Source organism: Apteryx rowi, unplaced genomic scaffold, assembly GCF_003343035.1.
Source record: "Apteryx rowi isolate R43461 unplaced genomic scaffold, aptRow1 scaffold_33, whole genome shotgun sequence".
Lineage (NCBI taxonomy): Eukaryota > Metazoa > Chordata > Aves > Apterygiformes > Apterygidae > Apteryx > Apteryx rowi.
The window spans coordinates 28509-99202 of NW_020449752.1; the positions used below are offsets into that span (position 1 = coordinate 28509).

Genomic DNA, 70694 nt, shown 5'->3' on the forward strand with positions numbered 1-70694 from the left:
ACTGGGAGATCCCTTCCCCATCGCTGCTGGGGCCTCACACATCTGCCAGGGTGCAAGCACCCTGCCCATTTCTTGGCCATCCTGGGAATGCTCCCTGTTTGCTTTACACCAGGGCTAGGCCGGGGAGGGAGCTTCCTGGGAACCCTTCGGAAATAGCATTAAGCCACATGGTTGCTGCTCTTGGCACTGACACACATGGGAGAGGTATTTGTGATTTTATTGTGCTTTCACCGCAGAATAGCCGGGCTCAGTGCTTACTGCCTGGCGGGCGCCTAGCAGGTTCTGCTGTTGGGCTGGGCAAACAGGGTCATATCCCGAGGGCATCGCTTCAGCTTCCTATAGCGGTTATGACTAGCTCAGTGTGCTTCGGCAGGAGCACTTGGGACACTTTCTGCAGCCTTCACTAGTGCCTCTGTTCTGAGGGAGCAGCTTTTACTGGTGCTTACCCCAAACTGCCTTGATTCCCCACAGTATAAGCTAAGGAAAAGGCAAGTTCTCTGGGAACCTCAGATTGAGGGAATGGCCCATCCCTTGGCTCCCAACTCTACTCTGATATTCCCCCTCTGATACTCTTTTCTGTTCTAGAAAAAACTCAAGGAGAGCTCTGTTGGTGGTAGCAGAGAGAAAACAACTCTGCTACCAGATGATTTCAATATTAACAAAATTATCATGGGCCTGGCACTCTCTGAAATGAGTCACCCGTGTTTCATATCAATGATTTCAGGCCCTGGCATCTTTCAGTCCAAGTCACAAGCAGCACTGTGGCAGGCACAGACTGTATTTTAAAATATCATGGCAGGGATGGAAGCAGATGCTTGGGAGCAGAGCAGAAGGTACAGTAATGAAGCTGTAGTGGGAGTGCACGAGGAAAGCAGCGTGCCTTGAATGCAATATCCACCCATCACAGGCACTGCTTCTTGACTCATCCGTGATGCCAGGCTATTGCATAACCCTTGCTGGGGGAGGCAGGGAGCAGGGAAAGGGAAGCATTTGTGCATACTGCAGGTTCGAAGGACAGGAAGAGGAGACTGTTGAGGGGACCTTAGAGGACCTTCGTGCCAGCCCTGTGCTAACRAAGCAGCTGCTTCACTTCTCACTCCTCTTTGCATCAGCACACAGCAATACAGTAACTGTCTTCAGCCCATTTCAGACTCACCTGGCTAACAGGTGCAAAGCATTTAGCCAACTCCTTTTCTGCAAGGTTCCCCTTAGAGTCTTTTCCACCCTGATTTCACCACCTCAAGTAACTGAGCATTTCAGGAGCTCAGGGAGCATAGCCACAGATTCATCCTAGCTCTTATATCTATCTGCACTGTCAGAGGGACCCAGGTCCACAAGCTGAGAGCTGGGGGATCTAATCCCTCCACCCCATCAGGTTTCACCTGCGGCTCCTGCCCTTGAGCAACCGCAGCCCCATGCCACAGCCTTGCCTCACTCATCTCAGATGAAAGCCCTGCTAGATGGGAGCCCACAAAGCACCTGCACAAAGCCTAGAAATGCAGCACCACTAAGCTCATTTCCTCTTGGAGCCAAGATCCAAGCCATAAGCAACACTGAAAGTTTCAGCAGCCATTCAAAGCCCATTTGACTCCATTACACTCCAGCTCATTCTTGTCAAACCATGGTAGTAGCCACTTAATTACTCAGAAAACATCTAGGAAGTGCATTTGTTTTGAAGCATCCCATTTTCAGCTACGTAAAACCAGGACAGGAAAAACAGGAATGGTCCCTAGGAATCTTTTCTTGCACAGCTCAAGTTTTGCAAAGTGTTGAGCTGCAGCCACCCAGGGTTCTCACCCCATCACTTCTTTATTAATAGCAGGCCCCTAGGCCTGTCCTGTGGCCCAAGTCACACAGCTGAAGTGCTAACTCATGACAGAATAAACCCATAGACACACGCAGTTCTCTCCTAAGCCCACTCAGTACCAAGAATAGCCCTAATGGTGTCCTAATACTTGTCATTGCATTTGGGTGTTAGGCATTATTACAAGTCAGCAAGTGTGTAATATTTTTATTTGCAGTTCATCACAGCTGAAGGGTGATATCTGCATGGGGAAATGAAGCTTCCTACACAGAGCAGCTCAGCCGCACTGGTGGCTGAAAGACAGGGATTTATAGCCCTCTGATGATGGAAAGGTCCAAGATATGCCCAACTAGCCCACCCGCAGCCAGCGCCAGTAGCTGAAACGAGGGGTGCACGCTGGAGCCAGTCATCCTCAGGCCAGCCTGCGCGGTTTTGGAAGCCAAGGCTTTAGCTAGCTTTGTGGTTTGTCTCACACGCTGCCAAACCAGAGACTCCAGCCACGGCAGCGCACCGCCCCGGCCGAGGCCGAGCTGGTGAGCAAAAGCCCTGCCTGTAACTTGTCAGCCCCTGGTGCGAGCAGCTAGGAGGTACTTGCCGGGAAGAGGCTCTTGCGCACGGGTTTTGCAAGCGCTCAACTTTGCTCGGCAGCGCAGAGGAACGCCAGAGCACAGCGCATCTCCCCACGCTCCCCGGGAGCTTTGCAGTACGCACTACCCAGCCGTCTCCACGCAGAGCCCTTGCCTCAGCACGCCTCACAAGGCAGCACAGCCGTTTCAGCCCTTGACCTGGCTTCAGGAGTCCTAAAAATATTGTCCTTCCCCCCATCCCCTTCTTAGAAAGGGAGTGCTCAGGCCTTCGCTACACCCCTTGGAAACCCTCCGAGAGCAAGTACCTGCTTTGGAGCGCCCTCCAACGTGACGCTGGTTCCAGTCACTGTCTTCTCATCCCATTCCGGTGGCTGCTCCGTTTAAGGGAAGTCGCTGTTAAGAGAAGGAAAACCTTGAGCCAAGYTAGTAGCATTAACTACATAAACTGCAGATACAAGCAGCCTCCGATATGTTTTGGCTCCAAATCTCCCCTCCTGGACTTCATTTGGCACCTCGCATATTAGGAGGACAAATTAGAATTTCATGCATATTTCATATGCACTTAATCACTTGGCAAAGACCAAAACCATCCCCATTAAGTGGAATTTGCAATAAATACTGCTTTCATTAAGCAACAGCCATTGCCTGCTCATAGGTTAAAGCAGTTTACAGGGAAGGTCTCTGCCATTAAGCAAGGTGCAGCGCTTTGCAACACACACAGCCCTGCTGCACGAGCCTCATCCCTGCAAGCAGAGCAGGGTTACTTGAGTCATGGATAATAACAGCCTTAACTCAAAGCTATCTTTAAAACCTATTTCACAGCAAGTATCCTGGTCAACAGGACATCAGACACTGTTAACCTGGGGCACAAGCCAGCACAGCTACCTGGAGAGCAAAGACAGTGCCTCACTTGGTAGCCCAGAGCCAGCCAGGTCCCTGCAACGTTTTAGGAGGGTCCTAATAAGACCATTAGCTGCAGATAGTGGTCTCCACCTGCAGGGATGCCCTAACACTGGCTAAGAGGAACACATGGGCCTCCTAACCCCAAGACTTACAAAATAAGGCATCCTTCAGGTAACATCTCTTGAATTCCCTAAAAAAAGGCCCAGTTCAGTAATCTGGAGCCATTCCAAAGCTCTCCTGCTAAGCACAACCCCTAAACACTCTGCACCAGCCTTCTCTTTCCCTACAAAGAAACCAAACCTTACCCCAGCCCCATCAGGCCTCTATGTAGAGGCTCAGCCCTAATTGGGCTCCTTCAGGTCACCTGGCTCCTAGGGAGTAACGAAGCCCAGCTGTTCCCCCTGGGCTAATTAGGTTGCCCCCTTCCAGCTGGCTTTTGCACCCAGGTGCGCTTAATTGGCTCTGTTCTCCAAGGGCAGGCCCCTTGCTTTGACTGAATATATCCTTTAGGCCCCGGAAAAAAGCTTTAGAGGCTTGTTGAGTTTAAAACAAGGCAAGAGTAGGAGTCCCTTGGGTTTTACGCCTTTGTTACTGTCCTGGTGTCACATTTCTTGCAGAAAAAAAATGCAAAGGGCTACTGAAAATGCAGTGGAGTTGGTGACAAACTGTTCTTGGCTGGGGGGCCTGAGGCAGACGTGTTCAGAGAACGGCGGGCACATCTAGACTTTGGCTTTCCTTAGGGGAACCGGGAAAATCTTCCTCCTGAAGGCCTTTCCTTAAGAAGAGAAGCTCGGCAGGGTTGCTTGCTTCTGTCTCTTGGACACACAACACCTGCCTCCCCCTCACTATTCCTCTGCCCTCCAAAATAAAACCAAAACTCCTTAGAAATTAATAAAACCTAGCTCTTCGTGTAAAACAAGCAACCTCATCCCCGCAGGGTCAGGAGTCGGAATGAGCCCACTGCACACGGAATAACCCGATGTGCACACCCGAGATTTAGACCCGGTCAGTCTGCTTTTGGCAGAGGGGCCGTGAAGCACAGGGCTGCTTGGGATTTCAAACCGGGGGCCGTGCATGGGCTCGGTGGCTGTGCATCGCCGCCGGCTCCTGCTGCTCAGCCCTTTCTCCCTGCGCCCTCAGACGCTGCTGCTGGCACTCGCGAGGCCGCCGCTCGCTTGCTCTGCAGCCGGTGCTGCCGGCTGACCTAAATCTCTGCAGCGCCGTGTGGCCGGGTGCTGCAGCACGGCCCCGAGCCGGGGGTCGCCCGGCAGGCGGTGGCATGGCTGGGGACACCGGGGACCGTGCCATGCCACCCCGGTGCTGCTTACTGCTGCTGCCGGCTCTGGCTGTTTGTTTTAATTTTCCCCCCCCCCCTTTGCGTGAGCCTATTACATAAGTGGGATTTGAAGACTTCTGTTTTGCTCTCCTCCCCCCCCCACCTTCCCCAGAATAAAGACCTTGTTTTTCCGCACGCTTTATTTGCTGGTTGGTGGGGGAAGCTCCAGCAGGCCCCGGGCAGCGCTGCTTGCTGAGCACGGGGTCGGTGGGGTTTCGGCAGCGACGGTGCCTGGGGTGAGCCAGCTCACCCGGCTGCCCGGCCCGGCTCGCGGTGCCTGCGCGCCGACAGCAGCCGCACGCTGCGTGCCGAGCGGCTCCTGCACCCTCGGCTCCCGCCGCAGCCTCCCCGCGATAGCTTTCCCATAGAAACCAGCCCTGCGCGACCTGCTTTGTTCACGCGCTGCCGGATGCAACGCACGCACGGGGGAATAATGGTATTGCGTGTGATTAAGTATGTTTTGGAAAGCAGAGTGTCGTTCTCGGTACAAAAGAGACAGCTGTAGAAAAGGTGGTTCTCTTTTTCTTTGGCCCTTCTCTTATTCAGGCTGGATTTGAAATCACTTCTTGTTCCTAGGTTTTAGTTTACCTTCTCGCCCGCTCCCAAACCCTATTGCTCCGAGGAGGAACAGGAGGAAAACTCCCCCCTTTAGACACAAGCATTTCCCCAGCACCTTCACGGTAGATGCTCCTTTATGCAGGGCGATGCTCAAGCACTGACCCCCCCCCCCCCCCCCCCACTGCCCTTAACTTCAGCCACTGGGTAGCTTAAGTAAGTGGCTGCAGCCGCGGCGGGGGGGCACCGCTGGCAATCCCAGCCGGTGGCCAGCGGTGAGGTTGGGGTGTGCAACGAGGCACGGGGCGAGCAGGTGAGGGCTGCAGCCTTTTCCTGCTGCTCGCTACCCAGCATGAGGAGGCTGACAGCGGCAGCCGGATTAAAGCCACGGGATTCCTCCAGGCGGAAAACGGGCTCCTTTTTAACACTCTTTTTAATGTGCCCAAGAGCCCATCCTTTAACCTGTCCAGCCCTCCTCTGAGATTTGCAAAGCTTGAACACCAAACGTCCGTGTGCTTTTTTCTCCTTGACTGTTCAACTTCAGTCCTGCTTTCCCAGAGTTTCCCAGAGCTTCCCCCAGCCCCGTTTTCCGGGACGGCTGCTCTCAAGCGGCTTTGGTTCACGGCTCTGTGCCCCTCTCGCCCGTGTCGCAGGTCAGCCTCAATGACTCCCACAACCAGATGGTCGTTCACTGGGCGGGAGAGAAGAGCAACGTGATTGTGGCCTTGGCTAGAGACAGCCTCTCCTTGCTGGGTCCCAAAAACAGTGACGTGAGTATGCGAACTGCCGTTCCCGAGGGGTGTCCGAAAGGCTGCTGTGCTAGCTGAGATGCTGGTGGCTCCTCAGCCCTGTAGAGATGCCCCTTGCCTTTCTGTTGTGTGTTTGACAGGTAAAGGAAAGGCCCGTGGGTTTGAATTCAGAGGTAGAAAACCCCAATTCTCCCAGTTGCCCCAGCGCTGCGAGCCCCGGCGAGGCTGACTCAGCCAGCTCTCTCCGAGGCGGGCAGAGCGAGTGCCAGCGATCGCCGCTCGGTGCTGCCTGTCAGTCTGCTTTATGATGGCCCATTACTCCCTGCGCTAACGCGGCTCGGGAGGGAGCAGGAGGCCCGGCGGGCTGCCGAGGCAGCGGGTGGGATCCCCACCGCCGGAGTCCACCAGGCGCGGGACGGACGGACATCTGTCACCGGTGCCGTAGCTGGAGCTGACCCTGCCTCGGGGCAGGAGGACGGGCTGGATGAGCTGCCGAGGTTTCTGCTGGCGTTGCTCTCGGCTCCGTGCCGCACAAAAGCGGCAGCCAGGAGGCAGGAGCGGGTCCCAAATTTGGGTGTAATAATAGTGGTCTACGCTCATACGCCTCTCTTTCAGATATTCCCCTGCAAATCCAGCTGTAGTGCCTCTTCGCTTGCTTGCTAAAAACAGCTCCCTTGAATAGAAAGAAATGTGATGCTCGTGAGAGGTGGCAGATTGACAGCGCTAGAGACAGTTGCCGTCTTTAGCTGCTGAACGAACGATGCAGTGTGACGGTAACAGCGAAGCCTCACCAGACTGGCCCCTGCCAGTGTGCCCTGACCTGCATCTGGAAAATAAGCTGGCTGCTTGTTCTCCCAGCCCCATAAATCCCRGGCGGTTCGAGGGAGGCTGCCAGGGAGAGCCGGCCGAGAGCGCCCGGTGCTGGRGTTGCTGGCGGGTGGACACCAGCCCAGAAGGAAGCCAGCTGAGGCCCTTTGCAGAGCGTTCACACGGACCGTCGCACAGGGGCAGCACAATGATAACTCCTGCCCTTTCAGGCTGGACTCAATCTGACAGATATCCCTAAAAATAGAAGACGCGGTCTGTGAGGTGCCGCCTGCAGGTGGGAAGTGTCGTACCCCTGCTGGGGATGCTGCCCTGCACACCTGCACAAAAAAACGTGCAAAACCCGCCCCGGGCAGCCAGCAAGCGCCTTGCGGTGCTTCGGCTCCCGGACAAACCTGCAGCCCTGTGCAATCACTAACRCGAACGCTAGTACCGCTGCCGTGGGCCAGACTGCGCCCAAAGCCTCCTGGGGCAAAGCTCGTTGGGTCCCTCCCTGTCGCCCGAGTTACACGACAAATGTTTGCTTATATATGCTGTTTGCATATAGTTCCGTGTTTGCATTGGTTCTGGCTTGGGACAGGAAGAGGATCGCTGGTTTCTTCTTCTTCTGGCTGGCTATAGTCTGTGTAACAGTGACTTATCTCTGCCTTCGTCCAGTATGGCCTCAGGCTTTTATCACTTGCTCTTTTGCTGCRCAGTCTGTGGACTATGTAGGAGCCTCGTGTGTTGTAACATCTCCTGACCTTTTCCCTTTATGGAGTACCTCCCTTTTTTCACCTGCCTCTGGCATCCACTGTTCCTGCTGCCCCTTAGAAAGGAGTGTGGGCTTTGGCCTCCCTTTATCCTGCTACTCTGTGGCCTCTTTCACCTGTTCCCCCCTGCAGTTTCCTGAAATTTTAATAAATAGGAGGAAGAGCCGGAATAGAAACCAGACCTCTGTGCTCCTCATGCTGCAACTACTCCTTTGCAGGTTTACGTGTCCTACGACTACGGGAAGAGTTTTAAAAAGATTTCGGAGAGATTCGGCTTCAGCAGCGGGAACACGAGCGAGGTGGCCATCGCGCAGTTCTACCACAGCCCGGCGGACAACCGGAGGGTGAGAGGAGAAGGGGCCCCAGGAGGCTCGCCCGCAGCGGCCACGCTCCTGCAGCCCTGCTTGTAGAGCAAAGGCGGTTATACCGCGGYGACCAGGCTTGTACTGACAAAGCCGGCCGTTGGTGGGAAAGGAATAAGCGGAAAGGTATCGCAGTGGCATCCGTAGCATGCTTGCRCCGATACAACTATGCGAGGAATGAGCCGCATGCTTCTTCACTAGTGTCGGTACAGCGCTACAGAGAAAAATATTTATTTAAGCTTTAGCTACACAAAGGTCACGTCTCTTCTCCCTGAGCCCTCCCTAAGGTGAGGGGAGATATCCTCTAGCTGAAGCAGTGGAAGCAGTCACTCTCCCCTTCGTGGAAATCCCCCTCCCTAAAGCCAGGCCAAAGCAACAGGGCGGGCGGCAGATTCCTCCCCTCCGGAGTTTTCCCTCCCGAATGCTCCCCGAGGACTCGTGTTTTCCTTAGTCGCCTGCTAGACTGAGTTCTGCTCTGATGCCCTGTCATTCCCTCTCTTCCCAGTATATCTTTGTGGATGCCTTCGTCCCGTACATCTGGATCACCACCGACTTCTGCCACACTGTTCAGGGCTTCTCCGTTCCCTTCAGAGCGGCAGACCTCCTCTTGCACAGCCGGAGCCCGAACCTGGTTCTGGGCTTCGACAGGTCGCATCCCAACAAGCAGGTGAGCACGTCTCGTTAGACGGGAGGGCTGCGCAGGCGGCTGCTGGGGTCGCCTGCCTGAAGCGTGCCGTTCCTGTCCGGAGCCGGTGGGATGATGCTCTTCCCTTTGCCATCCGCACTCTTTCCCTAGGGCAGTGATGGCTGTTGTGTTCAAGTGCTAGCTTTCTCCTGGTGCCCCGTTACCCCTGAAGTGCTACACGCTCCTATACAGGGTGCCAAGGGCCACGCTGCTTGTCCTGGAAAGTCCTGTGGGTTTGTGCTTTGCTAGACCCCTGCCAGGGAGGGTTTCTCTTCTCAGACTACTGCGTGCAGAGCTATCCCAAACTGGCCGGGGCATCTCCCTCACATAGGGCAGTCGATCTACTGACCTCTTGTGCAGCCAGGAATATTATATCTGCAGGATCGCTGCTTTAAAAGTTCCCTCTCCATTTTCCTTCATGTGCGCTGGTCCTTCATGTGCGCTGGTCCTTGGCCCTGTCAGTCTCCCCAGACTATTTCAGTCGTAACTCACAGCAGAGCCCTGCCAGCTACAGCAGCGATGACCTTTGGAGGCTTCATGCCTGGCTGCGTGGTGCCTTCCAGACCGGGACAGAGCGAGCCAGGAGCAGTACCTTTTTTTTAGCCGACTGTTAGATTGGATGTTGCGGCTGGAGTCTCGCCGGCCATATGTGCCTGCCAGCAAAAATGAGCTGCAAAAATGGCAACTCAGATGCCAACACAGTGCTGGGGAAAAATAGGGCAGCTTTCAGGCACACAGGCCCGCTGAAGAAGGGGTCTGGAGAAGGGCTGATGTGCCTGCAGGCTTGTGTGTTTTCCCTGTGACTTTCGTTGGCGCAATAGAAGATATTATCTCTGCTTGTGAACTTTGCCTTACTCATGTTCGCAGCTCTGCCGCAACGCTGTGCCGTTGTGCTTGGCATTGTAACCGGCTCCGAGACGGAGGCAGCTCTGCCCAGATATTTACCTGTGCTCTTGCACTCCAGGAGTACATTAGAAAAAGTTATTTCTATTTCCAAGCTAGTGTAAAACCGAGTGGCTCGACAGGCAGCAGGAAATCCTTGTGGTATTGAGGGGAAGTCATCTCCTGTTCATGTTATTCTCCTGTAGCTGGGAAGCTTGCTGTTGCTCCAGGCAGCTGCCGYGTGAAGAGGCATCGTGGAAGTAGCGCGCGGTTTTGCAGTGTACACGCAGCCAGGCTGCCTCTGCTGCCCGAGGTTTGGTGTCCTAGAGGAGTCCGCCTTTTCGGCCGTGCAAGCTTTGAAAATCACTGAGGCCTGCGTGGCTGCAGGACACAAGTCCCACTGGTATCTCTGATCTTTTTAATTGCAGCTCTGGAAATCAGATGATTTTGGCCGGACGTGGATAATGATTCAGGAGCATGTGAAGTCTTTCTCGTGGTAGGTATTGCACCTCTGTGTTACTGCCAGCCTCCGTCTCCCCTGGGCGTCCCCCCTTGCAGCATTCAGCTCTTCGCTCTTTGCCTCATTTGCTGCCTTGCACGAGGCAAGGAGCGGGGTACCAAACTCTGCTCCAGCGCTGTCCCTCTCCTCTCCTCTCCTTCACCGTGTCCCCAGCAGGGCAGCAGAGACCATTTAGCTTTGGCACAGAGGGAAGGCTGTCGGGCACACACTTGCTTTCTGCTGCGTTGGCCGAAGCCCCTGCATCAGCGCGTACCAGGAGGGCTGAGCGGCGCTGCGACGTTTTGGACGTGGGGCCGGGTTAGGGCTCTCGCGGCAGTGCGGTCAGGGAACCGGGCCTTCCCCCTGTTTGGGTGGTCCCGGGGCTGTGCTGCTCTCCCGGGTAGATGTGGTTTCCTTCTCGCTTTCTGCCTCAAAGCGCCGCGCTGTTCTGACRTGTGCTGATGCCTATCTGCTTTTTATATGCAATATTACAACCGAGATCTGAGAGGCAGGTCTGGAGGGAACGTTTTACGCTTCTTTGCAGGAAACTCTGCATTGCAACTCCCGTTAAGACCAGGGCTTAGACTTCCACAGAGGTGGGATCTGGACTCTAACGTGACCTGCCAAAAGCCCCTTGAGACCACTCATTGCCCATCCATTTCCTGCTCTCAGCTCGCACAGACACTCGCTTGTGGCCCCCTGACTGACTAGGTGATGAGTTTTGGTAGCTTCTTTTGCCTGGTCATGTCAGTTATATTCAAGATTTAAAAACCAGCCTGCACTATTCCGTTCTCTACCATCTCGACTGGCCTTGCTGAAGGAGGTTACATGCCAAAATAGAGGGCAGGGGCTTCTACCTAGCAGATTATTTTCCTTGCGTGTTCAAAGCYGTATCACAGTAGCACTGTGTCACCACCTTGCTAAAGCTGCCTGAGACAGACCGTCACTCGGGGCTGTGTCTAGGTGTCCCTGTGCTTGAGTGGTGGAGTCCTAGGGCTCCCTTGTGTGAGATGTTGCAGGGACTCGTCCCCTGGCCTTCTTGGCAAAACCGCTAGTCCCAGGCTCACCATCTTTCCTGGCCTTCGTGGAAATTGCCTTCTGGCAAGTCAGCTGTCTCTAATATGCAAGGACAGTGCTCAGTTCCCCTTCTGCTCTTTATCTCCACCGTCTCTGTAGTTTAACCACAAGCCTTGCAGCATTCAAACTTGCAGTTTCATCTAGATTTCCAGCTCATCTCTTCAAGGTCACATAAGAAGGGACATAACTAAACAATCAGAGTTTGAAAGAGCTCCAAACCAACCAGTCTTGACTTTAGCTAATGCAAGAAACACAGAGATTCGGATAAAACAGTGAGGTACGCGCACCCCCACACATATATTCCATTGCATTCCATAAATCAGATCCAGTCCCTCTTTCCTAGGGCTTTTCCAAATTTCCGGCAGGCGATGCAGAACCTTCTCCTTCCCCACGGCTTGTTCTGTGACTCAGAGCCAAGCTGTGCTCTGACCTCCTCGCTGGTCCTTGCACRCTGACCCCATCTCTTGTTAGTGCTTTGCTTTTTGCTACCCGCTGCCTTCTGCATTGTTGGGTCCGTGTGCAGATAATAAAACACCTTTCTTTTTTCCCCAGGGGTGTTGAGCCTTTTGATAAGCCAAATACGGTGTACATAGAGCGGCACGAACCTTCTGGGGCTTCGACTGTCATTCGCAGCACTGATTTCTTCCAAACCCGAGAAAATAAAGAGATAATCCTGGAAGAGGTTGAAGACTTCCAGCTCAGGGACAAATATTTGTTTGCCACAAAGTCTGTGGTAAGTATCAACGGAGTAAATCACTGCTGAGGGTGACGACTGATGCTTCAGCAACCTTCTTGAGCTTCTCTCTGTGTCACTGGGATGGCCCTTTTTGATAAACCGTATTTTGTCAGGCTTAGCTAGGAGAAAAGCAAAGGCACTTCCTTTGAGCTCCGGAGGCCAAACAGAAACTCTATCAACCCAGACAGTCATGTGGAAGGAATCTAGCTGCACCGCGCTGAGGGCCTGATGCTCTCCCTCGATTAGCAGATTAAAGGAAGTCAAACAGAGCAGCCTGTTAACACACAACTGTCTTCGCCAGCGCGGGCAGCAGCTCTGCTTTGAACTGGGACCTGTGTCTAAAATACGACAGGAGCCTTTCCCGAGGATGATGCTCCTGCCCATTGTATCTCATGGCCTGCAGACCGCACGTGCGGTTTGTTGGACTGTCTGAAGCTGCCTTCCTCGCTTGGCCCTATGCTGCAGCGGAGAGAGCAACCCCTGCAGATCCCGCTCCCCCAGCAGGGCTTGGAGCAGCAGCGTTTTCATACACTTCRTTTCAGCAAGTTAGGCAGAAGTAGGTCAGGCTGCAAAATGCTGAAACCCCGGAAAAAACAMAAGACGCCTGCAAAGGAAGGCAAGGCGGGGGATCACAGGGGTGCGGGGTGGCAGCGAAAGGACAGGGAGGGGAAGGGCCTTGACAGCGCTTCGCTTAGGAGACTGCTCGTCAAAAGGGATTACAATCAAGAACRGACCAGGTCCAGATAGCCTAGCTTACTGCAGTCTGGTAAGAGAGCTGGCRTTTTAGTTTGCTTTCCTAAGCAAAGAGGATGTAAGTAAGTGAATAAAGGCCATCTTTCTGTCCTGCTGCAATCCAGGCTTTCTGAAGCTGTTGGCCAGTTTCAGACAAATGTGAAAGAAAGATGACATGGAGCACTTTATCTGTGCTTTCACTGAGGGAAAGTCCTCTACAGGTGGTCAGAGAAAGTGCATTGGGGAGGGCCACTGTGTTCATCCTAGAATTTAAGGAACGTTTTTCTTTTTAGAAGATGCATGCATTGCTTTTTCCCCCGGCTGCTGCTGTCAAGTCTTTTTTAACAAGTCCATTGCCATTAAACCATTTAGTGTTTTGTAGGCAGTTAGCTCTGACCACCGGTTGTGCCTGAAGTTAATGGAGGATGTGTTTGAGGAGCACTTTCAGTTTCTCAGAGTTATCTCTTGCAGATAGTCTACAACTTTTAGAGCCTGTCAGCCTGGCATTTTGCCCAATCTGAAGCCCGCTGTGGTCTGGAGAGGATTTTATCTAGGTTTACTGTTGGTGTGAGGTAAAAATGCAGGGGATGGTATCTGTCTCTGCAGAGAAACAACCCCGTGCAAAAGCCAGACTCAGGAGGCAGAGCCCTAGAAGTGTGAAACAGGACCGAAAAATCATCACCTTTTAAAGCATGAACTAGATTTGGGGATTCTTCCAAGCTGCTTCCTCCTTTGGAGAAAGGAAGTTAGCTGGGCTGGATCTCGCATCTGAAAAACCCTGAAGCTGAGGTGGTCAGATATCCCTGTATTGGGGATCGAGTGCCTTGCACGGAGCCTCGGCTCTGGCCGAAGCCGTGCCGGGTGAGAGCTCGGCACAGGAGCCCGTGGCAGGCGTCTCCGCGGCAGAGGCCTCCTGACTTCTGTTCCTTTCTGTGGGAGTCCCGGTTGCTTAGCAATACAGACCCTGGGAAAATGAGGCCACTTATTTTTGGAGCCTAAATCTGGGTTTAGGTTCTTACCATAGGCATCCCATGTGAAAAATGTTGCCCCCACTTTTTTCCCCCGCCTCCTCTTAACACTCGTGCCTTTTAATTGCTGCAAATCATTAAGAATGAGAAGGAAAGTGCAGAACCTGCTATGCAGAAAAAGGAGGAATTAAAACCAGCCTTCTTACCTCCGCCTGACCTGGCAAGAAGGACAGTGGGAGGAAAGCTCCCATTTACCTGATGCTAATCAGCCGGGAGCCAGTCTTTCCAGCTTCCAGGATGCTGATAAGGACAATCAGCTACTTAAAGATACAGAAACCTTGACCCGTGCTGGTGTCTCTGGGAATGGCCAGGATGAGCTGCAAGGGGTTCAAGTTCTCCTGTAGGACTATGTGAAAATGGGGATTTCTAAGGCCTCTCTCCCCTTCCCCGGCTCTGGCCACACTTACAGCAATAGGAGTGAGCAACTGGGCTCCCTCCTAATAGTCACAGAGGTCRCAGGGCTTTTGCACTGTGCCCTCGCCCGGAGAGGAGCTAGATCCCTCTTACATGCTTTTTGGCTGAGCTCTGGGGCGTTGTGCTTTGGTGCTGCGCAGGGGCAGGGGGCAGCACGTGCTTGCTTGCTTCCTGGCTGTATGGCTTGTGGATTTGCCCCAGTCTGCCTTTCGGCTGTTATGGGAGACTAGTGTGATTTGGGGGATGAAGCCTRTTCCTCACGTTTCCCTCTGCTCTTCTGCAGCGTTTATCAGGCAGCTCGCAGCCAGCCTCAGTGCAGCTCTGGGTGTCCTTCAACCGCAAGCCGATGCGAGTGGCCCAGTTCGTAACCAAGCATCCAATTAAGGTAAGTGGGGTTTTCCAAGACGACCTCCTTACCTTGCCCTTTACCAAGGACACCCTCGGATGTGAAGGGCAGGTCTGCATTTTAACCAGACACCACGAGAGTGAGAGCTTGGAAGGACCCTCGTTTTACTCCGCACGCGGTTCAGGGGTTTGGCCCCTTTGCAACAGAGCGAAAGCTAATATGAAAACAATCTCACGGTTTAAGCAAAGGTAACTTTATTCAAGCAAATCATGTATTTGCCACAATGACATGTACTTGAAGGAGCAGAGGGACTCTTCTGGGCTAGTACTGACTCGGGTATGCATCTCTCTGCAAAGAGACAACCTCTGGCTTCTTCCCAAGCTCGTGACGGTGGCTGGGAGCAAAGCCTAGATTTGCAGAGAGGGGTTGATCTCAGTGCTTCATACCTTGGCTCTGCTTTCGGAGAAATGAGAGCCTCCCCGTGGCACGGGGTGCTAGGTCGCTGAACGTACATTGGTTCCACCAGCACAAGCTGGCCCCAAACGTCTGTCTCTTCTGCAGACAGAAGATGCCCAGTGGGACAGCCAAGGTTTATAAAGAGTCTGTGATACTCCTCCAGCAAGGAGGTGTATCCAGACGTGCTGCGGCTTCCCCAGGCAGGCAGGGACGGAGGAAAGTCCTAGTGATGTTCTTGGCACTTGGCAGACAAGTGGGGTGTGTTTCCCACTGCGAGGCACCCTAGGCCTGCTTCGGGTTCAGCCGGAAAGAGATCCGGCACCGATGGGGCTTGGCAAGCTGGGCTGCGTGGGAAGGATGCTGAGGACACTGCAGCGCTGAGCTGCTCTCGGGCGGCTTTGCCAGGGATTTGGGCTTTGAGGAGAGGTGTGGAGGGCAGAAAACAGAGATCTCTGGTAGAGAAATGCAAGGGAGAAAGCAGAGGGAAGATACGTGCTTGCAAGTGGAAAAACCAAAAAAGGGTGGAAGGAGGAATTACTTTTAGCTATCTAAGAGGAAACACTAAATCAACCGATAAACAAACCCTGTTTGTATGCCTACGCATATAAAGCCTGCACATCTGTCATTTACGTCCCAAAGGAGTATTACATTGCCGATGCATCCGAGGACCAGGTGTTCGTGTGTGTCAGCCACGATAACAACCGTACCAACCTCTACATCTCGGAAGCAGAAGGCCTGAAGTTCTCCCTGTCTTTAGAAAACATACTCTACTACAGCCCAGGAGGAGCAGGGAGCGACACCTTAGTCAGGTAACTTCGGATGCATTGACTTGTGATAGGGCCTCAGGGCTGTGTGGCTTGATGGTAGAAGTCATGTTATCATCTCTATTCATCGTACCTGGCRCAACATGTGGGGGGCTTTGAAGTGTATGAAGGCTGGGCGCAGTAAAAGTGGCTGGGGGAAAGAAAAATATTGCCCAAAATCTCCTTTAGGAGCTTTTTGCTGCTTTTATCAAAGTATTCGCTCGATCTGCAGTCTTTTCCCACTCCCGAATCCACCGAGGCCTGGGACTGATGGTACCACACATGCATGTCCTTGCAGGTATTTCGCCAACGAGCCTTTTGCAGACTTCCACCGGGTCGAAGGCGTGCGGGGTGTCTACATCGCCACCCTGATAAACGGCTCGTTCAGCGAGGAGAACATGCGGTCCGTCATCACCTTTGACAAGGGGGGCACCTGGGAGCTGCTGCAGCCGCCGGCGTACACGCGTTACGGCGAGAAGATAAGCTGCGAGGTAACGCTGAGCAGAGCCGGCTCACTGGGCGAAGGGCGGAGGGACTACCAGAGAAAAAGGACCCTGTAAAAGAGATGGAAATGTCAATCACAGCGGGGGAAATGACAGCAGAGATCGGCCTGAAGCCATCTCAGGCGAAGCTTTAGCCCCGCCAAGACAGCGACAAGGTTCCTCTCGACTAAAAGGATTTCGCTCCTTGTCCGTCTTTCAAAACAGATGCTGAAAGTGCCGGACCGGATGGGACAGGGGCACGGGCAAATGCAGGATGAAGGGTTAACATCAATGTGCTTTGCTTTTCCAGGCTTCTCAGGGCTGCTCTCTCCACCTGGCCCAGCGGCTGAGCCAGCTGCTGAACTTCCAGCTGCGTAGGATGCCCATTCTCTCCAAGGAGTCGGCGCCGGGACTCATCATCGCCACCGGTACTGCTCTCCTCCTCGGAGCCACGGACGGGCTGCAGGGCCTGTTGTTCGGAGGACATTAAGACCGTGGCAGCATCTAGTCTGTATAAGTAGTAAAAATAGAGAGTTTATAAAAGTTCAATCAGACTGTGTGTTTTGCCATCTCTTTCTCATCTGCAGTCCTGGTACAGTGATTACGGCATGTACGTTTTACTGCACCATGGTGACATTAGCAACCGTCCCAGTTTCAGTCTGTTCCTCTTTCCTGCCACTATCCAACTGAGGGGTTTCCTACAAGTACAGAAATTAATGTCTGTCTCGTCTTTTTATTGTAGAAAACAATTTATGGAACATTTGCAAAACCGAGGGCAAATTTTGTTTTATCATGTTTATAGCCATATGTTTCTCCCCAGCTGCTTTTAAAACTTGTAATAGTCTTTAAAATAGGCAGGAATTGGTTTATACTGTGAAAAATCAACTCCTCAATCATTGCCATTTTACTCACCGAGAAAAATAGTTTAGAGGTGGCTGGCTTCATTTTAAGCAATTGCTGTGTATACCTCACGGGGAGTGATTTTCTCCTTCTCTTAGGCTCTGTTGGCAAGAACATGGCAAGGAAGACCAACRTGTACGTCTCGAGCAGCGCTGGAGCACGGTGGAGAGAGGTAAGGGCTGCCTAGCCCCAGGCCATTTGCCTGCTTTTCTCTCTGGGATTTCCCTCCTCAAAGGCAGGCACCCCGAACCCTAGACCTTCAGCCTGCAAGAGCGTCTGGAAAGCCTCTGGCTTCTTCCAGAAAAACGAGATGTTGTTCTCAGTTTCTGGGGAGTTGGATGCTGTTTACTAAGTGGGTGTTCTGGGCTGCAGCGGTATTTGTGGCCTGCCTGTACATTTTGATGCGAGTGTAATATGGTATTTTAACATCTGTAAGCTATTTAATCCTGTGAATTCAACGGCCGCCTTTTCCTCCCAGTAAGTGCTGTGCGGTCTGGGTTAACATCTGGGCGACTGGAGCGGCAGTGGGGACATGCCACAGGTCCAGCCGCTGCCAGAGCCCAACAGGGTGCAAAGGCTGCCCGGCGCCGGGAGCGCGGGCGCCTCCGAGCTTCAGCTGGGAGAGCCCGGGGGGACCCGGCGTCTCCCTCTGTGGGGCCATTGCACCAAGATAGAAGCGCGCACAGCCGGGGAAGGATATCCAGAAAGCAGAGATTTTCATGCTAAAACCTCCCCAGGCTCACAGACAGTTTTCTGTAGAAGTGCAATTAAAATACGCTGAGAAAAAGCRATCTTACAGTTAGCAATGCTGAGCTCCTGAGTTACTCAGCCTCTTTGTGTGCTGAGCAGAGGTGCGGAATGACCCAACACTGATTCTTCAGCTGTGAAATAGTAATACGGCTTTTTCCTCGTGGTTTTTGGCAAGMAGCTGCTGAAAGCAGGCTGGAAGGCTTCTTGGCCTCCAGATCACTCGTACGGTCTCAAAACGCAAAAAGAAAGAAACAATATATGCAGTGCCCTTTGCAAGAACGTCCCCAAGCGCATTAGTGTGTACTACTAGCAGCGTCGAGCACGTTCATGGTTTCTGTTTTCATCCTGAGCTGCTCTGAGCCCCCCAGCTAGGAAAGCAAAGGTGATTTTCTGTTGGTGGTCACTAGCTAGAGCAGGAGGTGAGTGTGAAATACAGCAATTTTCTTACTGGGGGTGGATGTGCAAGCTGTCTCCAGGGAGTGTTTTTTGCATGCCATGGCCCCGTTTATCTCTCGGTGTTTAAAAAGCCTCACAGACTGAAAAACAAAACTTATCTGAAGTCTTAGGAARGCAGCAAGTCCCTGATGAGCATTCAGAAAGCTTTGTAGACAAGAATTGCAGGCTTAGAGGGGGAGAGATTGATTCTGGTTTCATGTAACGGCACTTTTTCAATTAGTTCTTACATTAGCATACAACATATGAGGAGGAGAGTCCAAGATACAGTTCTGCTCTTAAACACAGCTATATATTTAGAGAAATTGGGCTGACTGCTCTTGACAACAGATGTTGGCCCATAAACACTTGAATCTCTAGTGCCTCCAGATATTTGGCTCGGCCTGAGCGACCTGAAACGTTAGTACGGGTCAGGAAGCATTTCTGACAGAGCATGCTTTCCAGCAAAGCTTTTTCCTTAATTCAGCATAGCTCTGAGGAGTGTGAGCTAAGCTTTAAGTCGAGGTCCTCCTAGCATGCCTGAGTGAGTCAGGGTCTCTGCAGCTAGGCTTTGAGGTGTGTAATGTTCGGGCACCCCTTATCCTCATGCTCTGGACTTTTTCCCTTTGCCACTGTTTCTCTTCTCAGGCGCTGTCTGGGCCCCATTACTACACGTGGGGTGATCACGGTGGCATCCTGGTGGCAATCGCACAAGGCACCGAGACCGACCAGCTCAAGTAAGTTACCTGGCACGGTGCAGCCCCACAGCGGGGCCCAGGCTTCCTCCGTGGCAGCGTCCGGCCGGTGGCCTCGAGCAAGCCCTTCCCTTGGCTTGTGCCTCAAGTCCCAGGCTTGGTGAGGACTTTCCCTTTGCAGCTGTCCCAATCCTCTTTCTCCAGGTATAGCACAAACGAAGGGGAAACCTGGAAAACATTCACTTTCTCAGAGAAGCCGGTGTTTGTGTACGGCCTTCTTACCGAGCCGGGGGAGAAAAGCACCATATTCACCATCTTTGGCTCGTACAAAGAGAACGGCCACAGCTGGCTGATACTGCAGATCAACACCACTGACGTGCTGGGTAAGGGGACGGGCGCCGGAGCTCTCGGCTGACGCTGGGTTGTGCATGTGTGACAGCTGTCCTGCCTCCACCCCTTGGCTTTACACTTTAAACACGCAAATAGGCATTCACTGAAAAACAGCTCATCCCCACTGCCCCACATACAGCCCCCGAGCATGACTGGATGCAGCTAAGACCTCTACGTATCATCTCCAGAGGTCTTAGAGTGAGGAGGAGTGGGGTGAGGTCTCAGGGAGAGGTTTTCAGAAGCCCAAAGTGACCTAGAGACCCAGGCCATGATCCAAAGCATGTCATCATCTAAGGCTCTTCTAAGACTCCCACCAAAGAGCACAGGAGATTCAATGCCTAAGTAGGAATCGAGAGCTGAAACACCTTTGTAGCTCTTGCCCTCAGCCCCATTCCCTCACGGGACCCAGGAGCCAAGCCTCACGTGCTGCTACCAGCCCGCTGCTCTCCCGAGGACACCTCTGCGGGAGCCGGACCTGCGAGGGGATCTCCTGCTGGGGCTGGGGCTTTCTGCAGCTCTCACATCGGTCCTGCATCCCTCATGGCTCGTGTCCACGTGGAGATGGCTGCTCAAGGCAATCACATTTTCTGTGCTCTTGCCAAAGTCCCCTCCCTCATCACCAAGGGATTTGTTAAAAAGGAAACAGAGCAAAAAAAAAAAAAAAAGCCCTTCTGAAGGCATGTGCCTATGAATGTTTTATAACTGATTTCAGCTTTGATTGCGAGGCAGCGTTTTAATCAAAGAGCAGTTAAACTCAGCAGAGGAATTTACTTCACTAAAATTTTTAACTGACTCCCCTGACGATTTGCTGGAAACGGATCTGTTTGGTAACCAGAATGASTTCATTCAAATGAGGCATTACAAATTCACTGCAGCCGCGCTGGAGCTGCTTGGTGCCGTCCGTCACGGGGAGCCTCGTCTCTTCCCGCTGCTGCGCGCCGCGGCTGCAAGCGCTGGGGCGCTGGCCGGGGCGCCCCGGGTGCCCTCCTCCCGCAGCGCCCCTCGGCTCCCCTGTCGCCTCCTCGCTCCTGGCAGCGCGGGTGGCTTTCCTCCTGGGGTGCAGCCCCGTGTAGGCGGCGACCGTGTGGAGCTGGCGTGCCGCGTGCGCGCACACGAGCTGTCAAGGGCTCCAGCGCGCACCTCTGCATTGATTGCTCGGGGATACTAGGCTGCATGGCTAGGGACTGCCCTTCTCTACCAACAAGCTTTCGAAAAAACAGCTTTTTAGAAAACTGCTGCATGGGTGTAATGCTCGGTCCGCGGCTTTGCACGAGACCTCCTCTGAGAGCACAACTCGCCCCTTCCCTGGAGCCCAGCACGGTGCTGGGCACGGGGCAGGGTACAGCTTCGCACGGCCTCGCTGGGCACACGTCAGCAGCGGGGACAGAGGCAAATCGGAGACTCGCTTGCTTTTAAATCTTCAGTCTTGGTTACCTCAAGGACGGTGCCTTTCATTAACCCAAATTTGCCGCTTGTCTTAGGGGTCCCTTGCACAGAAAACGACTACAAGCTGTGGTCACCCTCCGATGAGCGAGGCAATGAATGTTTACTGGGGCATAAAACTGTTTTCAAAAGGAGGACTCCTCATGCGACATGTTTCAATGGGGAAGATTTTGACAGGCCTGTCATGGTCTCCAACTGCTCTTGTACAAGGGAAGACTTTGAATGGTAAATACCAATTAATTTCTTTTAGTCTGGATTGTAATTCTGAGATAAATATCTGTGACCAATCGCACAAAGTGAACAAACATCCAATTTACTTAGCTCTTTTTATCACTGCTTGATTTTATAGCAAAGAGGAAACTAAATAGACTGAAAACATCCTTTCATTAATAATGGGGCATGAGACTTAATTAATGTCTTTAGAACCATATGGGAGCCTCTGAAAGGTTATAGAAGAGCAAAGTGTTGTTAATCCATCACCTTCTTTCAAATGTTGGAGGACAATTTCCATCACACGTAGAGATCTTCAGCTAAAAAGCTTAGCGACCCTTTAGCCACAGCAATGCAACGCTCCTGCTATATCATTTTGTTATAATTTACACTTTTCTGAAGCTGCACAGCTGTCAGGATTAGGCAGCCTTGCTTTGGCAGTCAAATGCAAAGGTTTGGGGTTACTAAGTGAACTGCTTTTCAGGGACTGGGCTTTCAGTAGAGCTCAGGGCTAGACTGCTTGAGTGCCCAGTACCTGCAATTAAGAACAGAGTTTCAGACCTCCCTGTAGATGCCTAGAAACAGACTGAAGAGGAATCTGGCTTGTCATGGGCAGACCAGGGATTAGGCTGGTGGGAGCTAATTTCTGCCTTAGAGTCAAAGCCCTGGAGTGTCTGTAAAGTCAGATTGACATAACCTTTTCCACAGCATTTTCCAAAGAACAAAAGCATTGTAACACCCATTTTACAGCTGGGAAAAACTGAGGCACACCCAGTGAACTAAGACAGCTAGCAGGAGAATTGGGGCTCGAAGCCAGATCTTCAGGAAGTGCTGGCTCCAGTATGGCTTGCTGCCTCATTTACCCTATTCTGCTTGGTCACTAGGAAGCTTATTTGCAGAGTCTTTTTGAAATGTCCCAATGAAAGAAGCTGCCTGGCTGTAAGATGATACTATTCAGCTGAACGTTGATAATAAATGAATGGCCTTCTGAGATATTTTGCGTTCTTAAAACTTGATTGCAAAAATAGAGGAGAGTAAATAGCCTAGCATGGTGCATTTGTCCCTTCTTTCCCTTCCCTCCTTACATCATTCTTCTCTTGGCAGTGACTTTGGCTTTAAACTGAGCGAGGACTTAGCTTTAGAAGTTTGTGTCCCTGACCCTGAATTTGCTGGAAAGCCGTATGACCCGCCGGTACCTTGCCCTGTTGGCTCAACTTACAAGAAGACTCGAGGGTATGTTGTTATACCTGGGAAGGGAACCTGATCTTCTAAATACTGGGATTTATGCTATTGGTGTTAAAAAGCACACAAGTGGCAGTTAATGGAATGCGTGTGCAGACATACAGAGCAACATTTAATTTGAAATTAAGAATCGGTGGGTTGTTCTAGCTGCTCATGGTGCTATATTAACAGTTTTCTTGGAGTAAACTGCCCGGCTGTATGTGTTGCAGCTACCGAAAGATCTCTGGGGACACTTGTGCAGGGGGAGACATCGAATCGCGGCTGGAAGGGGAGCTGGTGCCCTGCCCGCTAGCTGGTAAGTGCGTGCAGGATTACCTCAGCCCCAAGGCCTTCATTCATAATGTCCTTGGCTCGTGCCTGAGGGACCACGCATAAATTCCCAGAGGCTTCCCGGAGAGAATCCACAGAACAGGAGCTAAAATGCCTCAATCGGTTAAAAAAAAGAATTAAAAAAAATCTCCTGCCCTGTGTAGGGAAACCCATGTGCAGATACTACCCTGAGATGTGCCACCACGTGCGGCTGAATGACAGGCGCTGGGGACCAGACCAGGGCAGGGGCTGGCCGTTCATGCTGGCCCGCGCGTGCCCTGCAAGGCACGGGAGGACGCCAGCAGCTCCTTCCCCTTCCTTCTCCTCTCAAAACGTCCAAGGCACCGAAATGATTTCATGCCCGTGTGCTGCCAATGTTATTTGCATTCTGCTCGTTAAGGCTTTAATTTAATCTGCCGTCATGAGCAGCGTGATTAGCATGCCGCCGCGCGAAAGGGAAGAGGCTGCTGTGAGCCGCGGCTGCCCGGCAGCGCGTCGCTGGCTCGAGCGGCCGGTGGAAATGCAGGCGGCTTCCCCGGGGAGCAGCAAGCCCTGTCAGCCCGAGGCTGCGGTGCGCAGGCCGGGTCTGATACCCGGCAGGGGGCAATAGATAATCCAGGGATGAAACCTGGAGAAACTTCCCCTCTGCTGGGATTCACACCAGCGCGGTGTTTAGTTTTCCGCTGAGGTTAGGAATCGACAACGTTTCTCACCCTCTGAGCCCTCCTGAGCTATCTGGAGAGCCGTGTTCGTCGTGCTGCGAAGCGCTCTGCTGCCTGAAAATGAAACCTGCAGCCCCTACCAGCCTGGGCTTTGAAGTGTTGTGTTCCCAGCACATTYGCTGATGGTACTCAGAAACACCCTGGTCTGCACCGCTTTCATGTACAGTATGTGTTTCGTATCTCCATAGGGATGCATCGTCAGTGTTACTGACATTAGCTTTCCTCATTAATAGCATTACTGGAATTTCCTGGTAGCGTGCTAATGCCTGCCAGTCTTCCTCCTGGATGAGGGTCCCGTTATGCCAGATCCTGTGCAAAAACCACCCTGGAATATTTACTGCAGTAAAGGTGTCCCCTGGGACTCACAAAGCTTACATCACTCGCACCTTTTTTATGAGAATTCTGAGGAACAGGAGATCAGTATTTTGTTTTTAATTGGCAGAATGCAAATGTGAAAAGGAAACAGGCAAAACAGTTTTTGCCATTTTTGCCTCCTCTTTCAACCCTCTGCAATAAACAATAGCAGTAGTGTTTTCCTGTCACATGAGTGAATAAGGGGACCCTATGAGGCTATTAGCATTTTCTAATTACCCTAATCCTGTTGAGACAAAGGGCCTTTGCCTCAGTAACACTGAGGTGCTAAAACATACAGTCGGGGGTAGGAGGAAAATACCTGTTATTTGCTTTTTACCCCTCGAGTAACCTAAAAAGCTAGAGKCTTCTATATAACAAGTCCCCTGTTCTCGCAGAGGAGAATGAGTTCATTCTGTACGCTACCCGCTACTCCATCCACCGGTACGACCTCTCCTCGGGCGTCAGCGAGGAGCTGCCTCTGGCCGGGCTGCGAGGGGCAGTCGCCCTCGACTTCGACTACGACCACAACTGCTTGTACTGGGCCGATGTCACCCTTGACATTATACAGGTGAGCAAGGCACTGCCTGCGCCGGGGAGCTCAGAGGTTTGGGTGGCCTAGGTCCTCCAGCAGAAAGCACAGCTCGAGTTCAGACTGCATCGTATCATACCGTATTATAACATACCATATTATAACATACCATATCATATCTTGACCCATATCGTAAGGGTCATTGTCATATGACTGAGCCTCTTACGCAACCCATCTTRGAAGACCTATCTTGACCAGGTTTGTCCCCAGAACCTTTCCTAACATATGTGTGCCTCAATCCAGTGATTTTCCATTGACTTYCAGTGGTTTATGTGTTTCTAAAATGCTGTAACAAAGTTCCTAAAAGGCAAGAACAAACATCTATTTTCAGCCAGGTGGGAGAGCTCCACGGCTTAAGMTCCCAGCCTGGAATACGCGTGTGCCCGGGGACCGAGAGCATCCCTCCGTGTGAGGCCCGCTCGCCCACTCGGCCTCCTGCAGAAGCAAGGAGTTCCCTTGGCCTCTGTGGTGTTGCGCAGCCAAGACTCAGAAAGGCAGTGCCGAGCACTTTGCGGAGTCTGGCTGTGGATGAACACCGAGAACAGCACCGTGCACAAGATTAGCGTTTCGCCCCGGTGTTGTTAGCCAAAAATTCCTCCTATTCCTGCCGCTGCTCTGGCCGCCTGTCGCCTGTGGTGTTATCGCCTTGCGCTGTGGACACAGGTGCAGGGCAATGGAGCTGTTACATAAGTGCTTTGAAATTCGAGTGCTTATTTTAGGTATTTCTCATTTGTGAGCTCTGTTAAGGCTTGTCTTGCACACTTGACTCTGCTAACCTTGAGGCTGTCAGAGTTTCCTGTTTATTTTATTTTATTTTTTTTAGCGTCTTTGTCTCAATGGCAGCTCTGGGCAAGAAATAATCGTAAGCACTGGGCTGGAAACAGTGGAGGCTTTGGCCTTTGAACCTCTCAGTCAATTGCTTTACTGGGTCAATGCTGGGATCCCAAAAATTGAGGTATGTCTACAACCACCAGTGCTAGAAAGATGCGTTTACATCTGTGTATCCAAGTTGGATGCTGCCCTGAATTCTTATTGCTCGTGTGGCATTACTGACCACCGACCCTCCTCCTGCAGCATGGTATTCCACTTTACTGGGTCTAAATGCAAACAGAGTATGGTACTATTCAKCCCTGCGTAGTTAAACTGATATCAGTTTATGAGGCCAAAATGAGCAGTAGAAATGGGGGAAAAAAACCCAAACAGCTCATTAAGTAATTTACCTGCAATTAATTAAGCTACTTTAGATTGGACCGTGTCCTGCGGTACATGGGGCTAGAATGGGTTGTGGTAGAGAGCTGCTACAGCCAGTTGCTCATTCACTAACATAGAAATAGCAATAAATAAACCAGGCCTATCATCTATTATCACTTGCCTTAAGATAACTGCTTCTTCTGCCTGTATATTTTGGATAGCTGTTTTATTAGGGAGCTGTAATTAAATGCCACAGAAGTTCATGCAACTTTAAACAGCGAAACTGCTCTCTATATTGCCAGCAGTGAATACACCCTGCCTTTTTTGTTATTACTCCAGGTTGCCAATCCGGACGGAGACTTGCGACTTACTGTCCTAAATTCCTCGATACTGGAACGACCCAGAGCCCTCGCTCTGGTTCCCAGAGAAGGGTAAGCAAGAGATCACCGTGAATAGTTGGGAGATAATCCGAGACTGGGAGCCGGTTTCTGTTTTAATCAAACTGCTGTTCTCCGACCTGCACATTTCCACTGGTAATAAGTTTTCCTGCCAGTAAAACTGGTCTGGTCAGTGGAGAAAGCTGTGGTGGTATGTGAGGAATTGCGCTGCGCTCAAATTCGAGAACCGAAGGAGAGTTGCGCCTTTTTTGAATACGTCTTTGCTGCAGCCGCTGCTGTGACAACAGTGACAAACCTGAGCTGCCTTTAGCCCTCTTCGCTTGGCCGGTTTGAGCAGAGCAACCACCTCGGCAGCAGCTTCTGCAGCTCGCGCTGCGCTGCCTGCAGGGCTCYGAGCCCTCAAGCAAAGCGGTTTAAAGCTAGGTAACCTGCAGCTACAGCCACACCACAGAAACTGCCACCTAAATATGCCTCTCTGCTGCTGGTAGACCTCCCGGTCACGCTGATTTGAATAGCAAAGAGTTGCTTTTCCAAAGACATGCCCTGCAAGAGACAGGGAATTTAAAGTATTCAAATCTCTGCTTTATAACCTGTTCCTTTTGATGAGATGTTTTGTTACCATTTCGAGTAACCTCTCTGGCTCTTGTCAGGTTGATGTTCTGGACAGACTGGGGAGACTCCAGGCCCGGCATTTACAGGAGYGACATGGACGGATCATCGGCCGGCTGCATCGTTTCGGAGGGYGTGCGGTGGCCAAACGGCATTTCTGTGGATGACCACTGGATCTACTGGACAGAGGCCTACATGGACAGAATCGAGAGGGTTGACTTCAATGGCCTCCAGAGATCCGTGATCCTGGATAGCCTCCCTCACCCCTACGCCATTGCCGTGTTTAAGGTATTTATGCAGGGCCTCTTTTCAAGTAGATGGAGATCTACACAGCAKGCACGGTCTTAGGCAGGGGGGCTTGGGCTTGAGGAGTGTTTAGCACCCTGGCTCTGGCTCCTGGGAGTGAGAGGGTGATGCTTGCTGTAGTTCTGCTCTGGGCATGTTCAGACAAATCCCAGAAACTAACAGGCAGGTGCAGCCTAATCCAGGACTGAAATCCAACGGGCTCCCAGCTTTTCCAAGCAGCTGCACTGTGATGTCTTCCCCAGATTGTCTGTGACTCAGCAGATGTGCCTTGTGCTCCCATTTGTGCGCACATCCCATTTCGAGTCTTTCTCATCTTCCTGCCCCTGGCTTTGAGGAGCGTTTGGACCCTCGTTGCCCTGCGATTCCAGGGTGTTGCAATGGTCTCAGCCCAAATAACTGATGGCTAGCACTTCTCAGGTGGCTCCACTCGTGTCTCTTTGCACTAAGGAGCAAAGCTTGTGTTTCAGAATGAAATCTACTGGAATGACTGGTCACAGCTCAGCATTTTTAGAGCATCCAAAAACAGCGGCTCAAGAATGGAGATTTTAGTCGGGCGATTAAATGGGATCATGGATATGAAAATATTTTACAGAGGAAAGACGACAGGTAACTCAGTGTGCATGGAGATGATCTTTCCTCAGGATATTGTGACAGGCCGAGTGCTCAGATGGATGGGTCCCATGGCACTGAGTGTGGAAATCCATTTATCCCCCATTTCCACAAGTTCCCAAGCTGCAAGGTCGTCCCATCTCACGTTGCATGAGCCTGAAGGTACTCACCTTCCTGCAGGGCTTTTTAAGTGCTCAGGTGCCCTATTCAGGATCGTGTTGCATTAGCACCGCTTCCTACTTCTGAGCTGCCATGACAGATATTTCCTGTCGGAGAGAAAGAGGACTTACGGCCCTCTCTGTGCTGTGATGGTACCTCCCCGTTTCGGTCACAGACCGTGGCCTTTCCATGCAAAGGAAAAAAAGGCGTCACTCTGGGCTGTGCTTGGGTAGCAGCAGCCCCTGCGTGAGGTATCACTCACTGAAGGGACTGGCATCGCTTTTAGACGGGTTTAAGATCATCAAAGCGCTTTAAAAATCAGCGCCATGCAAGAGACTGGGAAGACCATTAAGGCCCTCAATCTCCATGGGAGCAGAAAGCTCTTTGCATTTCTAAGCCCGGCCTCAAAACTTGGCACTGCTGAGCTGGCTCCTAGCCGGGGGCCTGAACCCAGGCAGTGAAGCGATGGGTAAAATTGGTCTTCTTGCTGCGTCTCGTGGCCCTCTGTCCCGACCGTGTCCCTTCGCCTCCTGCCAGGGGAGAACGCCTGCATTGCCAAGCCCTGCAGCCTGCTCTGCTTGCCCAAGTCAAACAACGGCAAAAGCTGCAAGTGTCCCGAGGGCGTCTCCAGCACCGTGCTGCCTTCAGGGGAAGTCAAGTGTGACTGTCCTCACGGCTATGTCATGAAGAACAGCACTTGTGTGAAGGAAGGTAAATCCGTGCTCAATTCTTGTCGCTGCCTTATCTTGGGAGGTGGTGGCTTCTGCCACTTTGAGAGGTCAGCGTGACCTTCCCCGCTGCCCTTTGGGCTAGGAGAAGTACGGCCTCTGGTCCAAGAGGGCGGCACCATGCCTAACGCCGGCCTGTTTGTGCTTTCCCCTTTGCACCAGAAAACACCTGTCTGCCGAACCAGTACAGATGCTTCAATGGGAACTGCATAAACAGCATTTGGCAGTGTGACAACGATAACGACTGCGGGGACATGAGCGATGAGAAAAACTGCCGTAAGTGTCCTGTGATGGCATTCGCCCATCCCAATTTAGACATCCGCTGTGTCGGTGTTGCACCTGAGCTGCTTGTCTAGACTCCCTTTATAGTCACGGGGAGCACGAGGCATGCGGAGGGCACGATTTGTCTCGTCCGAAGGGACACGTCCAAAACTGGTTGCATGAATTGCTCCCTGCAGGGGCTGGTATTTCATCCTTGCCCAGCTCAGGTGTACAGGTCTCAAGCTCGGTGAGACTGATCCCAGCTTTTGTGTGAGGGTGCACGCTTGTCTTTCGCAGTAATTATCCCCTGAGGCTAAYTGGGGGCACAGCTGATGCTGAGGAAAATAGTGCATGCAGAAAGTGYCTTTCTGTCTTCATCGTGAGGGCTTGGGCCTCTCGCTGAGCTAATAAATCAAGTTCAAATACAGGAAAGACAGAGGTCACCTTCTCAAGTAAAATTAGGGAACCCAAATGCACATAGGAAGCGCAGCTCTCCCAAGCCRTTGCAGAGCCTGAGGGGTTTGGATTAGTCCGTCATGGAAAGAGGGCCAGGTTTGAAGTTTGGAATCAGTGGAGGACCAGACGTTCCTGGAGAGATGCTCTTTATCCCTGTTTYGTACTCATAAAGAGGTCATTTTCCTGCCTACCCTGAGATACCAGCCAGCRGAGTCAAAACACATCCTTTCCCCGCAGTTTGACCTCACTGAAAGCAAATAAGTAGTAGGAGTGTGGTTTCCCCTCCCGGTTCTGGCTTCGCCGCCTGTCTCGGGATGAGATAAAACCTCTGCAGGTGCCCATCCCTTGCGTGGGCTGTGCAGGGGGTCGGGGAGCCCTGGCCCCAGAGAGCGAGGCTCCGGCCGAGCCTTCCCCTCCGTCTGGCTGCTCCGCGCCGGAGGCTGCGCTGCCTTTTCCCTCGGTCCCTGCTCCCCAGGCGAGACCAGGCAGCTCTGCAGCCCAGGGCCTGTTTCCTCCTCTTTGCTTTGCCTTGCCTGGAGGGCATTTTCCCAGCTTGCGAGTGGGTGGGATGAGCATCAGCCCATTAACCTCTTCCTGCTCTGCTGTACGAGGTGCACGTGATAATGATAGCGAAAATAAAACAGTAATGATTCAGAAGGCATGGAGAAAAGCTCTGCAGCCTGCCGTCCCTCCGTCCTGCGCCTCCGTGCGCCGTGTTCGGGTGCGGGTTATSTGACCGCAGCCTTGAACGCCCTCTCTGCCTCTCCTCCCGCCGGCGGCAGCCACAACGGTGTGCGACGCCGAGAGCCAGTTCCGCTGCCAGGGCTCGGGCACCTGCATCCCGCTCTCCTACAAGTGCGACCTGGAGGACGACTGCGGCGATAACAGCGACGAGAGCCGCTGCGGTAAGTGYGGTGCTGCGCTGAGTCGCCCGGTCCTCCCCTCCGAAGCTGTGGGATGATAAGTTGAGGGAAAGCAGAGGCTGGTAAACAGAGCAGGGTGGTGGCTCTTGATCCTTCAAGGCTAGAGGCAATGCGGGAAAAAYGCTTTCAAGGCCGGCTGTGCCGCAGCAGCGGCTGAGCCGCGTGTGCCTTGCTCGCAGAGGCCCACCAGTGCAGAAGCGACGAGTTCAGCTGCAGCTCCGGGATGTGCATTCGCCTTTCCTGGATGTGTGACGGTGACAACGATTGCAGGGACTGGTCAGATGAAGCGAACTGCACTGGTAAGCTCTTCGACGGGATCAGTAAGCTTCGTTTTTGCTAAGGAAAGCGCCGGCTGCGTGTCAGTGAGCGCAGTGATTCCGCTTTGCTTTTTGTTTGCCAGCCTGCGCGGGCAGGCTCGTGTTGTTGGGGCCATCCCCTGGCTGTGCCACCTGCGGCGCTAGCCGTGCCCCTGGAGCGCTGCTGAGCAGGAACCGCTGGGCAGCCCAGCGCGCTTCGCCTCGAAACGGGCTCCCTGGCTACGCGGAGGCAGCGAGCGGGCCGGYGTGCGCTGATTGCATGTCGCTGCCATTAAATACAGGGCAGAAAACAGGCGTTTGCTCTGCAGCTTCTCCACAATGAACTGACCTCAGGGCAAGGCAGATTTAGTTCAGAAAGCGGCTCCTCGCCTAAGCAGCCTTATGTTGCCTCTGTGGTTTTGGAAATCTAAACTGGTGGCGTCCYGGGTTTACACCACTCGTGCAGCAAGTCTTACGTCCCCGAGTCTGCTTTTTCTATTTGCATCTGAAAGCCCCAACACTCAACTGTCCTCCACATCGCGGTGCAAAACTGCTGTCCCTGAGCTGCCTTCTAAGCTCGCGCTCAAACGGGGACCGCTTCTCATTAGAGAAGCCAACAGGAAAAAATGTACGGTCTTTTCCATTAAAATTTTTCTCAAGAATTTGCTTGCTCAGGCTGTAACGCCGGAGCTGTTTGTGCCGGCTGCCGGAGCGGGATGCAGGGCGCCGTGCCAAGGAGCTCCCTTTGGGGCCCCTGCGCTCCTGCGTGCTCAAACCACCGCGGAGCCTCACCTGCCTGGGGCATAGGAGGTTTAAAGCATTTCTCTGGGGATCCTGGTCGTTAGTATTCTGCGAGCGTGGCTGCGTAAGAAGGTTTAATTTATATTGGAATCACTTATCTCTCATATGAGTTTCTCCAGAGAGAATTACTACAGGAAAGGAACCTACTTCAAAAAGCCTATCGGGTTTGTTAAGCCTAAAGTTGAAATTATCTAAGAGGATCACAATTATTTGAGAAACATTTCATCTGACTCCACCAGCTGCATTTATTGCTCTTATCTAAAATAATTACATTTCATACTGAATACTTAATAGAATATTACTGCCACAAGATTGTAGTATTCTGAAATATCTGCAAGCGCATGTCACTAGCTAACCTAAATTAAATTGCATGCTACTGAATTTAAGTTGAACACTGCTTTTCTTCTAGATAATGATGAGTGCTCTCCTGGTTTGAGAGTGGTATTCGTTTTTAAGGGGACACCGTACGTTAGGCTTCAACCAATTTAAACCATAGGCAGGCATTTTCCCAGCAGGAAAGGAGCGGGGGCGCATCCCCGCAGGGCCCGGGCTGAAGCGTGCCGCAGCGAGGCGGCAAGCTCGGCGGGGCGCTGCGCTCAGGCGCCCTTGCCGGTCTGCTTTCAGCAGTGTCCCACACCTGCGAGGCCTCCAGCTTCCAGTGCCAGAACGGCCACTGCATCCCGCAGCGGTGGGCCTGCGACGGCGACGCCGACTGCCAGGACGGCTCCGACGAGGACCCTGCCACCTGCGGTAAGGCGCGCTGCTCGCGGCGCAGGGGAAGGGCCGGCGCGCGAGGGATCGCTACAAAACCAGTGAGATAAAACCRTAGCAAACTCGGGGAGACAACTCCCATCCCTCCGAAAGAGGACAGACACGGCGAGGGGAGGGGATTTGGGTTGCGCTGTGGGTTTTTATCCCTAATTAAGAGCAGCTCTATAAAAAGCCACAACACTCAAATCTGAATTTCAGAAAAGAAGTGCAACGGCTTCCAGTGCCCGAACGGTACTTGCATCCCAACCAGCAAACACTGCGACGGCATCAACGACTGCTCCGACRCCTCCGACGAGCAGCACTGTGGTGAGTCCCAGGGGCCGCGGGGACCTGGCAGGACCCCAAGAGCAAAACCAAAGCATCAGAGGGATGCCAGAGCACAGTATCTGGACTTGCTGCCTTGCCAAAGCCTGTCTCGCCGAGAGGAACAACACCAATGAGCTAATGGGAAAGCCTTAGTTAGCATTCATTAGCCCACTGGGAAATCTGCTCCTCTATGCTTGTTGGTGAAAGGCTAAGTAGGTGGGATAGCRCAGGGGAAGGAGGGTAGACTGGCAGGAGCTATATTCGGGGACGTGCCCAAATCCTGCCTAATGCCTCTGCCAAGCTGCTCGTACCAGGATGCGTTACTGGGCGAGGGCAGTATGCATAGATACGGAGCTCAAACTATTTGTCATGGAAACTTTCTGCGCCTTTATGAAATCCGGCCCCTGCGCTCGACTGTGCAAATCAAAGAGGGTGGTTGTGGTATTGCTTTCCCCCGCAAGGAGCTGCCCTTCCCTCCCTTTCTGCACCCCRATTTCTGCAGAACCCCTGTGCACCCGCTACATGGATTTCGTCTGCAAGAACCGGCAGCAGTGTTTGTTCCACTCCATGGTGTGCGATGGCATCGTCCAGTGTCGGGATGGCTCAGATGAAGATGCCAACTATGCCGGATGCTGTAAGTGTGACGGCGTGCTCTTGCCTTGGGCTTAGAAGGCAATCTCACAGCACTGTGCAAAAGGAGGGGTTGACAGAGAAGGAAACCAATGCACAGAGAGGAGAGTGCCTTCCCCAGGGTACCCAAAAGCCAAGAGGTCTCCTAAGAGGTGGCCCTGGACTACAACAATTTGCTTTTAAGTCCCTGGCTGCCTTTTGGTGTGCTCCTTCCTCTCTCTGGCATGATGAGCTTCCCTCAGGCCCTTAATCCTCATGCTAAACCTCTGCTGAAGAGCAGCTGGCTCCTGGGTGGACAGCTTTCCCCTGTCGCCCTGCAGCCCAGGACCCCGAGTTCCACCGCACCTGCGACCAGTTCAGCTTCCAGTGCCAGAACGGCGTGTGCATCAGCCTGGTCTGGAAGTGCGACGGCATGGACGACTGCGGCGACTACTCAGATGAAGCAAACTGTGGTGAGCGGTACCTCAAGGTCCCCTGTCACCCCAGCTCCAGCTCCCTTTGAATTTGGGGAGCATAAAAAGCACTAGCTTCTTCACGTTTTATATGCACACCCATGCATATATGTATATATGTATACATGGATGTGTATCATGTTCCACTTACGCACTGCACAGTGTTTTACCTAGAGATCAGTATCATTTTCCTCATGTTACAGGTAGACTGAAGCACACTGAAAGTCTGATTATAGAAGGCACATATTGCAGTTGACTAAAAGTCATACAAGAAAATATTTACTCCACAGATTCCCTGCCTGAGGCAGACAGGCAGCTTACAGCCAAACTCAATATTTAGCAATGATCCCTAGGCAGCTTTGGGAGCCGTGCGCAGGCAGCTGAAGCAGCTGTGTGCTCATTTCGGGATGGCTGGCTTTGCCTCTCCGTTTCTGCCGTGCCCTGCCTGCATTTCAGCAGCCAGCACTTTGCGTCTGAGATCTGGCATCCGGCACGCTCGGGGTGCTGCATAAATAGCAGTGACAACAGGCTAATGAGAGCTGTGAGGGATGGGGATTAGGCRGCTGGAGAAGAAGAAGGGCCCTGCCTGCACTGCTCTGAGGGAGGGTGATGCTCCTCTGCTGAGCTGAAACCTGCTCAGGAAGCACGGGGGCTCACGGGACTCTCCTCTCCTTGTCAGAAAACCCGACGGAGGCCCCCAACTGCTCTCGGTACTACCAGTTCCGGTGCGGGAACGGCCACTGCATCCCCAACAGGTGGAAATGCGATGAGGAGAACGACTGCGGCGACTGGTCTGACGAGAGGGAGTGCGCGGGTACGGGCGCGCGGGCTGTTTGCAGGAGCAAAAAACCCTGTGCCTGGGGGCTGCGGGAGCCCTCTCATGCGCCAGGACCTTTGCACGTCTGCCTCCTTGCAAGTGCCAATTAGGAGCTTTGCAGATCCTGCACGGATAAAAGTACCGTGCTCGTAATGTCTTGTCTGCCCCCTCCTCGTTCTCCCTGCCCATCGTGGCTTTCGGGCTGCTAGGAACAGGCACAGCTTACAGCATGCGTGCAGAAATGGGCCGGGAAAGATCAGCTCTCGCTGTTGTATTTTTAGGTTCTCCAGTTCTTCCCATTACTACATCRATCCCACCAACATGTTTGCCTAATCACTTCCGTTGCAACAGCGGGGCCTGCATCATGAACAGCTGGGTCTGCGATGGATATAAAGATTGCACAGATGGCTCCGATGAGGAAGCCTGCCCTACTTTACGTAAGGTTTTCTCTTCCTTCGCCCCTTTCCCTTTTCTGTAGGATCACATCTGCAAGGGCTGTAGGCCTTTAAGTCTCAAATACTTGCCAAATTATTAAATTATGCGTTGGTGTCAGAGCCCACCACCTCTTCCCTCCCTGGAGTCACACCTGCTGACGCCAGCAGAGCAACGGGTCCAGCCTTCCCCCTAGAGCCTGAGTCAATGCAGGCACCGCCACTGCTGCAGCAGTCCAAACTGGGCTGTTCAAGCCCTTGCCGCAGCTTCTTGGGCTGCGTGCGGGAGCGGAGGCTGGGCTGAGACCGTCAGCCAACATGAGGGGCAGGTCCGTGGGGGCGACGTTTCGGCTCACACCTCCGCTGAAGGTAGAAGCCAGCCCTCCCTGCCTGCCGTCCTGGGTGAGGCCAGCGGGGCTCCGAGCTGATGCCGGTAACCCATCCATCACTACCCCAGCGCCAGCATCCCCCTTTCCYGGCTGGCTTTAGAGCCGCGAAACCGTTTGCTTTTCCAGCCCCCTGCAGTCAGGAGAGAGAACGGCTTAGAGATTTAGTGAACCCGAAAGCCGAAGGAGCCGTATACCTTTTAGATGGGAAGATATTGCCATCTAGTGGAGTTGAGACCTGGGGACAGATTTGGTGGCAGCAGCCATGCCCTGCCTGTGCCCGGTGCCGTTTCTCACCGGGCTCCTGCTTCCTTCCCCCAGGACCTAACGTAACCGCCACCTCCCCGGCGCTCCTGGGCCGCTGCAGCAGGTTCGAGTTCGAGTGCCAGCAGCTGAGGAAGTGCATCCCCAACTGGAAGAGGTGCGACGGCTTGCGGGACTGCCAGGACGGCACTGACGAGAGGAACTGCCGTAAGTGCGGGGGCAAGAGCTTGGCGAAGCTCTTTGCAAGGGCGGGTGCGCTGAAGAGTCTCATTGCTAGAGGATTCCTTGCAATGAATGCAGCATTACAGTTAAAAAAAAAATAGCCCCAAAATAGTGCCCATCCCGTTAGACAAGGCTGCTCTTCCCTAATCAGCTGCAGCTCAGAAATGTCATATGCCTCGGGTGTGATGTCTCCTGGTTGGGCCCTGCGGGAAACAGATGGCAGTGATTTCCTGGATCCCCTCTGTGTCAGGCAACTCAGCACAGCAGACGAGTTGATCCAAAACCATATGCTGACAAGTGGGAAAGGGAAGGAAATAACAGAGGTGTAGTTGGGGAATTCAGGATGCCACTGCTTTCTTTGACATCTAGAGGGTTGTGCTGTTGATCTCAGTGGGATAGGCTCCAGGTTCTTACCGTAGCGGATGCGAGCATGCCAGAGGATGTAGCAAAACAGAAATAGCCCTATTAATGACACGCTCTGTCTGAGCTCTGTCCCTGAAACGCAGCCACCCCTGCACCCGAACACGCCTGCCTTTGAACCGGCCCTTGGCACCGCCAACAGCACAGTGCTCGCGAGGAAGCTTCCCTGCTGTGAATCATGCAACCTCTCTGCGTCTTGCAGCTACTCACAGCACCCTGTCGTGCCCTAATGGTTATAAGTGCGAAGACGGGGAGGCCTGCATTATGCTGACGGAGCGGTGTGATGGGTATCTGGACTGCTCAGACAGCAGTGATGAAAGAAACTGCACTGGTAAGAAGCRGCCCTGCTCTATTTTCCATCTCTTCCTCCATGGTAGCACACTGAGGTGCTCTCCTGACCTTTCAYTCGCAATGTCCTGGCCCTGTCTTCCTCTTCTCCCTCTATTTAGCTGTCTGAGTTATCTCCTTGCCCATTTATAATCAGCTGGGACACATTTCCCTGCCAACTTCTACACAGCAAATTTGTTTTTTCAGCAACCACAGACATAGAAAAAAATAACGTTAGGACAGGCAGGAGCAAAGCTGTCTGTTTTGCGTGGCCCCCAGGTGAAGCCATGCTCTGCAGCTATGTCCTTCTCCGCACGGTGACCCTGGGGCAGCGGCACCTGCCCTCTCCCTGTCCCTGCTCCTCTCACGCTGGCCTTCGTTAGCCCTAGGAGGCGGCCCATGCCGCRAAGGTAATCACGATCAATCGCTGTCTCTCGCCAGCCATGACATTCAGTTATTTTCCTACTGGACTGTTTGGGGGACGGAGAATCAATCAGGTTTTAGTGCTTTAATTAAATATTGATTGGGAGAGGCTGCCTCGATTCAGCGAAAGGGGGAAGGAGCTGCCGAGATTCACAGCTTGGCTGCTCTACCGAGGGGAAACCATCTCTTTTTCCCTCGGAAAGTTTGTCGTGTCAAGGCTGTCAGCACTTMCCCCTTCCCTCGCTAGGACCAACAGCCTTACAGGGATTAATTCCCAGCTGGTCGGGGAAGCGGAGCAGCAGCAGGTTGGCCCCTCTTTGCCTGGCTTCCCTACAGCACTGGGAATGGAGCTGGCACTCGATAACTGCCCAGGTCCCCGGGGGTGTGCGGGCGGCAGCGAGCGGGAACACACGCAGGGAAAGAGCTAGATACGGTAAGGAAAACTATGCAAAGAAAGGCTCTRGATGGCTTACAATGTCAGTACAGGTGAATTGCACAAGTAGAAGAGTGTTTTTGGTGATCAGGTTGCACTGATACATTTCCAAAGTGATGTTAAAGAGTGTTTTATCAGTGGCCATACTTTGCCTTTCTTTGGGGGCGAGGGGGATGTTTGCATTAGGCACCATAAAGCCCACCAAGATTCACTTTGGGGAGAACTAGGAGCATCAGGATTATGTTCCTGCCCTGAACAGCCCACTCTTCTCTGTCGATAACACCTGCCTAAACTCTATGTCTAATCTGGATGGTGCAAATACTCCCTTTAGTGCATATTACTGTTTCCACCTCCACGTGCTCTCCATGCTATGTACATAACTCTTGTTTCTGTTCTGGGTAAGGGACTTGTTTTGCTCCAGTAAAATAACTTTCCCTGCTTAGATGACACAATCGTGTACAAAGTCCAGAACCTCCAGTGGACAGCTGATTTCTCTGGCGACGTCACTTTAACGTGGGCTCGGCCAAAAAAAATGCCCTCGACCTCCTGTGTCTACAACGTGTATTACAGGTACATTGCATATTACAGATACGTTGCATGACCCATTGCTATTTGTATCAAATAAAGGACAGGAGAAGCATGAGCACTGATAACACTATTCGCCTCTTTACAACAAAGTACCAAACCGAATCAGGTCTTTAAAGAYTGGGAACTTTGCAATCATTCTTCTTGAAAAAGTTGCTAATACTTTGTTAAAAAGGAGACCCAAAATAGCTGTAAGTAGGGGACATTTGTGAAAAGCTCTGTTTTTTACAGAGTGTTTACTTTGGGTATATTCAGTTTTCATTTTCTGCTTGGGTCTTCTCTTTGTGGCAYCGCTAACAACGAGAAGAAAGTCAAGAAATGAGAGCACAGCAGTTGTAGAAACCTCAGAGGATGGTGGCTGTAAGGCACTAAGCTATGTTTAGTTCATGCTTTGAAATGCTTTCTTTTCAAGTTGGTGGTGTGGCTTTACTGAAAAGAAAAGGAAGAAGCAAGTTCTTAAAACATAGTTAGATATTTCATCCTTTAGGACCAGCTGAGCCCCCTCTGTCACTAAACCTCCTCCCGAGTGAAGTGCTTTGACTCTTGTGCAGGACGGTTGGTGAAAGCATTTGGAAGATTTTGGAAACRCACAGCAACAAAACAAACAGTGTTTTGAAAGTCCTCAAGCCAGACTGTACCTATCAGGTGAAAGTCCAAGTGCAGTGTCTCAGCCGAGTGTACAACACCAACGATTTCATCACCCTCCGCGCACCTGAAGGACGTAAGCAGACCTGCGGGGCTCATTTCACTTGCCTCACTCCTACTGCTTTGGCCTAGAAAGTGACTGTAGAGGTAGCCCCAGTGTAAACAAAAAGGAGTCTTCCCTGAATCGCAGTCCACAACTGTCTTTTCAGCAGGCCCAGGGAATTGCCCAGGACTGGGCAACAGGGCTGCAGCTTCCTGGCCTAGAGTCAGTCCTGCCATTAGGTCAAGATCCTACATTTCCTTCTTCCCCTATAATTTTGTTTCAGTATCACTAGGAAATTCATTTCTTCTTACAACGCAGTGACAGACCTATGGGACTGTTCAGTACCGCATGCAAGGAACAAGATAATCTAGCTGCACATTGAAGGTCAGATTAAGGAAAAGATGCAAAAAAAAAAAAAAAGCAGAGCGCTTAGTAAAATCTTAGCCCCACCAGAGTTGCTAAAAAGGCTTCATTGCCCCAGTGGGGGATGGAAGGGACATGGGGCACAACTGCAGAAAGAAGGCGTCTTCCCTCTCCCATGAGCCAGGGCCACGTGGTCAGCCCCGCTCGTTTCCCACCTGCCTGAGAGACCCTGTCCTGCTCTTGCTTTTTCCCCCGTGGTCTGGACACACCGACCATGGCAGTGGCTGTGTCACTAACGCCTTTGTTTCTTTCCCCAGTACCGGATGCTCCCTTTAACCTTCAGCTGTCCTTAAAAAAAGAAGCTGAGGGGGTGGTGACTGGCTGGTGGAGTCCTCCTGTGAATGCCCACGGGCTCATACGGGAATTCATCGTGAGTCCTGCTGTGCGGTGGGGGGCCGGGTCGAGATCAGATGCGGGGCAGGAGCCCTGTGTACCCCTCAGAGCAGAACGGGTCCTAAGGGCTCCTAGCAGCAGGGGTTTGCCTTTCTGAACAAAAGTGATCCCTGCAGAGGGTGGGGGGTCCACGAATAGGACCTTTGTAGAGGACATCTGCTGCGAGTGTTAGGCCAGAGAGGAGAAGAAATGCTGCAGGACGCTAGGTAGTGACACAGTCCTCAAATTCATGATTTAATTTCTGGCTCCTTTTCTAAGCTTTCAGAATTCATTGTACTGACATTTTGACACAGAAGGACCTGTGACCATGTGATATTGGTGACAGTAGAGCCCTCATTGCTTGTTTCTGTGCTCACAGGTGGAATACAGCAGAGGTGGATCCAAGGAGTGGTCATCCCTGAGAACTACCAAGAACTATACTGAGATCAAGAACCTACAGGTCAACACATTATACACTGTTAGAGTGAGTATTTTCAAAGCTTTAATTATAGGAGTACTATGGATGCTCTCATTTTCTGCTAGATGGTCTAGGAACTGCACGGTCAACTAACTGTTAGAAAGTATATTGTTAAAATTCTGCCTTTTACTGTCAACCCACAATGGGGACTTGGCATTTTTGTTGGTAATATATATAGTTTCAAGGCCTGAATTCTGCCCCTTGATTTGCTCCTTCTCCCAGGAGGCCAGGCTGTATTATGAAATCTGTGCTATTAATTGCCCATTTCAAAGTCATTGTCATTGCACCGGATCTGGGCCAGAGATAAATTTGGTCCTAACTGTATCGCTGGGAAAAGAAACAGATATACATGTGGAGAATGCATCATTTGAGAGAAGTGGGGTAATTATAGACTGAACTGATAAGAACAGGAAATCAAAGTCTGCAAAGTGAACCCTGTTAAACATATACTCTCCTATTGTCCATCTTCCAAGTGCTGACTGATCACGGATACTTGTGGGAGTTCACTGTGAAATTGAGGATGGGGATAAAACCCCTCATGAATCAATGTTTCTCTTGCAATCACTTACACAATTCTGTTTGCCTGCTGCGTTGGAGTGAGACTTTCCTTCTGTGTTATTCCTTCCTGTACTAACCTGTCTGCAAATTAATCTTTGGAACTGGATTCAGTGCTAGCAGGGGTTTCACAGAAGTGGTGGTTACCCAGAGCAGGGCTGGGGATTCCAGAGCTCCTCATATTTATAAACTTTTTAGAAAGATCTCATAAGATAGTGGTTATCTGTAAAGCAGATGCACCTACGCCTTCTTAGATTCCCTTAACTGACTTAGCCTGCTTTATCTCTGTTCATAAGCATTTTATTACCATGTAATTAAGCTATAGTTTGCTTCAAAGTCCTTTTCCCATGAGTTCTGCCATGTGAGTAACCTTGCTCTAACCTCATTCTCTGGCTGCATTATACAATGTTGGCAGTGTACATTTGTTCATATTAACTAACCCTCTTATTTGAAAAGGTTGCTGCAGTAACTAGTCGAGGAGTGGGAAACTGGAGTGATTCCAAATCCATAACCACCATAAAAGACAAAGGTAAGCATTGTTGTTTCAGTTTAAATTGATTTGGACAACATAGCAAAAACTCTGAATATTAGCCTGAAATTTTAGCATCAACATGAATAACTGTCTTCTTTCTTTATTCTTCCCTATTGGGCATTTTACAATCTTTAGCAACTTTGCTCTACCATTTCACTTAACTTCAGCTGCCTGAAAGTTCAATGGCAAGTCTGAACTGGTTGTTGACTCTCCCCCTGCACCCTGTGGTGCAAAGGATGGGAGTACTGCCTCTGCAAGTGCGTGAGAAACATGTCCAGAAGGTGCCCTTCTCTCCTGGGCTGCAGATGGATTCCCAGTGACTTTTGTAGGCTAGATCCTACCTTTGGATAGGCAAGGTGCATTACCATTAACTCCTTTAGTACTTTTGCCTGAAAGAACACCTATTCTTTCCTTTCCCTTTTAGCTTATGATGGTTTCTGCATTTCATACGGGCTAGACGACTAAAAGACCTCGAAGGTTCCCAGGAACTATCACAACATTACAGTCATTCACTTGCAGACAGTAGATAAATGGAAACAAAACAATAAACCATTTCCCACTGAAATGTTTTTGAAAAGCCTTTTTGAAATCATTTGTATTCATGGCAACTTCTTTTTTTTCAAACCTATGTTCTGATGTCAGAATTGTCTGCTATCTAATTTGTCAGATAAAAGTGCATCCTCACAGTGTTAACAAAGAAAGAAAAGAAAACACCATGCTAATAAAAATGCAGGATTCTTGATAATATGAAGAGCACAAATGCCTGATCATTAGAGGTAGCTAGAAAACAGAGGTAGAAAGATCTGTAACACCTTTCAGTTCAATTTATATTAGAGCTTTGCAGCTGTCCGTACTGACAGCTCCTGACCTCCCATCACTGCTCACTCTGAAGGCCTGAAAACGTGGACTGTGATACAGAGCTCTTCCCAGTGAGTTCAGCAGTAAAATACCTATGTCTGGTCCTCTCCGTGTTCATCCTGTGCCTAGCAAAGCACAGAAATGTAAGGCAGCTTTTAGGTGACTGATCTGAAAAAATAACAGCAGATGTACATTTTGTATGTCAGTGCCTTTTCTGAGAGCCACGTGTCTTAGAGACAGGCAGCTTGGGCCCGGAAAGACTGGGGAAGCTCTTGGTCTGATATACGCTCGTCATTGTGAAAGTCTCTATTTTTCTTATCCTCTCTCTCTATAAGTGTTCAAGTAACAGCTGTCTCTTCCCTTCCTTCCAGTCATTCCTCCACCTGTCATACATATTGAGAGCTACAGTGAGGACTCCATAAGTTTCACCCTAAAAATGAATACTAACATCAAGGTAAATTCTTTATCTTTTCTTCTAAAACTGTAGTAAAGAAAAGGCCTGAGCTGGAAAAACTGTAAATATTGGATGGAATAGATAAGATCACCCACTTAAGTATTGCAATTACTTTTTAAAACTAATTATTTAATGCTGATTTGTTACTTAATACTCATCAACTGCCCCAGGTCTCTTAATTAGGATGGAAAATACAATGCACAGACCTAAAATGGTGAATCTTTCCCTGCATGCAAAAAACAGCTGAACAGATAGTTAATATTGGTGCCATTGCTGCTTGACAGGTCAGTGGTTATGTTGTAAACCTCTACTGGACATTCGATACACACAGGCAAGAAAAAAGGACTCTGATCATAGAAGGAGAAAAGTCAGTCCAAAAAGGTAAATTCTTTACATGTAAAATTTTCCTGTTTGAGTCAAGTCCAATGGGAAGTTTTCGCTGAAGGCTATAGGCTTATTCTTGCAGCTACATCTCAGCTGAATAGTTTACATTCAGGAAAGAGTAAATCTTGAGAAGACAAACTGGCAAATCCTTGGCCCCTATTATTAAGAATTGGAGATTTTCAACCAGATTCAGGATTCATCCTCAGAGCTGCGCTAGCCTTTTCTCATCACACAGAATTTTGTGGTTCCTTATCTACTCAGCAAAAGGTTAACTATTTCTTGGGCTCATATCCAGTACATGTCCCCGTTAATCAGATTATTTTCTGTTTTGGAGATATCACGGGCATGTGTAGGCAAAATGCAAGAAAGCACCCCAGGAAAGCAACAGGCTAGATTAGGTGCTAGGGTCCCGGGTGTGTTTGTACAAAGGAAAATACCCAAAGCGAATAAAAACACAAACCAAGAGACAGCAGCTCCTGTCTGAGATTGTTTACTGATGCTGACTATTTACTAATGCTGTCCCTCAGCCATAGTAGTAATTTGCCTCTCCTAATAATGCAAATCTCTCTTCTTCCTCAGTGGCAAATCTGACAGCGCACACACCCTATGAAATCTCTGCATGGGCTAAGACAGAGCTGGGCGACAGCCCTCTGTCCTTTGTACGTGTCATGACCAGTGGAACGAGACCTGCGTCTCCAAGTCTCAAAGCCAAGGCCATCAACCAGACTGCAGTGGAGTGCAACTGGACCGGACCGAGGAACGTTGTAAGGCGCCGATTTTCTTTTCTCACCAGTCAGGATGGGGTCTAGATCCGAACCTCAAAACACAAATAAATCTTCCTACAGAAGCGTTCAGTGGGATTGAATTCCACAGCCCTCAAAATTTTAAATCTGAAAAACTACATAAAGGACCTGCTGCCCCATRAACACAGGCGGAGAAAGTGTTCTTATTGCTTAGTTGTTCTCTTCCTCCACAGGTCTATGGCATCTTCTATGCCACATCTTTCCTAGAGCTCTACAGGAGCCCTCACAACACCACCACTACTTCACACAACATCACYGTGATCGTGAACAGGGACGAGCAGTACTTGTTTCTGGTAGGCTCCTTTTCAGTTATCCCTTTTACCTACAGTACGGCTATGGTTTGGTACCAAAGAGTGAAGGCACAGTATTAACTGCTGTGTCACCCCTTTAAGGTCCGTGTGATGTCTCCCTACCAAGGGCCACCCTCTGACTACGTTGTGGTGAAGATGATCCCTGACAACAGGCTCCCCCCTCGGCACCTCCATTCCGTGCTCACTGGAAAGACGTTTGCGGTCATTAAGTGGGAATCGCCCTACGATTCGCCCGACCAGGATATGGTAACTTCTTACAAAGTGTTCTCCTGTCCCTTTGCACGCAAAACCCTGGCTAAAAGTGAGATCACTGTCTTGCTGCTGATGGAGAAGCGAGTCTGAGATRAGGTCTACCACCACCTTAATACTCATCTTTAAGCTCGCGTGGACACAGGCGAGATGTTAGGCCAGCCTGGGCTAGGGGCTCTGCCTCCCACGCAAGTGGCTCTTCGGCCACCTGAACAAGGCCCGATCCTGCTCTCAGGCACGCTGGCCTACAGTCAGGTCTCGCTCCGCTCAAGGCAAGTCATTTTCTCAGCAAGCTTTCTAGTCCTGATCTGGTTCCGAGACTTTAAAGGTATAAATCTTCCTGGCAAAACTGGAATCTTTAACATGGCAGAAGTTTGCACTGCGTCCTTGCTATTTGTTAAGAAACACAATCTGAGGTTTTCTTCCTGCCCACGTATGTTCCAGTTACTGCATTTTCCTCATCTGTAAATCGTGACCTAGGGCAGGGATCCAGCTGCTCTAGCAAGAGCTTTGAAATCTCACTATACTTCACAGGTTTTCAGTAGAGTGAAGATACGGTTTAATCTGAGTTTTGCCCCCGAGTCTGATGTTCTAACATGGTATGAGATTGCTAGCAAGTCTGCAAGAAAGTAAGATTCTCTGTCATTCACTGTGTGTACCTTTCCTCCCCCTCCAGTTATATGCTGTTGCAGTTAAAGATTTATTAAGAAAAACAGATAAAATCTACAAAGTGAAAACCCGGAACAGCACCGTGGAGTACACCATTAAAAAACTCGAACCAGGAGGCAAATACCATGTTATTGTTCAACTGGGAAACATGAGCAAAGAATCCAGTATGAAAATCAACACAGGTAAAGGGAAAAAAGTATTAATATTTGGGTGCCGTGTAAATTCTTGCAGCACTATCCAGTAGAGGGAATCCCGTGCCATTCACTGAGACCTATGCTATATCCCACTGCTGGGCAGCCTAATGGAGCAGAAGGGCTCACCCGGTTTGAGACTGCAGTGCTTCGGCACTTATCGATCTCCCACAACCGAAGCATCCATGTAACTCCCCGCAAAAGCAATTAAAAAAGCAAGCAAGCAAACAAACAACAGTGGAGAAGTATCCTTTGGCATGATGGCCAGGGAATTTTTCTCCTGTCTAAATGGAGATGGGAATGACACCTGTTTTGCTATGTAGAGGGAATGAAATGCTGTTATGGCTCTGCCATAAAAACCCACTGGAAAACTCCTGCCTGCTTATGTGCTACGGTATCCTGTCCTCCAGGACAGCCCTTTGTACGCAGAGTAYTGTGCTGGACCCTAAAAAAAGTACTGACTTTCCAAGTGACCTCACTGCTGTTTCTTGTGCTTAAAATCTTATCTGTTTTCCATTTTCTGTCATTTGCAGTTCCCCTGTCTGCACCAGATGCCTTAAAAATAATAACAGAAAATGACCATATTCTGCTTTTTTGGAAGAGTTTAGCATTAAAGGAAAGTAATTTTAATGAAAGCCGGGTAAGTTGCACCCATGTCTCCGGTCCTATAGGCAGTGTTCAGTAAAACCTAGAGTAGAGGCCCTTGGATGGCTCCTTTCTTAGACTCTATAAATACATCAGCATGCTCTGCGCTCCTAAGTGTCCTTGTTAAGGCTTCTATATAGAGCTCACTTCAATTCATGTCATGGCGAAGGTGTAAGATCCAATCAGCTGCTTTTTAAGAACATAATTATCCTCTTGAAAAAGGTCAGCTATCACACGTGTGAAAGGACTGGGAACAAGCCACAGCCTCTCACRTTGGTAAGCACATCAGTGGCATCTGAGAGTTGTTATTATTTAAATTTTGATAGAAAATCTGTGAAATGTTCTCTGTCAGGGCCTGGGCAGGTGGAAATCTATGTCAAAAAAACCCATCATTGTTACTGGACTCCATTTTTTGATGGTCTCAGGTGGATGCTAGGAACAGAGTGAACCAGAGAGATGGAAAACTTCTCTCCTCTCTAGACTGGCCAAGGTCAATGCATGCTGACAGGGATGCTGGGAGGAAGCTTTGCTATTGCTCTCTCTTGGCCGATAGCCCAACACATTTCATCAAAGCTAAATTCAGGAGCAAAAACAAATTTTAAAGACCTGTCAGAAGAAGCAAACCTGACCTCTGCAGCTTCACTCAGTTGAGTGATTTGGGGTTTGTGCTTTTATTTTCACAACTCTCAGGGTTATGAGATTCACATGTTTGACAGCTTGATGAACATCACGGCTTATCTTGGGAACACCACAGAAAACTTCTTCAAAGTTTCCAACCTGAAGATAGGTCACAACTACTCATTCACAGTTCAGGCCAGATGTCTGTACAGCGGACAGATGTGTGGGGAGCCGGCCACACTTCTGTATGATGAACTAGGAACAGGTAAGTCGCTGGCTTTTTTCCCCCCCTTCCTTAATGAGGATTAATGAAAGCCTCAAAAGCTGTCCAGAGCAGGAGTTAATAAAATATTATATAGTTAGTCAACTTGGTGTTTGTGTCCTAGCAAGGTAGGCTAGAAGAAATCATCATGCAGTTTCCTGAATGTGAATGTTGTGGCAATTTGGCCATGTTCTAGTTGAGCTTGGTCCACTGATGGATCGCACAGGACACTGAACCAGTAGCAGCTAGAGAAATGTGCTTTCAGTTGCAAATGGCACTTCTGTCCCTCCCTGGCCTGTAGGTGAAGACTCCTCTGCATCGAAAACTGAAAAATCCACAGATGTAGCGGCTATCGTGGTACCGATACTGTTCCTGTTGCTTGTGACCCTGGGGATTGGGTTTGTTGTGTTATACATGAGGCACAGGAGACTGCAGAACAGTTTCACGGCCTTCGCAAACAGCCACTACAGCTCCCGCCTGGGGTCTGCCATATTCTCCTCAGGTGACGATTTAGGTACGTAACAGTTGATTCCATGCAACGGATTTTAAGGACAGCTTTAAGGACCTGAAATTAGTGAAAGACCTAACTTCTGCATCATGCCTTGGGTCATCTTTGGCATAAAAATCTCTAAGGATTACATCTTGTTCAAAAAATATAACCCTGGCCCAGGAAAAATGTTTATAGTAACTTCACCTAAAGAACAGCCATTAATGCAAACAAAAAAGTTCAAATTTGGATATCCCTGTAGCTCAAAGTAGTTATCCTAACATCTGTTCTTATTAGGAAGGGGGGATGATAGAGCCCTTTTTTAGTATGACCAGCAGGACTGAGGTCTGCATACTCCATTTCTTGCTACACTTGGCCCAGGTCAAAGCAAGAGATAAAATATTTTCTCTGGCCTTATGCATGGTTATGTCTCTGCCAACATGAGAGAGGATCCTGCTGGGTTTTCAACCGGTTGGGCTGCATAGTTGTGACTGCCAGCTCCATCACGCTGGGTGATGCGCTAACCTGCTGCGCTCAGACAGTGCGTTAAGAGCATCAGCAAGGCCACGCTGGCAGGCTCACACCACTGATACTCTGGTTTTGACGGCACTTTTGTGGCCAACTTCAGTAGCCAGTATAGTTATAATCCCTGGCACTCTGGGGTCAGTGTAACAGAGCTTTGGGTTTGTTTTCCAGGAGATGAGGATGACGAAGCTCCAATGATAACTGGATTTTCAGATGATGTTCCCATGGTCATCGCATGAAGCGCGTTTCTGATTGTAAAAACCAAATGGTGTAAATATTTTATTTGATAAAAATAGTTGATTGTTTATTTTAAAAATGCACTTTGAGTTGCAATACGTTATTTTTATATGGGCCAAAAATTTAAAAAAATACACTTTGTAGTAATCAACTGTGAATTGCAAACTAGGTTGATTTAGTAACAAATTGCTTTGATTTAACATTAATTTAGTCTTACAAGGCTATGCTTGCTGGGCATGCTCTTAAGTCTGTGAGATATTTTCCGTTGACTAAATTGGCTACTCATTTTATTTTTCTAAGACAAGAATAAATTTATTTAAAAAGAATTCAGGAGATTATATATGTAGAGAGAGAGAAGTAATATAGTCCCTGAAAGTTTTGCTTTTACTGGAAAAAATCCTTTGGACTTTGTTTTATATGAAAGTATTTTTGTTGTGTTAATTTATTGGGAAATCTGCTTGAGAACAGATTTCCAAAGTCGTCAGACATTGTACACATTATTGTGTAGAACATGTGCCACTTCATCTTGCAAGGCAGTAGTATTTTGGCATCCCAATCATTGTTCTTGCCATTATAATAAAAAACCTTATTTTTACATATTTTTCCCATTATTAAAAGACACACAATCTTTCAGAAAGCTGACACTCAGGGATACCTGAGCACATGCTGAACTCCAACTATGAGCTCAGCACCCCTAGACTGCAGCAGGATTTAAGCGAGTGCGTCAGTGCTTTGCTAAACTGGGGCCACGGGGCCTAAAACGAGGTGCTTAGGTTGCTACGGGCATCCCGAAAGCTAAAAGCAGCCCAGTCAAATGAAGGCCAGTGGGGCCGAGCACGCTGCCGGGTCACGGCGCAAACCCCTGCACGTGCACGTGCCGCGACACGGGGCACATCATGCCACGGCGCGACTGCCCGGCGCTCCTGGCTTCGGCCCCGACTTTCAGGTGTCCGCGCCACCCTGCACCTTCCGTGCCCAAAACCCTACAGTTACAGAACTGTAATTTATGTCAATAAATTGACTGAAAAAAGATTGGCCACTAACTGTCTTTAAAACACTCATCTCAAAACACATCTTCCAGCATAATTAGAAAACCTGCTTTCCTCTATGGAGCATCTTTAAGATGCTCATATGTTGATGGGACAGAAGGGGGAGCCTCCACTATGTAAAACTAGAAAAGTGCTTCGCTTACAGGTTTTCCACAATCTTACAAAGCGGCAATTACTGCAAATCTAAATTCATTTGGTTTACAGCAGGGATCCTTTGCTCCTTCCCAAAAAATAGCTGCAGTCATACCTTCAGCTTTAGAAGCAACATATATATATATTGAAATCACTAGTCATTTTGCATTTCCTGTAGACATAATACTAGCTACCRAGCTAAAAAGTAGAAATGTCTAGTTCCCATTGTCTAGCTTTTTTTGTGATAGCAAAATGTGAATCTCACCATGAATCAAACTACTTGCCAACCCCAGAGCGAGGATGTGAGTGAATGTTCATGTGTCATGCCTCGCTATACTCGATATATGCAAAGCCCAGTAGTAAAATACAACACACTGTCTTGTCACACTATTTTCTTTGTTTAAACCAAAAGTATTTTTGCTGTGTAAATGAAATTATACTTGCAGTCTTCCTACAGATGAAATGAGAAGGGCCAACTATGTTTTGATACATGACTGATCCATTTAATTTCACATACAGAAAATGTATAAAACAGTTGAAGTTCTGTATGGTTTGATACACTATAGAAATACTAACTCTATTTTCARTTACTGGTGTTATTGTTCCCGGTGACAATTTTTCCCCTGAAGCTGGGACCAAACTATAATCATATTTTATAAATAGCAGTGATCTTACAGAGCTGCAACATTTTTACCTGGTTAGAGGGTCAGGTGCTGCTGTTCTGGTGTAAAAATTTTGAGTAAATCAGCATGGTATGGTATAACCCATTTTTTCAGGAATTACAGCTACATACAGAGATCAGAATCTGACCCAGAGGCAAAACTATTCAAGCGATGTAAATCAAAAGATTTGATATATTTCTGCAGGAAATAAAGCCTAATAGCAGAGCTAAAGAGTGCTGAACCCCTTCCTTATTAAGCAGGTATTTCTGGCACAGGTATTACAATGCAGTATCCCAGAAGAGAGTACCTCCCTAGTGAGCATTAATATTGGTTAAATTCTGTTGCTTTACTTCCCGGTGTAAATCCTGCTTGAGCAAGGCAAGGAGAATTTAGCCTATCCCATGTCTTTATGYGGAAGGCAGATACCAAGGACGAAGATCATAACCATTTTCATATTCTACAGAAATCCTTTGGTTGGATGTTTTCAAACATCAGCAGGGTGACAGGTCGCTTCTGGTCACTCTGAAAGGTCCCTTTGTACTTGTGGCTCAGCAACACTCGTACAGAGCTAAGACTATTGCCAGTGAAACGTTTTGTTGGAATGTTATATTCAAAAAAACCTCGTGGTTAACGGTGCCTCGGTAACGCAGCGTGGGTGGAATAAAGCTGCCGACCTGCCCCTGCGTTGCGTAGGCTCTGCCAGGGGCTTCGGGGGCATTGCGGCAGCGCGGCGTGCAGACCTTGTGCAAAGCCGCGTTGCCCCCCCGTGGACAGCCCTGCAGCGTATGGCAGCCCCTACCCTCAGAAACTCGCTCCTCRTTGCAAAGATTACCACTGTGCTCTCAGCAAAGCATCTTTACAGGGCTAGCTGTATTTTATATATAGATAGAAAATTCTAAGCCCCAAGCAGGGGTTGAGCAGGATAGGTGCAGTTCTGGGTAAATTGTATATTTTTATGAAGTTTTGAAGCGYGGAATCTTGTTCACGGAGATGTATATGGGGTGGGAGGGCTCTGTTGTATATATGGTACATGGATGTGGATGTATATTTTGTTCTTGTTTTGTTTCGGTAGCTTTATGCAATGTGACATGACTTGTTATCTGAAATTTTGGGAGGTGACTAGGGCTTACCTCACTGTAACACAGTGAAATGTCTGGATCCATAAGGAAAAAAAGAGTATGGGAAGTTAGTTGGTAGTTGAGTCCATTTCAGATTTCACTGCAGAGGCAAGCTGGTACTCTTAAGTCCATTTGAAGAGAGGACTAAGGTTGCACATTAAAACCTGGTGGGGTTTTGGATTGTGGAGGGTTTTGTTTTGTTTTCATAAGTGAAAGTACCAGGAGGTGCTATTTTCCGGGCCTGAAATCTGACCACCCTTTCAAGGCCAAAAAAGCGGTCCTTTCAGTCTGAGTAAATCGCATTATTTCTTTGAACATCAGCTGCCTCATCCATAAAATGGCTGCAGCGGGCTGCTCACCCTCACACCCCGCTGAGTCCCATGTGTGCTGGCAGCTGCCGGGCTCGGYGTCTGCTTGTGCGCCGAGCCCCGTGCACGAAGGAGCCGGCCAGGACATGAGTTTGCAGCTCCTCTGCTGCCCACCCGCCCTCCTGCCAGCACCCCAGCTAAACGTTGAGTGTAAGCTCATAGAGGGGTGAAGCACGTCGCGTTGACCCCAGGGGAAAATWGTGCATGCAGAGCTTTAATCAGAGAAGAGCTGGCGTGCTGTAAGTTCACGCCCTGGCTAACCCTGCCGTAACTTGTTCGTGTGCCCAGATCTTGACACAGCACTAGCAGCAGAGATCTGCAGATTTAGAACTGGGAAAAGACTATTTTTCTTGGACAGGAATCAAGTTTCATATACATAAATGCAAGCACTTAACAGCAAGAAAGAGGAGGAGAGAACCTACAAGAGTGAGCAAGGATGTGCCACGAAACTTCTGGCCACCGACATCCATGTGATCTTGTGGCCTCATGACCAAGTGGCACTAATGGACCTTTGTGTTTGCAGGTTGCTAAGGTCACTAAGACAACCAACAGGGCTGGACTATTTACTATCATGCTCTTTCTAGACTCATCAAAAGAGGCCCAAAACTTACATTAGCCAACAGGGAAATCCCACCTGAGCCAGGTAATCTGCAGGAGGAACACACCCTTTCCTTGCAGGGCAGATTTAAATCTCAGGATCAGCATGCTTGAGATCTCTTTACAAGGACAGAGAAGTATTTAAAGAAAGACTTAACTAGTTTGCCAGTGGAAAATGTAAAACTGTATTCAGGAAAGACCAARATAACATTTTCCTAAACGAATTTCAAATCTCCTTCAAATGGACTTTAGAATGGAAATGATGTAATTGAGTTACTGACCCTTGGATCCAGGGAACATCTTCATTTCTGGTACTAGCTGTAACAGTTGTAACTAATCATTCAAAACTTGCAGCAGTCTACTAGCAGCCGGTCTCTAAAGAGTTTTTTTTAGAGTTAAGTGTCAACATCTAATCTGGTTCCTTAAGTGAAGTTTAATAATATACCATTTGAATATCTACTCTGTGTCTTTTTTTTTCAGTCACTGATTTCTGCTATGTTATTATTGCATAATTTTGGAGGAATTTTTGTCTGTCAGATTTTTTTCACTTAATAATAATAATAATAATAAAAATTAACTGGGTAAACAAAACTTCTTGTTTCCAAAATAATTATCTACCCTCCATGTGCCTAGTGCAATAAAAATGTGAAGTTATTTCTGAACTACATTTGATTTATGTTTTAATATCAGAAGGATATATTAAATAACAGCACAGAATAATCAAGAACAGCAGAAGTGAACTTCCAGCAGAAGGAGCAGCAGAGTCCCACTAAAAAGGTGCCACTAACATTCATAATTCGATCATGTATCTCAATAGTTTTTGGTCCTTTCCTTCGAGGTCAGCACTAGTCAGTAAGCGACACCCTCAGAAACCTGAAAATGTTTTGAGTCTTTCAGAGTTTCACCTTGTTGTTTGCGCAGTAACATCTCCAGCACTAACCCGGCTTGCCACTCACATCATACATCATTGCCCTGACTAAAATCCATTTCCACAACAATCCTGTTCACGTGCTGCGTGTGCTGTTTTCGTGTTGCTGTTTGAAACACTATGTATGTGAGTACACCTGACGCACATGCGGTTGAGAGAAAGCAGCAGAATTAGTACCCATGGAGAGAGGTAATGAGCAGGCAGCACTCTCTTCACACATACCTCATTTTTTAGTCTACATAATTGGAAAGGCAACATGTGAGCTTGGTGGACATAATTGAGGCGTGCAAGCATCTTAAGTGTTGCACTTCATTAATGTTTAGCTTAAGGCAACATTAACAAACAGCCATTCCTTCCTCCCTGTTGCCCCCTTCTTCATGAATGAAGCTCATTTTTCCCTTTTGTTGCTGAAATAGATTGCTCCCCCCAGGAGGTACAAGAAGTTACACCTCTCATTCCTATGCACCTACTTTGTTTTTAAGTAGTCARCATGACTCAAGCCCCAGCTCTATGTCTCAGTGAGAAAAGCCTAGTACCATAAGAAAGGTTTCCGAGAAAAGAAATCTGTTCAGCCCTTCTYTCCTGATAAGATTTGCAGATGTTTCTAATAGGAAAGCTTTCCTCCTAATCATCCACTGCCTTCGTCAGAGTTGTATTTATTAAGTTATCTTCTGATCAACTGATGAAATACTGCTCTAAGAATGTAAGAGACCTAGCCTCTACCACCCACACAGTCCCACTGACAAGCCTACTCTCCGAGCTGCGTGTGAACTTTATATSAAAAACCCAGTGGCCTTCACTTGATCCTCATCTTCAGACCCCATTACCTAGAGAGCAGCTAAAAACAGACTAAACCCACCTCATTCAAAGTCATTCTGCATTAGAATTTTCTGCTGACTGTTGTCTGATTTCATACCTTCTTCATTTCTATTTTTTTTTAGGTCTTTTCTTATTATCTTGCCTCTTAACACAGTAAGCTCTTGAAATATAAGAGAATTTCTYATAGAGTCTCTACAGTAGCTGTGTGAATAGGTATCCTGCAAGACTCTGCTCTCGGTTGGACCCTTGACGTAATACTAGCAAGCAATGACCCTAATGAATAATGGTGTCCAAATATTGCCACGCATGTTGGTAGCTGCTAAATAAATCAGCCAGGTTTGCTCAYTGTGTTGCCTCGTATGACTTCATTTTCTCTCTGAGGCCCCCTCTGTGTGCATCGTTTGTCTCTTGTTTTATATCTGAACCCACATGTGCCACAGGAAACAGCTAGCTCTGTTTTCCCTGGTGCCTTCAGTGTGGAGATTTGGAGTTTTGTGAAGAAACAAAGCTTTGTGTGATCACATTACTTGCGTGGGTTTCTCTGCTTCCTTTCCCTCCCCTTCCCTATAGCACCCTTTGAATCTACTGGCCAGCTCAAGCACATCTGACAAAGGATAAAGGTCTCAAAAGATATCACATTCCTATAAATTCCATGCAAATAGGAAGCCATGTAGAGGAAAGAGATCGAAATTAGTGTTCCCACTGAAGGACGGGCTGCAAAACACTTTTTCGCACTACGAGACACCGGAGAACCCACACAAGAGAAGGRTCCCAACCACTGGAGGAACTTCACTTGAAGCACACCGAGAAAATCCAGCCAGGAGGCCTGCCTCCAGGCTCCCTTAATTCTGCTGCTCCTGAAAATACATGTTTATTTCCCACAAATAACGTCAGGGGGCTGCTTCCAGTGCGTGGCCCACAAGCCACGGGGACAGGAGGGTATAGATCCACTGWGTTAGTACTCAGCAAGCTGCCTGCAGTAGCGAAGAAGCCAGGTGTAAATACAGCAAAACCCAGACTGCAAAAGCACTTCCCAGCATGGGTTAAGYATTTCACAAAATAGACATGCTCTGATCTTGAGAGAGAGCAGCTGAAGATCTGGCTCGCTGCACCTCTTTTGAGTAAGCAATCCGAGTTTCTTGTGCCAGACTCCTGAACGCTTGTGTTTAGCCTTTCTCCGTAGGAAAGATGAAATAACTAAGGATATTTCACAGCAAAACTCAAGCTGGAATTTAGGATTGAAGAGCCAAGAGCTTCCAGATAGCCCAGTCCCTGCCATAAGTAGGGAAGAGAGGGTCTGTGGGAAGGAAAGATTCATGCTAACCATCAAAACCTTGGCTTCTGCCATGAACCTCTCAACCTGCCAAATGTGGGATGCAAGAAAAATGTCAGTCTAGGGCTCTTCCAGGATGTGTGGTTTGTTTCTTCCCTGTTAATTATAGGCATTCAGAAGCCCACATCCCCCAAATTCTCAGAGCTGAGGGCACATGATACCCAGCAAATTTGCTTTTCGTGGGCCCGTAGAGTTAAACTAGGAGCTAAGAAGAACTCATATTTAGCAAAAGCACCTGTGTGGGATTGAGCTGAGAAAAATCCTACCGCTCTCCGATATGACGGAGGATGACGAAGGGGAAACTAGATGGYGATTTGGGAAGGAAGGCCAGGAATCTAGTCAGTGAATGGGGAATGGGGGTGTGGGCTGAACACCGGTTAATTAAATGCATCCTGAAACTTCCCACAGCTTGATGCTGTCTGTACATCAAGGAACCTTTCTACAACTAAAGATCTCAATGGACTTTACAAACAATAAAAAAATTAACCTTGCTGGATACCTAAACAGGCAGGAAACTTATTTTAGAGATGGCGAATCTGAGGCAGAGAAACACAGAAATGTAGTATTCCCATCACCAAACTTCAGATTTCCAATTTGTCTCAGCCAAATAAGAAGGTTTATCTTCCCTGGATCTTTCTGTAGTCAGTGGAGAGAGACAGACACCCTCCAAGGAGGAATTCAGTACCTAAATGCGCCATTCTCAAACTTTTTCTACACTTTTTCATTCCTCTCCCACGGTGAGAACAGCTGGCGTCACATGGAGCATTTCGCCATGCAAGAAGCTAGAGGGCAATATGTAATAATTCATCCTCTCCCAGACTAAGGGGGTCACTCTGGACCCCATTTGTAGCCAGGGAAGAGGCAAAGCCCTCCAGAGAGTGCTTCCCCTTGTCTTAAAATAGGTCAGATACTCCTCGCTATGAAGGGAACCTGAGGTAACGGCCTCACGCTCAGACTTCTGGCTGAGACACACACAGCCTAGGCAAAACAAATCTCAAAAGCCATGATTCAGGCAACACCGTAACACCATTCCCCCGTGTCCAGGGGCTGGCTGGATTTAGCCCGTTTCTCCTCTGGAAGCCCATGCACAGCCTTCAGAGCCGTTGTTTCCCGTGCTGCAGGCTAGAGAAGACACCCCACCGTCTACCTCCGCCACTTCCGGAGGTGGCCTGGGCACCACTGGAGCGAGTTGCCRTGCCGGTGCTCTCCGTACGGCACTCCGTTCCACGGCTGGCCCAGCGCCAGGGGCTAGGCTAGCTTGCTGAAGGCAAGCGGCTCTCCTTTCCCCCACCATGGCTCTCTCGAGCTCCCTCAGCGAGCCAGGAGCAGAAGCCCAGAGGCCGATTCCCAGCTGTTTGTTTAGCCACAAGACCAGCTTTATTTTCAATCCACTTCCACTTAGCCGTGGCGGCATGTAACTCATAGCCAACACGTCTGCGTACCCAGGAAATTACCACGGCAGACTCTGTGCTAGCAAAGACAACAGCACCCTTGGCTCATCGGTTTGGATCAGCACCATTTCAAATGTACTTTTCCTCCTAAACTTATTTAACCTCGCAACCAAGAGCCACCATGATGGTGAGCTATTTGTTTCAAGACCCGATCTGCTGGGAGAATAGGCACAAAGAATAGCAGGCAGCCCGGAGAGAGRGAAGAGAGAAGACGGAGAAAGGGATTCGAACGCCTCGCCTTTGGAGACCGTGCCGGTGACCTGCTAGAGTCCAGCCGTCGTAAATAAATAGACGGCGTTTATTGTCTCGCCAGGCCGGCGAGCACGGCGCTGCTTGAGCCGGTGCCAGCGGGTGGGGCCCGCGCAGAGCATCGCTCTTGGGCGCTGCGCTCGCTGAGACAAAACAGATGTCGGGCACCGCGCGCCGGTGGCGTCGCGTGATTTGCGGGGTGGCCGCTCGCGTGCGACTGCGGAGAGCTTTGTGAGCGTCGCCACCGCGCCGCGGCCAAAGCCCGCTTCCGCGGCGGCGCATCCTAAGCAAGCGGCGGCGATGCCGAAGGAGCGGAGCTAAAAACCCGCGGCAGTCGAAGCACCACCTTCCGGCCCTCTCGTAACGCACCGGCCAGGCGCCRCGGCGGCCAGGGAAAGCAGGCAGCCAGCCCCAGCTGCGCCGGGGCGAGGGKCTAAGCGGGGCACGCCGAGCGCTCAACACGCTCCCTCTGAGACGCAATGGCTTATTCCTTCCGTAACCTGTTTCGTGGGGAATTCAGCCCAAAGGGAGCCCGTTCATAACTGGCTCTCGGGGTGCTGCTACCTATATACAGTAGATGGCAGCAGAAGCTTTGCTCACTGTCTACAAAACTAACTCGGATTCCTTTTTCCTTTCTTTCCTTTTTTTTTTTTTTTTTTTTTTTTTTTACTTTTTACTTTTGGTGGCCTCAAAAATTATTAGTTCCAGATGAGCTCCTGCCATTGTAATAGGCCATTTAACCCGATCCGCTCTGAGCAGAGTCAGTGCAAGTTCAAATGCAGCATTTTCCCGTGTAAACTATACATCAGAGACATATTTCTGAGCGGCTTTGGGCATGCCTTGTGCAACGGGAAAGGGGAAGCGGAGAAAGTTAGGTCGCATGCACACACACACACACACACACACACACACACCCCCGAGCCCCCGCCGGTAACAATGGGACTTTGTCAGGCGAGCGCTGCTAGAGTGGAACTGAACTTATGAATTGAACCGGGAACCTCAGGACTGGTTGTCTCTTTGAAGATTAGCGCTAATAAGCCAAAGCAGTGGGTATTTTGTTTTATAAGGAAAGAGCATTTCAAGTCACGTACACGGCTATTGTTGGACACAAAACATGTACTGTCTCTGCCTGTGGCGACTCCAGTAACCGCTCCACGCTTGTCTTTTGCTGGGATTACCTATATTTTTGTACTATATTAAGTTTACCTCCCTCCATCTTTCAGGCCTATTAAAATTGGCTAAGGAGGAAAATCATACACATACGGAGTTACAGAACCTATTTGTGCTCTTTTACCATCTTATTCAAATTTTATGCCTTACGTGGATTACGTATTCAGAAATGATAATCAAAACTACCAGACTTCCCTCCCACTGGAATAATAAGCACATCCTATATAAACAAGTTGCATGTAAGAGGTACATTAAATGATTTGTTTCTTGTAAATGAAGACAGCTATAGCAAAACACATGGAAAATTTCATGTTGTTTGCTTTTGTAATTCACTGTACACACAGCCTTTAATCTGAGGATCTCAGAGCACTCTGCGCAGTTTAATTAAGCCCCACAACTGCCATGTTGGGGGACTATATTAAGTGTTATTATGCTGATTCTTTACAGATGGGTAAACTCAGGGACGGAGCTGCGGTGCCAAACTCCCCTCTCCCCAGTCAGAATCATTCCTTAAAGCTCTTCCATGTGGCCTTTCCAGCGGCATCCAAAGAATATAAGACCTTAAAACCCCAAACAAACAGGAAAACCCTGCCTTCACCGAAGGCTGAGCCTTCCAGTGGCATGCAGGACCTGCAGAAAGTCTGACAGGGTCCGTACTCCGTCGGTGACGGTGGMGACTTGTGCAGATCAGTACAGCGCGCTGAGCTGGGTTATCTTAAACAACCCCTTCCCTGGGTTTCAATGACTGACGTGTAATGGGTTAAACTATAAAACCATGCATCGACATGACGACATGACTATTGGATCAGGAGCCAGACCCAGTCCCCAAATTAAACCTGCCAGGCCCCAAATCTGTGCTTTCATTGTGGAGCCAGGAAGAAGAAAGACCCAGCAGCTTGGCTCCCAAACACCCATTTTTCCACGGTATCCTCTCCTGCGGGATCTATACGGAAACCACTTGCGCTGTTGAAACCACAGGACAAATGAATGGGAATCCGCCCTGCCAGTGATATCCATGGTGAGATGCAACTTTTCACAGGGGAGGGGCACGCTCAGCTCTAACCAGCTGCACATGTTCAAAGTCAGGCTTATTCAGCCCCTCGGCTCAGGGATTAAATAGTTCGCTAAAGCCTTCGGAGTGAATTGCACTCCCAGCGAGCGGCCTGGGGCTACAGAGCGCAGTGGCGGCCGAGCAGGGCCCTGAGGTCCTGGCTCTCGCCCTTACTCCTAATCCACTTGAGGACCTGACTTCCTTGAGGGCCTTGGGAACGGGCTAGCAACCAGCTCTGGCCGAGGTATGAATAGGTACCGAAGCAATTCAGCTTTTCCCAACATTGTTTTAGCTTTGGCTGCTTATCAGATTTCCATCTCTCCCTTTTCCTTGTTCCTTCCCCCTCTTCTTTGCAAGCTCCTTTGTTCTTGTGTTTACAGTAGCATCGATTTACTGTCAGAAAGCAACATGGCCTTGGAGTTTCTGCATATATGGGAGAAATCCAGCTACCTGGAAACTGCCCCTCTCACATCCCGGCTCCCCGCGATGCGTTGCACTGAACTGCCTCAGGTGCTGATGCCGTTTCCCTTTCCCCGCAAACTCCTGCTGTACTTCAGGGTAAATGTTGCTTCTCCTTTCAGCTCTTGGGGAAAGTGGGGGAATGGAGCAAGCGTGGAGGCCAGCAGGCGTCCAGGAACAACAGGGGCTTCTGGGGGCCGGAAGAAACGATGGTAGCAGAAGTGCAGTGTCTGAGGAAAAGGGTCCCAACATCTCATGGCCTGTTTTCCACCTCTCAGTGGAGCTATTCAAAGGGTGCCTCCCCCCACCCACAGTTCAATCTGATTTCTGACACCCCAGAATTTTTTTTTAATGCAAGAGTGAAYGGATGAACCTTGCTCTCCTCAGTACAGCTTGATCTTTCCAAACCGTAAAGGGAATATAGCTGTGCAACTGCATAGCAACCTTTTGTCTCTGGACCTTGAAGCACTYCACAAAACATAAGACTCCCAAGATGTCCTGGGAGGTGTGATTCCCCCTGCTCACAGGTGGAGAAACTGAGGCATAGAGAGATTAAATAACTTGGCCAAGCTCAAAAGAAATCACAAGAAAGCGACTGGCAGCAACAGCAAGGAACCCTGGTTCTCARCACCCTGGTGGTCAGACCGTGTCCTTTCATTCCTCTTTCTACTCATTAGGAGATGTTTTCCTACTATAACTCAATACAATTTCTTCCCTCCTGCCTAAACAAAGGTATGTGCTACATTTTGCAGCGAGAGCTGATTTGTCCTCAATCACTTCAAATATCTAAGCAGTCGTTTTCAGACRCACAAGCCCTGGATAACATGGAAACCCGGCACAACCCTGAGAGCCCATATTGTTCCTGAAACCTTCCATGTGGATTTTAGCACCAGGAAAAGGGGCCAAGCGAACAGCCCTGGGACTGCAGTCCTCTGTGTATTCACACAATTAGCAGAATATAGGCAGGGACAGGGCAAAGCGTCCCTTCTGGACAAGTCCCCCGCCTGATCTAGCAGGATGAGACCCAGCTTCGGGGTCTCCTTGGCGTGCCTGTCCCAAAGGAGGAAGCCACCAGTGACCGTCCTGGTAGTGCTTTCAAAGGGGGCATGGACCCCCTTCTCATCCCCTGGCCAAACAAATAGGGGAACGAATTGCCCACAGTCCCCGTGCTGGCTGCTGCGATCATTTCCGCAGCCTGCTAACAAGTCCCTGGCTTACTCAGCTTTCTGCATTGCAGTTTGGACTGAAACAAAAGCTCTTTGAAGCAYGTCGGTTCTTCCAGCGAGCATTGCATCCGGCCTACGCGTCACAGTTTGGAGAGCACGGGACCTCAGCTCGGCTCTCTTAATTGCCAACATGCACACCTCCAGCCTGCAGCAAAACCTCTCGCTGCCGCTCCCCTGATGGGTRCTAAAACCCAGGTCTCTTGGATGACTTCTTGGAGGACCAAAACACTCATTTTCACTTTGGCTCCAGTTTCCAAATCCTCCCTCTCTTCCCATCTCCATTGCTTTCACATGCTTTTGTTCAGCTCTCCTCTGAAAGGAGGGGTCTGAAGGGGTGACGGGTCCCTAAATATGTCGTATTGTCCACAGAAAAAAAAGGTAGAGCAGAAAGAGTGATGGATACACTCTTCCCCTCCCTTCACTTGGGACAGATGAAGGAAGATGGCAGATAATTGCTCTTTATTGCGCCCTGGGTTCACCTTAAGATGAAGGAAGTGATAAGATTTCAATTAATGTCATTTAAGATTCCCTGCAAGCTGTCCTGTTCCTTTGTTGGTTTCTTTTCCTTCTCTGAAACTGTGATCCTCAGTGCTGCTTTTGTAACCCCACGGGAGCTCCCTAAATGGGCCGCATCCTCACCTGGCAAGCACCGTCAAGGCGCCACCGACTTCAGTGGAGCAAGGCTAATTTAGACCAGATGACAAGCCCCCTCCAAGCCCTCTCGCGATTTATTATAGGGCAGGATAGATAGCATACTTCATTATACAAAGCGGGGATCATTTTCCAACTTGTCCAAGAAAGAACCGAGAAGCTTTTCTAATCAGCTTAAACTGATCAAGATATCCAAGCACAGAAACCAAGATATCCAGGTTTCTGGGTAAGACACCTTACAGAGAGGTTTCTTACTTTCCTCAGTAATTGCATCAAATTCCTTGGGATTGCTTTCTTGGAAAGAGAGAATTATAGAGACTTGCAGAGCCAGGATCTGGCTCTCACTGAATGAATAACACACACAGGCTGGAGCAGACTGAATTCTTGATTGTTCTGTTCACTAGATTTTTTTTTATAATGAGAAATAAAATATTAAAAGAAAAATGTTCAAGAGAGGTGGATGTGAAATTTTGCATACTAGAAACATTCTGGTTTTGATCTTATTTTATCTAATAACAGAAGTATTGAATCACCAAGGTATTCCAGAACRAAACCCCAGATCCTGAAAATGATCAAACTGATCACTTCAGATTTTCAAAATGTCTCCTTATAAATATCTGTTGGCAAAATGTTTCGTTCTTACTGTGCCTTTTTGGCAAGCAGAAGTTTCATACAGAGAATGATTCCTGGGTTTCACAGACTTACTAATTCAAATAAATAATACATACATATATATTTTTTACAAACAGCAGTGAAAGAGCTGACAAAAGCGCACAAAAGAAACGCGTGTAGCCGGAAATCTTTTCTTTCCCCACACAGACACGCTCGTGTTTATCGTCCCCAAGAGCATCCATTTTAACTCCTCTCCTATACGTACGCGTGACGTTCCCATATGTTCTTTAACTTAGCTGCCCGGCCACGGCGCGGCCCCGGGCGGGAAGGCTGCGAGGCAGAGGGCTCGCCCGCCGGCCCCGGGGCGCGGGAGCCAGGCCGGCCGCGGGCGCCCGGACCCCACGCACACGCCGCAGCCCGCAGTCGTTTTGCTGCCGCAGGGGCGGACGCTTCGCGCAGGCTGCCTGCGCCGCGGCGCCGGGGATGCCTGCAGCCCGCCGCTTCGTTTTACAATAGCCGTCGCCAAGGTGTGAAGCGTTCGGGGGGAGGGAAGGTTGGGAAGGGGGGTGTGCATCTGCGAATATGATTCTAGACTTAAAACGTGTGAAGTCTTTTCAGATTTAATGAACCAGAATGCGGCTTTCATTTTGGCTGTGCATATTTTGTACCCTAATACATGTTTATTTAGTCTCATTAATGGCCTTTTTTTTTTTYCCCCCCTTTAAGAGATAGCTGCTTAGCTCGCCTAAGCGTTTTGCCGTCTCTGCGCATTGTGTGCAACAAAGACTGCTCTTCCGCAATACCTGGGCTGAGACCGCGTCTTTTCTGGCTACTGCACTGCATTGTGGTAGGAGGGGGGGACGGGCTGCTTTCAGGAGAAAACATCATCTTCGACAAATTCGAAAGTCATTTTTCTCCTTCTAGGTCAATACCGAGGCATTTACGTTTACCTGCTCTCATTTTCGCAGACACTGTCGTCTGAGACGGAAAAGCCCCGCGAGGGGTGTGGAGCTATGTAGAAACCTGAGATTCYCGAGCCGCAGTAATTGTGCGCGCGCGCGCGCTGTATGCACGCCCTCGTCGGCGAAGGGCACGCCACTCTGTGGTATTTACATTTGCCCTCTATGAATTAAGTCCTCCAGCTTAACATAGGGAAATAATATGGAAAAAGCAAACCAGGAAGGAGTCCTTGAGTGCCAGCAGTAGATATCCCAGCATACATTTGAAAAACAACCGAGTCACTGCTGGTTGAGGAGCAGGTAGATACGCTACTGACTGGCAATTCGGAGAGGGAAAAGACGGTACAATTATAAGGGTAATTCCTTCTAGTAGCTCAGTTTGTGAGTGAAGAAAAAAGCCAATGCCAGCCCCACACTGGAGGTCTCCGGGCAGGAGACAGGAACCTCCAACATAGCAGCACTCCCATACAGACAACAGTAAAACAGCCAGTAAGCTAGATATACACAAAGTCTTTCGTCTTGAGACCTGCTTTTTCATTTAAATCCCTTTGTCCTAGGAAGTAATGCTCTGTTTTTTTTGTTTTTGTTTGTTTTTTTAATCTTTTACACCATGCCAAGGACTTGACGCAGTGGGCAAAATCTCAAGCACCAAAGATAAATCATCGCCACCCAAGTGATCATCACTGATCGCAGGGAGTTGAAATCCCTGAGCTCACTGATGGCTGTGGGGGGGATCCACAGTGCCCCCCAAAACAGGGGCAAGCCCTCCAGCATGCAGGGATTTGCAAGGGCACGTCCTCATCTGCTCACTTGAGACGAGGGGCTGAAATCTGGAACTTGCATCGGGTAGTTCACAGTCAGGTTTTCCTGCCTTTCATGAAAGGCTTCGCAATTCTTCACCCAAAGGTCGAATAGGATTTTTTTTCTTTTTTTTATGATGAAAAGTTTTTCAGGACAGGAAAGCCATTTCCTGTCCAGACCAGACACTGGCTTCCTGTATGCTTTCAAGCAGATCGTGTAATCTTATTCCCTGATTTGTAAAATGAAGATGATCAACTGCCTTTGTCTGTCCTGTCTATTTAAACCTACAAGCTGTAGCCCTTAACGCAGGCACGTGACCAGGCATAACTCTGCCCTGATCTCACATAGCACTGCAGTAATACTCATAAATAATGCCAGAGTTACGAAAGTAGGATTTACAGTAATGCGTCAGAGCGGAGAATGACAAAATTGCATGGGTTTACTCTTGATTTACATCAGAATAAACAAGGCTGGACTTTTCTCCTAATTCTGCAATGAGACTCTGCTTTAAGCCATGGGTCTACATTCCCTCTTCTGCCCCCCACTTCCACAGAAACTCATTTAGTCTGGAAGGGTGAAGTTGCAAGCAAAAGTTTTCCCAGCTGCAGCAGCCCTTGGGCTGGAAAGCTGCCCCGAGATTCCCGGGAGGCGATCGAGGGCACCGCTGCACGTGCAGCGGGCAGGGCCGCGCGCCGGGCCAGGAGAGCCCACGCAGCAAACCTGCACCCGCCTCTGCCCGCGCGCGGCCCCGGCACGGCCCAGGCCTTCCCCCTGCRCCGCCTCCTCTGGGGAAACGGGGAGAAACCCCTCAAAAGCGGCCACCTCCTCCTCGCAGAGGAGCTGAAATGGTTAACCGACTGCCTTAACCACGGGCTCTGGTTACAGCACGGAGACTTTCTTTTTTTTTTTTTTTTTCTTACGTTTTGGACCCAGGCCACAAATGCAAATGCTTTGCAACTGGAATTGGTGCAGGTTAGACCCTGCGCTTCGGGGCTGGTGTAAATAAAATGGCCGGTTTTAGAGGCGGCGGGAAGGCGTGCAGCGTTTCTGCTTCGGCGGCGGCGCGAGCTGCTTGCCRGGCGGGCGGGCGGCCGCGCTGTGAGCCGGGCAGCCCCGCTCGTGGCAGGGGGGGCTTGCGGCAAGCGCTGCTGCTACCCTGCAGCCTAAAAGCCCTTCTCGGGGGGCTCGTTTCACAAGCCGGCACGGGTGCCTGGCAGGACCCGCTCCCCTTTCAGCGGGCGAGACCGGCCAAGAGCAGCGGCCGGTGCCCTGCCGGACCTGGCACGGGGCTCGGGGGCTCGGGGGCCCAGCGCTGCGGCGCGCTGCAGCCCCTGCCTCRTGCCTCGCTCGCGGCTTTGCACGTTTGCCCCCTCGGCCCGGGGCTGGCGGGTTACGCGGGGAAGCCCTCTCCCGCGGGCCGCCAGGGCAAGCGCTGAGGCACGACGGGCAGCCAAATCTGCTTACTTGGCTATTCCTCTGTCAGGCAAGCACTGCTAACGGCTTAAATAAGAAAGCTTTTTATAGCCGGGGTCTGAAATAACAGAATCAGGCTCAATTACACTTTATAAAGTGATACTTTGTGCTCTGCAGAGAGCAGCTTCCTTTGCGCTTTGTGCTGCCGCCGCCACTACRTTTCTTGCAGGACGGCAAAGGGTGGGAAACAACCTTGGCCACCAGCTGCGTTTGCCCCTCGCCTTCCTCCCACGTGCAGTCACTGCAGCAGATTGGGATTTTATTTTTTGTCCTCTCCACACCATGCACTTAAATGACAATAACTGCAAAAAAAATCAGAGGAAATAAAATCTACCTATTCTGTTTCTGCGGGCACAAGGTAATAAAAGTGTTATATAACCCTCYGTGTTGTGCAAGTGCAACATGCCCCCTGTCTGCACTAGCCGCTCGGAGCTGCCAACTCGGCCAGAAGGCTGATCGCCGCCAACCCAAGGCCCGTCCATTAGGGCAGCGTGGCCGGCCTACACGGGGGAAGCTCTGGGGCGTCGCTGCACCCGCGCGGTGCTCTGCGCCACCATTTGCCCTGACACCGCAAACCCATTAACTGCGCCAGGCGGCGGCTCTGCCGCTCCTCATTTCGATGCCGACTGCTCGCCGCCGATTGGCTCGCCGCGGAGGGCCGCCCACCAATCGGCGGCCGCTTTCCCCTTCACGTCCTAGCAACAAGGCCTGTTCCAATCTCGCTCCAGCAAACTGACACCTGAGAAATGACATCATGAAGAAGAGGGAGGCAGCGGGGCCCGGGCGCTTTTTTCAGCTGTCTGCTGCAGAGTTCATTTAAGGTGTTTCAGTCTCGATTCTTAAAGCGACACCACTCGAAATGTCGGCTGCACTTTTCCCCCCCCTTGTTTTTTTTTTCCTTTTTTTTTTTTTTTGAAGTCGCGTATGTAGGTTAATAGTTTGCAGAAAATGCATTTAAATCCTCTCCCCCTCCGAACTCTTCCTGTCCCGTTCCCCAGCATACTCCCCCTCCGCCACAAAACGCGATGCTGTCTAAACACCTTTCCTGCTGGGTGCTTCGATTGAAAGACAAAACCAAAATCGCCCAGCCAAAATATCCCCTCCGCAGTCCCCTTCAATTCGTTCAGTGCTGAAGACCCATCTCTTGCTTTGCAAACTAAATAAAATAAACCAGTGGGAATACCTGCAACCGCGTGTCTGAGAGAGACGAAAACCCCGCGGAGTATTTTCAATATCATTTTACCCTCTCTCTGATCAAACGTATCATGTTGTCCATCATGCGCCCGGCGAAAGGAGGCAATATTTTAAGATGCAAACAGCACACCAAGGCTGCGGTGTGCAAAAAGAACGCTTAAATCTGTCACTAAAAGGTTTTAACAGAGGCTGCATACCGCTTTTCAATGCCAAGATCAAAACCCTTTGCTTGCTTTCCTTGCTATCATTTTTAATTAATGAAGGCAGAAATGCCTGCAGATAGGGAACCGGAGCAAGTGCCCTCCCCGCCTTTGTATTGTACTTTCTTGAGGGGAAAAAATATGGCAGGGAAAAAATCGTGATCAGCAAAGATTGCTATCATACCGCAGATCCAGGTGATTAGCAGCACCGCGTTGTAATTTTTGGAAGCGTGGTGAGACTCAGGGATGAGGGGGTTACATATCAGGATTGGTCTACAATTTATGTAAAACATTTCAGCGCACCGGAAAATATACAGCAGAGAAAATCCAATTCCAGATGATTCAAGAGGGACAAAGACAATGGAAGAAAAGGACTAAGTTCAGCTCATTTAAATGCTGTTAATTGTTCATTCCCATAGTGAAATGGTTTCTTCTGCAAATGAGAGAACAAACCCTTTAACGTTTTGTTTTATTAGCACCATGCCAGGGCTGAAGTGAACCCAAATAATCTTAATCACTGAATAGTACCTGCTGTTTTATGGCTTTTTAAAGAAAGCCGGAGAAGAAAAAAGAAGCAGAAAAGCCGCAGATACTGTAACCCTGGCACAAAGAGCTGGAGCTGGGGTTGGAAGTCATTGCAATATGCTCCCAGACCTCTTGGAGGTCTCGAGCACCACCAGAGACGAGCTGAGTGGGGAAAAAAAATCCCACCCGCCTTCCAAGGGAACAAAGTTTCATTTATTGCTCACCGGCGAGGGCTGCAATGGGGCGGCCGTACCTCCGGCTGCAGATTCACATCATGCCCTAGGTGTCCGCCGCTTGCTTTATTTATTTATTTACCCGGGTGTTTACACATACAACAGCTCATGATGCAGCAAATAGTTCCACTAGGGTCGGAGCTGCGGCTGAATTTCCAGCTCCGCAGAGCAGTCGGGGCTGGCAGGGGAGGCTGGAGGCTCTGGCAAGCTGCCCTCGCTCCTTGAAGCCGTGCCTTGCATGGCTATATAAGGCGCGAGGAGGAAGAAGAAGGGGCACGGAAAGGAGAAATCTTGCAAATATAGATATGAAAACGGAGCACAGAAAGGAGCTAATCTAAATCCTGTTTGTCACAGAGGGCGAGAATCGCGGGCTCAGGTTACGGACCCGGCTTCCAGCGTTACGCAGCCCCGCGCAACGCTCACACTTGGCGTTTTCCCGCAGACCCCCGCTCCCAGCACCGAACCTCTCCCGCTGGCTTCTCCGCTCCCGGCCTTGCTCTGGCACCGGGGACGGCGAGGCAAAGAGGAGCCCCGGCCCCCGGGGGTGGAGGCGCCTACCGCGAGCGGGGCGGCAGGGCCCTGCATCTATTCCGTCTGTGTCCATCCTCTCCCCGCTGCCTTTTGCACCTTTTCTGTCCTTTCGGTCTTTCTGGACCGCTGCGCAGACAGCAGCGCTTCCCCCATAACAGGCAGCAGCACCACGTAAACGTAGGCGAGGTTAAGTCATTAGTCTAAGGAGAACAGGCTGGACGGGGCGAGATCGCGCGCCCCTCTGGACTGCGCCGCGCAGGGTTCGGTGCCGCCAGCCCGCCCTAGCCCCCTGCCCTTTGCTAATCGGTGTCACCCGGCTAGCGCACCGTCCGTGGCGCGCCGCTGGTGGGGTCGGACCAAAAGCGACGTCGCTAGGATTGTGCATTTCTAAAAGGGATCCGCGCACTGGCTGCGTGCAGAAAAGAGCATCCATTTCTGCAGCAGGAACAACACCAGAAGTGAGGAACATGATCGTGGTCCTATTCTCCCTGAATTTGTGCTAGGGTAAGTATCCCTGCATGTTTAGGCGATAGCAGAGCTCAAGGATCTAGTTCTTTTTTAAGGGCCTGGCCATCTCATTTAATTTTCCAATACTTCAGTTTCTGCCACTCCCCCGTAAAATGGAAATATATTCTATATTTGCAAATCATCAGGATCTCAAAGGAATTCCTGTCATTAATAGCTCCATACATCATGGACAAAACATTTGTTTTTGTCATTAGAAGAGACAGCCTCTGCAAACTGAACTGCAACATCTCTGTTGTACGCCTGGCAGCGGTTTGCCCCGATCCAAAGTGCACTGAGGTAAACGGGAGTCTTTCAGTTCATTTCAATGGACTTTGGAACAGGCCCYTCATGCAATATGCATTTAGTCATATAGTGCTCACAGAAAAGGATCCTGAATGAGACAAAATATCTAATCAACTGCATTTACCCCAGGCTTCAGTCACCCACCTGCACCAGGATTATATTTGATAGCATGCAAACTGTACYATAGTTTTCTCTATAGCATCAATCATGATATTATGCTGCCCTATTTTGCATTGGTTAGAGAAGCAATTTATAATTTGAGATGACTTCAAGTTAGGAAGCAACTGATTACAGAATAAGAACTTTATAACTCCACAGAATTACAAACCCACGACTTGAGTGAATCATGTGTAAATTTAAATTGTGTATCATTAAAATGGCTGCCATATCCCACTCTGGAGGTAGTAAAATATGTTGGAGTTGTGGATCCCAAAATCTTCATGAATGAAAATGTCATTGTTAGCCCATATGTGATCCTATTACTTTTAAATGGAAAGGTACTATTTAAGTATCTCAAAATAATTTGGTAATTTGGGGCTGGTCTTTTTTAAGGTGAAACACAGAGCTGACAACAAAACAAACCWGAAAGTATTCGGGAGAGCTTTTAGTTTGTGATTTTCCAATTAGAAGTCACATTTCCCAGATGCTAAAAACAGCRTGATTTTTGAGAAATTTTCGCATGGCAGGTGTTAAACCTGGACAGTTGTTGTGATTCTGGTTCTATTCAACATTTCCCATAATGACCTTGACAGAGAGCATGTTTATTAAATTTGCAGACAACACAGTGCTGGGAGAGACCGCCAGTACATTGAAGGTCAGAATGAGCCTTCAAAATGATCTGGATAAATTGAGAAACTGGCTGAAATAACTGGATGAAATCCAGCAGGGATCTAAGTACAAGATACTGGACATAGGCAAGAATATTCAACAACATAAATATGGCCCAAGCCGATTAGCAGCTCTGCAGAAAAGGATGCAGAAGACAGAGTGGATCACAAAGTGAACACAAGTCAACAACGCAATGCTGGGATGGACAAATGGGAAATTAATTTCTCTGAGTTTAGTTCCTAATGCGCCTCCTAAAATTTCCATCTACGGCCTTGGTCAAGTCCCTCTGGTTATAACCCCTGCCCCATCTCGGTCCCTCTCCGCGCACGTGGCTGCCCAGGAAGGCCTGGTGGAGCTCCGCGCCGCGTACCGCTGGCACCCCCGTCACAGCGCGTGCCAGCACCAGGCTCCGGCGTGCTCGGCCACCACCTCCCAGTCACGCCCGAGCCCGTGCTGCCAGCCGGGCTGGCTGCACTGTCTCTCCAAACACAGCACTCGGCCGAGGCAGGCGTTTCTACAAGGCGATCCAACCCACCGGCAGCCGGTCGGGATAACTYGTCTCCCACCAAGGTCTATCGGCCTTTCCCAAGCTGAGGAGGAGCCCACACAACCRCCTGCCTCTTGGATGGCTACGGTGAGGTGCGGCGAATTCCACCCRCGTGAGTCATTTCCCCCCATGCAAATGGAGGAGAACGTCTATCTCGCAGGTGAACCACAGCTTGTGAGGTGCTCCAGTAGCATTCCTGTGATGCCACTACCTCTCTGGAGGACCGGGGCCACCTTACCCAACCGCCTCGCTGTCTCTGTTTGCCTCAAAAACRCAACAGCCTCAGCCCGACCCTGAGAAGAGCCCGGAGTGAAAGGCATCCCGTAAGCGCAAAGTGTTATCGTTGTTAATCAGCAATTATCCTCATTTACCCGCAGATCACCTCAGCATTTCTGCTTCCTCCTCAGGAGGGTAAAACCCTACTTTGAACGATACACGGAGCCACGAGGATATGGCATGTTCAGACAGTAGCCTAGATTTTCATATAATGGACAAATCCTTCAGGGCTGCTGCTTCCAGGAGGGTAGGGAATGCTCGACTCTCCCTTTATTTCTACRGGAAACATGCTCTACCTCACTATTMGGCCTTTGCATGTATTGGTGCTGCAGGTATAAAGCACAAAATGGCAAATTCCTGATAAACACAGCCAAGTATCCAGGAACTGTACTCATGTTTCCATATCCCACAAGCATTTTTGATGGCTTCAGGGTCCAAATTTAATGTGAGATCTGTTTTTTCTCAAGGCACTGCCATCGACTCAGGAGTGAAATACCATGGGAAGATCATAAACGTGTCCTTGAGGTGTAAAAGAAAGGCACTGCAAAATATGAGCGCAAATAAAAATAATGGATTAGGCTGCACACCCTGAATATTAATATTTTCCAAAATATTGGCTTCCTTTTAAGCCTCAGGATACAGTGCTTTATATTTAACCTGACACAYGGCTGATAGAAAGTAATCATAACTTTGGGGCTATTCTCTTTCAGAGAATGTTTAAATAATAGTAGTAATAATAATAATAATAAACAGAAAGCATAGGAAGCTTTCCTAGACTGTTCCCACCACTTTATCAACAGCTTCTGCACCTGAATTTTCCCGAGGTGTTAAAACCCAGCAGCTCTGCCACCCGAAACCGCTGGCTGTGGCCACACCGCCTTCGGGAGCTGCGGCAGAATTTGAGCTCGGCTCCTCCAAGCCAGAAGACTTCAGTCAGCTGCRTCCCTGCGCTTTGGAGTTTCCCTGCCCGGAGGGCTGTTGTTCCCCGACGGACTAAAGCCCGAGCGAGAGGCAGCTTAGTGGCAACGTGCGAGGTCTGGCAGCCTGGGCTCGAGCCCTGGGCAAACACGATGATGACTGTCAGGTGTCTGTCACCTCTGCGCTGTCCTCCAAGTCAAGAGGGCTTAAGTCGCGACGCCTGCTCTGTGAGTTAGAAAATAAACGGGTCCGACTTCCCTTCTTATGCTGAACTGTTGTATTAGATCGTTTAAAAGAGAAGGCTTCAGGAAGTAAAAGACAGGTTTTTACCCTTTTAAAATACGGCCTTCATATTTTTTAYGCGTGACGCAGAACTTTGTTAAAAGCACACTATTTGGCTGCAAAGTCAAGCATTTAAAAGCCAAGGCATGCCAAAATTCACACTGCCCCTGCAGCTTAATTCAGCTCCCTTTGTGCCTATGCATTACCACGCAAGCTTTTATGGTCTTCCTAAGGATGTAGAAGGGGAA

The 70694-nt window shown here is 49.8% G+C and overlaps 1 protein-coding gene across 1 annotated transcript; it reads left to right on the forward strand.

Annotated features, from left to right (window-relative positions):
* Positions 1 to 5841: 5841 nt before the first annotated feature.
* SORL1 (sortilin related receptor 1) lies at positions 5842 to 47391 on the forward strand. Its single transcript, XM_026071744.1, has 47 exons — positions 5842 to 5955; positions 7730 to 7855; positions 8379 to 8540; positions 9869 to 9936; positions 11569 to 11749; positions 14210 to 14311; positions 15368 to 15537; positions 15830 to 16022; positions 16324 to 16441; positions 17012 to 17085; positions 18744 to 18832; positions 18995 to 19173; positions 20662 to 20848; positions 21938 to 22066; positions 22285 to 22370; positions 23856 to 24028; positions 24873 to 25004; positions 25580 to 25671; positions 26289 to 26535; positions 27021 to 27159; positions 27859 to 28032; positions 28212 to 28325; positions 29549 to 29671; positions 29869 to 29988; positions 31411 to 31536; positions 31756 to 31863; positions 32366 to 32497; positions 32814 to 32945; positions 33625 to 33759; positions 34044 to 34199; positions 34901 to 35050; positions 35688 to 35816; positions 37112 to 37238; positions 37805 to 37974; positions 38622 to 38734; positions 39116 to 39220; positions 40226 to 40298; positions 41531 to 41613; positions 41898 to 41994; positions 42577 to 42761; positions 42974 to 43093; positions 43193 to 43357; positions 44037 to 44211; positions 44754 to 44860; positions 45556 to 45748; positions 46047 to 46259; positions 46929 to 47391. Exons 1-47 carry the CDS (start codon positions 5866 to 5868, stop codon positions 46994 to 46996), a joined length of 6330 nt encoding a protein of 2109 aa, XP_025927529.1. The 5' UTR covers positions 5842 to 5865; the 3' UTR covers positions 46997 to 47391.
* Positions 47392 to 70694: the final 23303 nt, after the last annotated feature.